This window comes from Amblyomma americanum, chromosome 1 (assembly GCF_052857255.1).
Source record: "Amblyomma americanum isolate KBUSLIRL-KWMA chromosome 1, ASM5285725v1, whole genome shotgun sequence".
NCBI lineage: Eukaryota > Metazoa > Arthropoda > Arachnida > Ixodida > Ixodidae > Amblyomma > Amblyomma americanum.
In genome coordinates, this window is record NC_135497.1 from 25,975,286 (window position 1) to 26,047,374 (window position 72,089).

Sequence of the window (72,089 nt, forward strand, 5' to 3'; positions counted from 1 at the left end):
TGTTTTGTCTCCCTGGAACTACATTCCTTATGCAATGCCTCCCCTCAGCACCTTTGTGAGAACATGAAGGGAATGTTCAGCAGCTGTACCTTTCAAATTAGACACATATCGTGTAAACACACAGTGCACGAAGTCAGGAACCCACAGTATCAAAAGCATAAGATTAAGCAGCAATTTTTTTACTACTGCAGGCAATCTGCCCACTTCCATAGATATTTATGACAGAAAAAGACTCAGTTCTCGCAAAGCCATTTTTAAGATTGGTTCATAAAAAAAAAATTATGCACTGTTTCTTGATGCCTGCAACATGACTGCACACATCTATAGTCGGGTACAACTTAAGAAGGCAGCGGCATTTGCCCCTCAAAGGCGGATGCACACGAGCCTCCGCCAATAGGCGTGCACTTCAGGTGACGTCATGAGCCGGACGGCCGGTGACCCCGCCGGCGGAGAACATGACTAACATGGCCGCCCTCGCTTCGAACTGGGCCGAGTCGCGTCAGCTGTGTGCATCTCCCTTCGTCAGAGTGAATTCGAATTGTTTGTGGGCGTCTGTCATGTCGGAAATATTATTTCAAGCTTACGATGCACAACTTGTGCCGCGTGCGTTTGTTCTGAGCCGTGAGGCGACGAAAAAAGGTTACAGCGAACATCGGTGACTGCGCTGCGCTGCGCTTCGTCTGGAAACAGGATCCCGCAGTGGCACACCGCTGCAAACAAACATCGTGCGTGTTTGTTCTATGGTGCTTTGTTTTGCTGGAGAATTTGCCAAAGTCTGGTACCTACTGTGAGCGGTGGGTGTGTTAGTGTACTGTGCCCCTGCGTTTCACGTCGGACGTGGCGAAGTGATGGAGCAAAACCATTCTCAGGATAAATGAGAAAAGCGTGCGCGGATGAAACCAACCTACGAGTTCCTCAACCGAAAAGATTTGCGGAAGCAACCTCCAACGCAAAGATTTGTTGCTGCCAGCGCAGCGCGCAAACGATCGATCGTTGGCAGCAGTATGATAAGATGGCCGAGCGTCTAGCAGGGCGTCGTTGTGTAGCACCGTTGATTGATCACTTTCCACCAGTGCTAACAATCAGTGACTAACACGCGCTGTTTGAGCGAATGTCATTGGATTATTAACGGCCAGGCGTGTGGGAGCAGTGTTTGTTTCCTTAATGTCAGCCTTAGTACTAATGTAAAATTATGACCGATACACTGGTGCCTTTAAAAGGGAGCTTGGCATGAATTCGCGTCTCTGCATGGCTTAGAATTCTTCACTCACTGCACGCGCCAGCTGTAGAATGCCTGCTGTGACACAATCGCACATCAGTTGTGCTGCCAGGGCTCGACTTGCTTTCCCACAACACAGCTTTGCGCTGCTTTTCGATTGTTATCATATGTTGCTACTAAAACAATTCCAAGACAGTGAAGGCAACAGAGCCATTATGTACATCAAATAAAAGTGCGACAAAGTAGGCACAGCTGCTTGTGAACTGACTCCTAATACCTCTTCTCGCGTCTGCATTAAATGTGTGTGCATGTTTTCTTGCGTGCTTGTTTATATTTGTTATTTTCCTCTTTTTTGCATTTTAGATCTTAGTTTTCGCGCACGCGTTTGTGTGCATGTGTGTGAATATGTGAGTGCTTCTGTGCGTGTATGTGTTTATTATTCCTATTTGTGTCCTTTTATTTTTGTGTTTGTTCTTGTAAGTATGCTGCATCCACCTCTTCCTTTACAATTTCATTAACTCGTCTCATTCAAAGCACCAAGTCCAGTGAATAGCAGGGCTGGCCTCTTCGATGTCATTAAATCCTTACATTCTTGTCTATCTTGCCTCCTCAGTCTGCCATCTTGCTGTGTTTTCTCCTACTATTCTGACCTTGCTTCTTGTGCTGTTGTCGCAACGTGATTAACCAACTTGCACTAAAGAAACTTCTATCAAATGGGACGACAGAAACATTGACCGATACAAAATGTTAATAGCATCACGTGGCTTGCGCAATAACTTCGTCTCTTACCCCTGTTAATGTGTTTATGCATCAGTGCATACGGCAGCTCGCCAGGAGTGCACATGAAAGGGTGCCATATTTTGCAATAGCATCTTGCGATATTGTTACATTCAGCCTTAATAAATACATGGTTTCGCTGCCCGTTACATGTGGGGGCACACATAACATTGTGCAGTGGATTATCATTTCCTGTGTTGACGCTTTCATCATTACAAATGCAGTTTTCTAGTGAATGGAGTCCAGCAAAGCAGTGCTGTGAGAGCTTTTTCAGCTTTCACCATTTATCACCTCACCAATATCACTGTCTGAATCTGGCCGTTATTTTGCCTACAGCTTGTAATGAACAAAGTGACTCACTAAAACACGTTCAACCTTGCTGAGCATTTTTCCGGTACGTAAATATGACAAAAAAAAATGCTAGCAAAGTTATTCACATTAATAATTGTGCTTGCATTCGCGTTAATGCCAGAGTCTGATAAATAAATTAAAAATTGGCTATGACAAGGCTGCGTTTTTCTTTTCAGTGCATACTGCTAACAGAGCCATAAAGCGTGCTCTGACTACTGTTATTTCAACATGGGGCCCGTCAAACTCGACGATGGCTGCCTGAATGAGCATTTTGGGCCTCAATAAGCTAATGATGCTTTATATTTATTCTCTTTTTCTCATTACTTGTGTGAGCCAGATAACCAAAATAAACAATGCAACCACATGAATGTGCTTTCGCGTGCAAGCTGCTAACAGTAGCTGTCAGTTTCGTGTTGACTACTGGTATCGCAGCAGCACTGGCTATGACATGACTGCGATTTCCAGTGCAGACTGCTAACAGAGCTATAAAGCGTGCATTGAATACTGTTATTTCAACATGGGGCCCGTCAAACTAGATGGTGGCTGCCTGAATGAGCATTTTGAGCCCGCCAAAGATAATCAGAGTTAACAGTTGTGTTTCATTTCAGATATACCAGCATTTAAACATGTTTCTATGCCACTTCTTAAATCGAGCACGTGTGCTGGACGTTGCTTATCAGAACTGAGCTTCCATTATAAGGAATACGCCATAAATGGAACTGCTTATTTATTTCAGAGGTCCCGGAATGGATGGTTGTCTGTGGCAAACCAACGGGAAAAATTTTGGTAGCCCTAATAAAGGCTGTTTTTTCGTTAAAAGAAGCCATTATGCTTCGTCGAGTGGCTCAATGCCAGACAGCTCGCAGTCGGAGTCGCTTTCTTCAGTGTCATCTTCACCCAGCTGGATGATGATGGGTTGAATGTGCTCACTCCCAGACGTGTCAAGTCTGAACTTTGCCTCCAAGTCCATCACGTACTGAATTCTCTTCGCCCAGTCTTCCGCCGCTACGTGCTTGATTTTCTCCCTCAAGATGGCGTCGACCGTGGACAGCTTGAAGTCTCTGTTGTCCGCAGCGATGCCATTTTTGACCTTGGCCCAAACAAGATCAATGGGATTAAATTCGCAGTGGTACGGCGGGAGCCTGAGTACAATGCAACCGGCGCTTACAGCTGCACTGTCTACGATGTAGCTCAGAAAGCGTGACTTTACAGATGCCACCAGCTCAAGCAGCTGCTTCTTTATCATCCTTTCAGCGTAGGTGATCTTCTTGCTTGTGAGCCACTCCTGTATCTTCTTCTTTCAGACCGTCGTTGGCAACTTATCTTCTCGCCGGCGGTGCATTGTCTAAAACAAGGACGCCACCAGCTGGCACCTTCTGCAGAACGCCATTAAACCAGCCCTCAAAGCGATTGCCGTCCACTTCCTCGTGGTAGTCGCCTGACTTTTGGCCTCGGAATAAATCCAAGCAGCCGTCAACGAAGCCATCCTCGCTGCCGATGTGCGTGACGATCAGGCGCTGACCTTTCCCAGAAGGTTGTTTTATACCCGTTGTTAGGCCATTTGCTCGAGCGAACAGAAGTCCGCGCTTCTGCACCACGGTGTCTATCCGCACGATCGACCGAGTGTGTCCCGCCGTCACCCATGTCTCGTCCAGGTAGAAGATCTTTCGGCCTTCCGCTCGGTAGCGCTCCACGTCACGGAGGTAGCGATTCCGCCAATCGGTGATGTCATCCCGGTCGATAAGCAGCGAGTTGCGGCTTCTCTTTTCGTGCTTGAAACCGATCTCGGCAAGCAGGCGACGCACAGTCCACCTCTTTAGTGATGGGAGTTCCATACGTTCCGAGAACTCGTTAGTGATCTTCTCGACCGTCGGTATCTCGTTGCGGCGAAAGAAATCGTGACACATGACCTCAGCGCGCACAACGTGAAGCTGTCAAACTTCGCGCTGCGTCTTCTCTTCTTCGCATTGCGTGAGCGCTTTCGCGACGGCGTCGTCAGTTTGCCACCCGAAAAATGCGAAGCTTTAACTTCCTTCCTCACCCTGAACACAGTCCTTTCGCTGACACCGAGCATGTCAGCGACAAACTTGTTCGTCTCCTCTACGCTGCGTTCAGGCTCCCTGTTACGCCAAAACGTGTAGCAGTGGAGGATCATGTTGCGTGAATCGCTGTTCAGGATGCGGCCGCTCTTGCTCTTGCCGAGGCTCCTTGGTGGTGTGATCATCGATGCGACACAAGGCTCGTTCGGCAACAAAGGCTCGCGTTCCGATGTCACCTCGCTGGGCTCCATGGCGGAAAAGAGGTACGGAATGCCGTGCGCGACCGTGCGTGAACTCACTAGATTGTAGGTTCGCAACCGCAAAAAAAAGAAACAAGTAGCAATTGAAAAATAAGCCTCACACATTAAAAAATAAGCATGTGAAAGCACACAAAAAGTACATATGAATTCTATGCTATTGAGCCAGACTGTTTTGTAATTACACGCCCGGTGCCGCCGATCTCGCTCCGTAGCAGACGACGCACAGCGTTGTAGAAGGCACGGAGTTATTTTTCTCTCGCGATCCAGCATGTGCTGAAGCATTTGCATCATGATAGTTTTACTAAACCACTCATCAAGATACACAAATCTTATTTATACAGAGAAATACGCGTTTTAGAAGCAGTCACAATTTTTTGAGCGGGACTATTTCTTTAGTCGCGGAGGAAATTGGCTGCTGCGCTTCGGTCATCTGGGCGGGGCCTCTCCTGTCTTCTAAAGTTGTACCCGACTATAGAAAATATTCAATTGACATCATCCAAAACAAATGAGATTACATACCTTGCTCTACTCAGCCTATAATTGAAAATTCTCTTCTCATCCTGAAGCTGCTCAGCAGGAAATGGCCGCATGAAGTCCTTCCGCAGCTGGAAAGCTTCGTCTCCAACAAAGTATGGAGCAATCATTACTGTTTCGGGTAGCTGGGAGCCCAGTGGAAGACCAAGCTTGCCAGCAACCAGAGCTTTTCCAAATTATGAATTCTTGAGGACGCCATCATTGCTCTGGCGGCCTTCGGCACCAACATCGATGAGGACGTACTTATAGCAACTATCTATGATGGTCATTAGGACAATAGAGAAAGTGTGCTGAAATGCAAAGAAGTAGATTTACCACAACCATGTAAGCCAGATGCAATGAATGCAGTTTTTAGCTGCTAAAATAATGAATGCTGCCTACTCGCCTTAGTGCAGCATTAATTTTAAAATTAGCTACACTGGATTTATGTAGAAAGTGAACCTGTATTAAAGCCATCCCCGATCATGCAAGCAAAAAGCAGGTGTACGGCAACCTTTTTGAGATATTTATTACAATAACCTCACAAGCCCTCTAATCATGTTTAAAAGCAGCAAGAATTTTCAGGCACTTCAGGTATATTATAGTTCAGTATAACTATAGAATGAAGCAGCAAGCACTTTTAAAAGGGTCGTCAGGTGTCATGGGGTCTATGTTCATCCCATTCATCTATGTTCATCTATGTTCATCCCACCTGCTAGCCACCCGTGATGCCATGCTAGGGGAATAAACGCGACATGTCAAACGGTCGACACAACTGGCTGGAGGGCCTGTTCTGAGGGGCGTTTGCCACTTTGTTCTGAAGTTGTACCTGTCCACAGTACAAAAAAGACAAATTGAAAGGAGGTGGGCAGGAGTTATGCCCCCCCCCCCTCCCATTACTACAACCAGAATGTCCACGCACCAAAAGTGCAGATAAATTTTGAGACAAAATAAAATATGTGAACGATAGAGTAAATGTCATGGTCATCCTCAGGTTCTAAAATATTGTTTTTTGTAACACCGAGTACTGCAACAATTGCAAATACATATCGTAAATCTCCTATTATCAGGTTTACTAAAAAAAGGTACCGGATAGAGTGTGCTTCCTTCCTTCCAATGATGTATATCACATTAGTGAACAAATTGATACAAAGAATTTACCTAAACCAGGCAAAATACCTTATAACTGAATTTCCTCTGTCATCCTGTTCCATTCTCAGTAACAAGAGCTGACCCAGCGCAGCGGCTTAGCAGTCAGGGCAGTCAGATACTGAGCCAGGGGACTGCAGGTTGAATGTCGCTGTCAGCGCACGTTAAAGAAGCTCAGGTGGTCTATATTAATCTACAGCCCTTCACCACTGCATCCCTCAAAGCTCAAGTGTCGCTTCAGGACATTAAACGCCACAATTCATTTAGTTTCAACAGTGGCTTTAATGTCATACTGGGCCACAAGGCCTTAAATAAACTGCAATATTATAGTCGCTTGTTTATTTGATGTCATTCATGCTTTTGTTTTCAAGCTGGAAAACCAGTGAAAACAATCAAGTTCCATTATATTGCAGGTTTTTTGTAACACCTCAGGTGACATGGAATACAATCTGCCATAGCCACCGCTCGGGTGTTAAAGCTGAAACTGCATAAGAATAGAAATTGAATTATAAACTATTTACTAGGCATGTAATTCCACACGGTGCTCCATCAACGCTTTTGTCTTATATGCCTTGCCAAAGAAAACATGCCACTAAAAATTGTATATCGTTTTAAGTGGTTCATATCATAGCGAAAGTGTTATTTAGTGGTTGACTAAATAAATCACTGCATTCATGGCAATGCCACCACATCCAGATAGCCCCTCACCAATGTACACGCGCCACAAAGGTAGTCTTGTGACCAGCAGTTCTATTGCATTACCTATAGCACAGACACGTCAAACTATTTGGTCTGCTGCATTAGAGAACCACACTGCATGCCTCAGATACTAATGACCAATTTAAGCTATCACAGCTTTGCTCAGAGGTGCAACACTAAAACATGACAATTCACACTCTTGAAACAAGAATGTAAAACCTACAACTTGTCAACACACTGCACTGCTCCCCAATATTCCTCTCAGAAAATAAACCTAATTTCGCACCACTAAACAGCTAGCTGCTTGAAAACATTGTCATTGGCGCATTACTTGAATGCATATCACGGGTCTGTTTTATTAACTTTCACTGGTTAGGGAATGAGCTATACATATAATTATATGCAGCTTGCCAACAGTCCTTATGCTGATTGTAAAAAGCAAAAATAACTGATAAGTTGAATAAATGCACAAAGCACTTAAATTTGCTTAAAGCAATATGTTTACCTTGTAGTTGAAGTAAGCACTTCCAGAGTTAGCAAGCGCCGTGATGGCAACATGTTTACCATCAACGGCCCCCAAACAGCTCGGAAACTGCCATCGCTTCTTGAAGCCTTTGGCAATCTCCACCCAATCACCTTCTGATGGCACCTGTGAACATCACAAACAAAACAGTCTCATTACTGTTGTAAGTGGCCCAACCGTTCTTATGCCAACTGTAGGCAATTGAAAAAATAATGAATCAGGAAGTACCTCCATGTTTTTTTATGCCAAGTAAATTGCGACATGTATCAGAAATATGCTACAGTACTAGGAATGCAATGCAAAGAAGCGGTTCCAAGCTCAACCACACGCTCCTTCAGCGCATGAGCCCTTCATAATGAGCACAGGATTGCTTGCACTACTAATGCATAACGGAAAGTGTGGAAACTGTGCACAGGTTGTTACGAAAATAAGGGCTTCTACACATAAAGCTGACAACGAATAGGGTGTGTATATGCCGGACGGCTGCGCTTGGGTGGACGCCAATGAGTGGTGAGTAATTACTCCCTTATTACAAATCTAATCTACCTGGGGGATACCCAAAACATCTGACACACACTGTTCCCCCTTCGAGTTACTGATCAATTCTCTCTCGCCATACCATAAGCTTCGCCTCCCGGTTAGCTTAGTTGGCAGAGCAACTGCTCTGGCGAAGCATGGTGTCGGATTTGAACACCAAACCAGAACGAATTTTTTCCTTAACTACAAAGTTTCTGAGAAAGCTGTATAGCTTACGTATCTAGTCGTATGGGTGCATTTGGTTGGATGCCAATGAGTACTTGCTCCCTTATTAGGCACCAAACAACAATGACAATATACTATTCAAGATAATGAAATCAGAATCTCTTCAGATAGTGAACAAGATAACACCAGTATGCCTATTGCCTGTAATTAATTAGTCACCACAACAACAGCTTCATTAATAAACAGGTTTAATGCTACTAGATGATTCTCACCTTCATGAACTGGTCCTCGAGTCTGGCCCAGATTATCCGACAACAGAAGTGGATGGTGACACGAGCTGTTTCAATGCCAACTCTGTAGGCCAGGGCAATATCCTTGATGTCTTGTCCTTTCGCTAAGTAGCTAAGGAACAAGAATAATTTTCACAATAGGAATCCTCTTCATCCATTTTTAAGTTTACTTTTAAAAGTGATTTTTTTAAAAACAGCAATGTGCCAATCTCATGTGCAATTTGCGATGTGACAACAGTGGTCAGGTTTTTTTTTCAAAGCCATTTATTGTACACTGTATGCCACAATGCAGCACTAAATTTGGCTTCCAATTTTTACATTTCTGTGCATGTGGCCTGTAGCTGTTTCACGAAGGCTGCGCAAAGCTCTTTTTGCAGTACTAAAGCAGTGGAGGGAATTATGCTACTGCATCCAGATGACCTTGCACGATTTAGCGGACAAAAAATAAACTAGTCTTTAATTCATCTATACACAAGGACTTCTATGAGTATCCCTAGAAGGAGAATTAATCTACTGTGAGCATAAACACTTAATAACATTAGTATGATGTGCACTTTATATTTGCAACTAGCAGTGCTACCAAGATGCCCCACCCTCCTCCTCAGTATATGGCCGTAATCATAACTTCATTAGAATAACCGGTACTTCAATTTTAAGATATTTTCACTGAAAGATTTTGGATCTTTATGCATTGTATGTCCTGAATTGTCCTGAACTTAAAGTAAGACGAAGGTGAGGTGGAGATGATCATGAATGCCAACCACTGCTATACAAGAGGTGTGGGGTGGACGCCTCAGGAAAATAGCAAACATTTCAGAGCACTACCAGGGTAGGCACTGCAGTTAGGGGGCGCTTTGTAAATGTTTCGTGCAAGTAATATAACACTTTAAAGTGCTGGAAGCATAACAAAGGTGGCTCGGCATACTCACGAATTGCCTATAAACTAATTTGTAATGTGCATATTGAAAAATACAAACACAAGTCATGTGTGTAGCAGGAAGTGTCAAGCTGTGTTCTAGGAGAAACCCCCTGTTTTAGACTTAAACATACCAAGCGAGCTAACAGAAACCTATTTGCGCCACGTAAAAGCACATTGTCCTCAATATATTCGCCTACTATCACCATTTTTACCTGTCATGCCAGTTGTGAAAATGCGAAGACAGTGTGTTTTGGCCGTTTACTAACCTCAAGGTTATTGCGAGCCGTTCACCCGGCTCAAGCGGCTCCCTCACGACGTACTGCCGCGTTAAGTCGTCGGTCACGAATGACAACAGGGTGTCAAACATCTCCGGTGACATTCTGTAGTATTTAAAAAAAATCATGGTCCCCTTTCCTCATTCTTTGGATCTGCAATAAAAAGACAGCAGCTTATGAAATGCATACAACTTCAATGCAAATTGACACCTCTATATATACAGACTGAAAACTTGGAAATGAAAAGTTGGTTATAATGGAAGAACAGGCACAGGAACTCTAATTCAAGGGGAACACTTCAACTTTGTCGTGAAGGAAGAATTGAAAAAGTGAAAGATGGAAGAGGCGCCTTAGCGGCTCTTTCTTATAAAAAAAAAGTAATACTGGAAGGAAAACATGTTGGTAACAGCGGCAAGCCATCGAGACCTGAAGCACATGAGCTGCGGCTAGCATAATGGAAAGGACAGGTAGAGAGAAAAAAGGGAAGAGCGATAGAAAGAAAGGATAGGGGTACGGTGGCAATATACGTCACGTACAAACACAAAATATACAAAACCTCTAATTTCGAATCATGCGAAATTCGAGGCTTATCCGATTATTAAATTCGCCGCAGCCTGGATTTAATACCGCGTCCTCGATGTCAGCAGCTGAACGCTACAGAGGGGATTTCATTCACAGAGCGCGAAGACGAACACGGACAAGAGGGGAGACACCACGCGCTGTGCGAATGAAAGCAAGAAATACCAACTCGCCCAGCAAGTGATATTGAGCAACAGATGTGAGCAAGCTTGTCTAGAGCACGTTTGCGGTGTTCTGCGGGAGAAATAACATGAAATCTTATGCCGGTTGATTGCCTTGGTGCGGGCACTGTGCTTGCGATTTTATAATTCGTGCACCTACGTGAAAAGCGCTAACTGCGTTAAAATTTCGCATCTTTGCTCCGCCAGCCGAAGCTCCGGCGCTCTAGGTAAGCCCCCTCATGTCTGTACATGTTATCTCCGCCGGCCACAGCTCGAGCGGTCTATAAAGTGTGGTCACATATGTACTTAATAGAGAATAGCATCGCATCTATTGGCCGTTTTGCGCACGAGAAAACGCGACTGCAAGCGAAATAGACGAAATCAGTCACTTACCGCCGTAAAATACAGGCCTTCCTGCTTGCGACGATGAAAGACTTGTCGCACCCACCAGTGTCTACGCTGCCGCTGCTTTTTCTGCAGCATAATAAGAAGCAGTAGCTTCTTTTTCAAAAGCAACGACTGTAGTTTTCTGTCCATCGTGCGTCTCGAAAAAGAAGGAAGAAGCTCCAAGGCGGCTCGTCGAAGACAGCTGTCTGGTGACTGTGCCGATGCTGCTGCCGATGTCATTCAGCCGGTGTAAATAAAAAATAATGCTTTTTGAAGCAAACCTCAAACTTCTGTATTAAGTCGCCAAGTTTAAAATTAGACATTTTACGCTTTGTAAAAAGTTGTTTCAACTGTTTATTGTGACGTATTGCAGTATGCGGCATTTGGACGGTTTAGCCAAAAATCGTCAGGGGACACTGCGCTCGAACGGATCTGCGCGACCAACGCAAATCCGTACGCTCTCATGTGTTTGGCTGCCCTCTCCAGCAGGCCCTGAGCGTCGACGCCGGTAGGCGCGACGCCGATGAAGTGCTGCCTTGTGGTTGCGGCTTACGCGCCGTACCGCGCCGTACTAAGGATACGCCAGGCTGCCTCGACGCCCGCGTCACGCTAATCAAGGCACCCTATAGGATTGATGGATGGATGGATACGGCTGAACCCTTTTAAATCGGGCGGTGGCTCAAGCCACCTAGCCGTCACTTATGAAATTTTACTCTCGTCTTGATTTTAAACACCTATCAATAACCTTCGCTTGGTTATTTTGACCCGCTTAAAATCGACTTTTCCTTCGCTGTCCTTAAACCCCTTAAACCCATAGGATGCGCCACTAATTAGCGCCATCTGTCGGGCCAGCATCAAAATGTGGGAGTAAAATAAAAATGACGTTGAGCTGGGTCCTGTTTGCAATTAAAAAGGAACTGCGCTGAGACGCAACTAAGTATTTCTGTTCTGTTCTCTGTGTCCCTGTCGATTTCTTCTTCGCTTCCTTTTTTAATGGTAGATATAAAATATAAACCCTGTGGCCTGGACACTCACCGCAGCCGTGGCCTCGTGGTAGAGCGCCCGCCTCGGCTTCGGGAGGTGGTGGGTTCGACTCCCACTGCCGCCGGTTACCCACCGGTTACTTAATGGGTACATGCCATTCCCGGCCTGGTGCTCGGCTTTCTAGGGAGTATGGCATGGGGAAGGAGCCTGCGCCTAAATCCCAACACTATGTGAGCTCTTTGACCCGCCACTTCGCATAGAGCCCAGGGGCATGAGGATTGGAATGCTCACAGCCAATCCCACCCCACCATCTTGGCGATGTGTTTGTTGGGTGACACATCACGAGGCTCCTTTTTTGCTTCTTGTCACGGCTTTAGGCCCGTTTATGGCGTTTTGACGTCTCAAGTCGACTGAGGCAGTGAGTGACGCCGTAGCGAAGTTTGGCGGGAGACTCGCAATCCCTCAGGCAGTGCCGCACTTCGTATTTGAATAACTATGCCAATATTTGCCTTCTTTTTAGTATCGCCTGTACCGCCGCGGCCGAAATTCCACCCCGCGTCCTTGGGTTCAGCCTTAGAACGCGCGAGCGACCAGGTAGAGAAGAAAACGCTAATGGTGCGCTCAACGCCACGTGTCGCGCCTGCGTAAAAATAACCCTGCTTTATTCCGATCCCCGTAACGACCCGCCCTGCTGACAGTTCTTGTAGCGGGAGATGCACTATGCTAATAATAATAATAATTGGTTTTGGAGGAAAGGAAATGGCGCAGTATCTGTCTCATACATCGTTGGACACCAGAACCGCGTCGTAAGGGAAGGGATAAGAAATAAGATGTGCCGCAGTGGAGGGCTCCGGAATAATTTCGAGCACCTGAGGATCTTTAACGTGCACTGACATCGCACAGCAGGCGTGTTCCTTTTGCGTTTCGCCTCCATCGAAACGCGGCCGTCGAGATCGGGATCGAACCCGGGAACTCCGGGTCAGTAGCCGAGCGCCCTAACCACTGAGTCACCGCAGCGTGGCCTTGGTATGCTATTTGGGCCGAAAAATATTTGCTTTTGAATCGAAATACTAAACGGCGTCTTAAGAGAATGCAGGAGTGGACGCGTTCATGCACATACGACCATATATGGTGTGGGGCAGCTATTGGTGCCGCTTGTTTGCTTCTGGTTAGGAGAAAAATCCTCTGTGTTTTCCGTGCCTTCACTTCAGCTTTTTCGTGCTTTTATTGGCTCTGATAAAAGACATTTGCGCGCGGCAAAAGAAAAAAAGGTAAAATGGTTTTAATTGAGGCTCTTACCATCTTACCAGCTGTTCTGTGGTGTATAGGAGACTGTAGAGGCTGCTGAGATAGCCATGCTGCAAGATTCCCTCGGTTGCCCTGCCAGAAGCTGAGTTGCAATTTTTTAAGAGTTAAGGCCCGTATATCTCACATATTTGGGTTTTCTTTTTTGTATTCAGTATATAAGTAACTGTTCCTGTCAATAAACGTCAGTTGGAAGTAAGCCCTCGTGTGTCTGCTCTCGTCTTTGTCCATGTCTGTTTTAAGTTGCGCTCTATATATTTTTGATTAAAGAAGGGGTTCTTGAGTTGCAAGCTTACAAGTCTGCCGCCGTGCCCGCTGATCGATTGCTATTGTGCAGTTGAATTTATACAGCCGGTGAGTGGTAACGTAGCGGATGAAGGCGTTTGGTGTTGGTCAAGTTATGCGTCGTCCAAACACGCATGCCTGAGGTATTTTCTGCAAGACGTTCTGTCGAAGCATTCAACTGCTGCTCGCTCAAAGTTGTCAGCGTCACCGCAACAACGCCGCATTCGGCAGCTGAAGCCGCATCACTCGAGCTGACGAAAAACACGGCCTGGATTGAGAACAAGAAGGGGTTCTTCAGTTGTATGCTTCCAATGCTCCCACTGTGTCCACTCTTTTCGCTAGCCTCCACGTTTCTGCCCTATAGACGTGTGCAGGTAAGAAACAGCTGCTGTATACTTTCTTCTTGAGAGATATCGGTAAAGTTCTGCAATACTATAAGCAACCCGCTCAAGTTAAGTAATGAGTGACGCTCTCTCGGGGCCGCAAAGAAAAGCTTGCGTGATCATCCTTTAAGCTGCGGTCTCCTTCTCCCACAATTAAGGTCCCCCACCCACGTCGACATCAAAGTGACGTAGCGGCAAAGCGAATCGGTTTCAAATCGAAGTGTTTCGTGGATTAGGCACCAGGCAACCGAAATTATTGCGAGCCCTCCACGACGGCGTTCCTCATAGCCTGAGTCATTTTGGGACGTTGAACCCCATAAACCAAACCAAACCAACTTCCGTGACCATGTCTGGAGTACAGTGAACTAGAATAGGGGTAATGTGCTCACTGGCCGGGCTGGAGTGAAGCCGTCGCTGTCGCAAAATGGCCGCGGCGGCGCTGCTGTCGTTTTCACTGTAGGAAGGCAGGGAATTCGGTCCAGACGTATACGGGATAAATCCGTGTTACTGCCAAAAGATCGTGCCTTCGCGGACGAAACTAGTTTGCATCATGTGTGTTGTTCAACATTATCGGATGAAGGTTTAATAATATCCTCATTCGCGCGAAGGCAGGGCAGAGTCAAGCGCGTGGAGCGCAGGTGCACAGCGGCCGCTACTTTGCGATTCCAATAACCCATCAGCTGAAATTGTTGCGGACCCGATCGACTCCGCATCGTCCGACCAACACGTCTTAAAAGCATACGCTTTGAGCACACCAGTTCTGCTACGGCGTGTCGCTTTATTCCACACTTTAGAATAGACAAATATCGCTTCAGATCAATGCTAATGACGGCTGTGAAACTTCCCACATGCTCGCCAATTTATCTCTGGCGTTTCACTACCATGCGGTTCATTTCACGACTCGTTCGCTCTTTTCGAATTGCCTGTACCCACCCATTCCTTTGAACTTGCATGCTGTAACTCAACTGCAATAGCATAAGACTAAAGTTGTTCAGCGCTGATTTGAAATTGTGGTTTATGGTTTATCGGGGTTTAACGTCCCAAAGCGACTCAGGCAATGGGGACGCCTTAGTGAAGGGCTTTGGAAATTTCGACCACCTGGGGTTCTTTAACGTGCACTGACATCGCATAGTACACGGGCCTCTAGAATATCGCCTCCATCAAAATTCGACCGCCGCGCCCGGAATCTAACCCGCGTTTTTTGAACCCGTACTCTAACCTTCGAAGGGCAGATTTTGAATCCGTAATTATGCTCGCGAGCCCGCATCCATCATGCGAGAGTCTCCTTCGGCCGGGTATTGTAGCCGTGAGCACCGGCGCGCCCCGTCCAGATTCACGTGACGCTCGCTCCGGCTCTCATTGGCCCTCTGTCGCTGCCCTCTCCCGGCGTCGGCGTTTTTTTCTGTTCCGCCAGAACCCGACGATTTGGCAAATACGTCCTCTCCGGCGGCAAAAAAAAGCGCTCCGCTGTCGTCGACGTCTACGAATCGCCCGGAAAAACGCTCCATGCGGCCCACGCTTAAGATTCGATTCTGCATTCGCCGCCGCTCACACCCCCGCCTTCGCCCCGCAAATTCAGTTTCTCGATGCAGCTGCTGTGCCTCTCCGAGATGCAAACTCCTATCGTGTCTCGAAAACCACATTGCTTCCCGCGCTGCGCATTTCTGCTTCAGCACTAGGGGTCCGAGCGAGTTCGTTCCAAATTGGCTGAACCGCAGCGGCCGCATTTTGTGCGCATGGAGCACAGCCAAAGGCAGCATGGCATGCGTAAATTGGCTTACGACGCCCGTCAGCACCCGTGTATCTCGGAGGGTGAACGCGTCCAATAAAAAGCTTGGAAATTTTTTATGCGCTTAACACGACTTTGTCACCTAAAAGGCCGGGCGCTTTTTAAGAACATGCTGCCCCATGGTGCGATGAAGCATAAACGGTAAAAAAACACAAAGTAATAGAACTTAATGACCACGTCACTGAAAGCCACTGCTTTCATGGCCATGACTATGCTCCGCACGAGTCACTGGAGAGATTTAGCATAGCGGAGACAGCGTCGCGATAAAAAGGAATGCGAATAGCGCTGCGCCCACTGTCCGCCTTTCTTTTCATTGCGCTTGTACCGTGCTGGCAAGACAAGACACTCGACTCGTACCTTTAAAAATACCGCTGTCTTAAAAACAAGACCATGGCAGGTGCCCACACAAAAGAATCAAACATACAACAGGCAAGGCATCACCAACATAATTGCTACTCTATGTCACATCACTATTAAAACGTGAGTGAACGACGCCGCAGTGGTGTCTTCGCGCATAAAATAATTGTTTGAGCATTGGGCGAAACGATTCGAATCGCTAAGTGAGGTCAGCAAATGGAAAAACACTAACTATTGTAGCTGTGACAATGAATTCAATGTTACATGATCAGCAGGATTTTTCCAATCTGTAATGCTTCCAGGCAGACGGGAATATTTAAAGCAGTTATTGGTAACAAAGCTTTTACTGAAAGAGGATGTCGCATGCATGCACCATAGCCACTATAGAGTAACACATTATTTGTCGACAAAACACCCTGCCGGATATCGGCAGGATATATTTCGTCGGCAGGATATCTAAAATAAGAGAATTTTTTAGGACGCTCCGTGTCATCTATCTTGTTCAATTGCTTTTAGAAAGAACCGATTCGTGATCAGATATGCCTGGGAAGACTTCGACAGCAAACCCTAAATCACTTGCGTCTTCCGAAATAAAAAGAAGGTCGCGAATTGATTTGGAGATCGTAGTAACACGTATTGATATTCCAACTATCTGTTTAAGGTTGAAAGAAATAGCAATATCAAACAGAAGTTCAGAGGGCAGACATAAAGGAATTATGCAAAGTTCGTCCCAGTTCATCATGGGTAGATTAAAGTCGCGGGATATATGATAACATAAGGGCAGCGTTTTCTGTGCTCATGAATAAATTTGTACAACGATCCTAAAATCGAGATATCAGCATTCGGTGGCCTGTATGTTCCACTCATAAGAAAGATACTCTGCTGTAGTTGAACGTGAATCCAAACCATCTCGATAGATGTGTTGTGAGGAATTAATGTGTAGTTAATGCTCTTCCTAATTATGGCCGAGACGCCACCACCCCTTGAGCCACAGTCTCATCGAATTATATCGTGCGAGATCGGTATAACGTCAGTATCAGGATGGAGCCATGTTTCTGAGAGAAGCCTATCGCCAGGGCCGCAAGCATAGATGAAGGCTTTCGAGTTCATCGATTTCGTTTACGCCGCTCCTAGCATTCACGTTTAGTACTGATAGCGGACCTCTGTCAGGGTTCGGTTTTGTTGACTGGAAGGCACTGTTTCGATTCTTTTTGGATTATATAAGGCGTGTCACTCCGGTTCCAGCGGAACTGCCTTGTTCAGTCCTTCGTACCATCTGTAAACCTTCCCGTTTATTTTAACCATGTCGGGGTTGCTTGCAGAAGCCTTTTGCTCGTAGGAGGCTCCTTCCGCTTTCTGGACCTCCGGCTCGTGTTCTCAAGCCTCAGCAGTGGACATTCCAGGGCCGGGTAACCGTGTCAACGCTGACACAGTGTTGGGATTTGAAGGCGCGGGCTCCTTTACCATGCCATGCACCCTAGAAAGCCGAGCACCAGACCGCGAATGGCATGTACCCATTAAGCATGACCGGTGGGTGCTCAGCGGCAGTGGGAGTCGAACCCACCACATCCTGAAGCCGAGGCGGGTGCTCTACCACAAGGCCACAGCTGCGTTGGGAGCTAGGGCCACAGGGTTCGTATTTTGTATCTACCGTTAAAGAAATTATTTGAAGAGATCGACAGGGACACAGAGTACAAAACAGCAATACTAAGTTGCGTCTCAGCGTAGTTCCTTTTTAACTGCAAACAGAACAGCCCAGCTCTATGTCATTTTGATTTCACACCCACATTTTGATGCTGGCACAACAGGTGGCGCTCACTAGTGGCGCATACTATAGGTTGCCTTGATTAGGGCGGCGCTGTCATCGAGGCACCCTGGCGTATTATTAGTGACTCTAGCGAATTCTATGTTCTCTTCTTCGATGATTGGTTGATTGATTGCTCTATTGCTCCAAAGGGCGATCATTTTCGAGCTCTTCATGGTTGACACCAGTGGTTGGCACCTCTAGCCCAGTGCGCCAGCGGCTTCTGAGAAAATTGGTTTCGGGAAAACGAATGCAGCTTCCTCGGTAGACCCCTCCGTAGCGCCATAAGGGAACGAGTGAAAGGAGACTGCAAAGAAAGAAAGAGGCACCGCAGTGCAGTAAAAAAAATAATGTGGATTAGCTCAGCTAATCCAGATTATACTAAGTGAAAGATGTCGGCGTTCACTGTGTTCATTGGCGTTGGAGTTGACAATGTTCTAGACGGTGATGGCTTTGAGGAAAGAAAGGGCGCATAACTGATTCCCTGGATATGCGGACGCCTTCTTCATGCTTTAATACATGTGGCGGTGGCGAGACAGAGCTGTGGCCTGAATCCATTAGCGCTAACAGCGTTGTGGCTCACATGTGGCACTGCAGCAATAGCTAGGCCGCAGCGTTCATTTGGTGATCGATCACTCGCGATGAACCATTACCAGCATGCCACCTTCCAAGATAGAAGGGAGGGCGCGCTGCCTATCCAGTGTGCGGAACGCAATCAAAGCAGGCTTTTGCAGTTGGACACCAACGCCACGTACATGAAAGCGATTGAGGTCTCCACTGACCGACGGAGCCGGCTGTGCGCCTTTCCTTTCATGAAAATGAACGGCCATTGCAAAGTTGTCAACGCCAATGAACTCTATGAACGTCGTCAGCTGACTTCTTTTGTTTGGCTTTTGATTAAAGGAAATGGCACAATAACCGTCTCACATATCTCGGTGGACACCCGAACCGGGCCTTAAGAGAGGAAGATTGAAATGAATAAAAATTCGTTTTGGGGAAAGGAAATGGCGAAAGATTGGTTTTATGCAAAGGAAATGATGCCTACCTCACAATTCTCGCTTTAAGCGGTAACCACAAGGCAGCGTTTTTTCGGCGCCGCGTCGTCGCCTCGCCCACCGGCGTCCCTGAAGACGAAATTCTGGTGCTCGGAACGAGGTGACGCAGGCGGGCGCAGATATCTGCCCGATCAAAACGGACGACAGAATTTTTTGTCGCGCATCTGTCGCGCGACACAATTTTGTGTCGCAAGACAAGCTGTCTTGTCGTGCCATGTGTCGTGCGACAAGCTTCGTGTCGTGGGTTCTTTCGCGCGACAAAGTTGTTTGTAGTGGGTTCTGCCGCACGACAGACATCTTTCCTGCATTTTGTCGTGCGAAGAAGGTCCCTGTCGCAGCATTTGTCGCGCGACAGGTTTCTGTCGCAGGTACTGTCGCGCGACAGAGGGACTAGTGCCGCGCGACAGAGATTGCGTGCCTCAGCAAAGTTGCCTGTCGTGGGTTCAGTCGCGCGACAGACTTCTATCGCGCCTCTTTTCACGCGACAAAAGTACCTGTCTTGCGGCCTGTCGCGCGACACAAGAGCTTGTCGTGGGATATGCCGCGCGACAGATACCTGTCGTGGGATGAGTCGCGCGACAGATACCTGTCGTGGATTGTGCCGCGCGATAGATACCTATCGTGGGATGTGTCATACGACAGATTCCTGGTGAGGGTAATTATTTTTCTGCAGAATTCTAGAAATACTGTAATGCGGTCGTGTGACAGCGATAGGATCAAATTGACAAAAGATGCTTCAAAGCGCGTTCACTGTGGCGAGTCGCGAAGAGGATGCGAGGTGCTCTGGTCTGTTGGTGACGGGCACCGAGCGAAATGAAGTGCTCATTCACATTGACGAATCGACTATTCAACTCGCTTCCCGCGACCTGGCTCTCTCACCGAACGAGAATTGGCTTAGAGGAGAGGCACTGCTCGAGCACTCACCTAATTCCCTTCTGTTCCCACAAGACAATGTGATGAAAGTAGTGCATGCTCAAGAGTATAATGCGGCTTTGAAAGCCCAAAAAGCTGTATACACAAGCGACGAAGCCAGCGGTGCCTGCGTATCCGCACGCGCTTGCGGTGGCGGCATGTAGCTGCAGCCACGACAGCGCCTGCACACCAATCGGTGTGCGCAAGTCGAATGGCGCTACTGAAAGTCAGTGTCCTCTTGGCTTCTGTGACATGTTCAAGCCATGTAACATAATGTACCGCTACTACTACATGCGCAGAAAAAACCAAGGACACTTCTATGCGTCGCGGAAAAGAATGTCGTTAGTCGTCAATCAGGGAAAATTACTCGCCATAACCATCCGGCTACACAAAGGCAGCATGTGTGTACATGCACGCAGTTCTCTGTATAAATGTTCAAGGCAACCCCGATATCATTTTTCCGCGCGTTTCAGTTTTAAGAGCGTCAGCTCTTACTACTTACGTTTGTCAAGGACACGTCTGTCTGCAGGGAAGGTCAAATTAGCCAAGACAGTTACCACACTATATCACATAGCAACAGCGGGCGCGTAGAGCCTCAGTTGTCACAGATACCTTCGATCCGTTTTACATATGCCAGTATAGCGGCTATCGAAGTGGAACCCCGGGGACCCCCATTTGCATCAAATTTGGGGGCCGCCCGTTTGACGCATAACGATCGAAGTGGTGTGATTTGACTTGTCATGTTCCTGAGGATAAAATAAATATTTAGATGAAGCCCAAAATATGTGTGGGATTCGCACCGACGACCTTTTCGCCCCCAAACTGTGCATTCCGGGGACTTCCAGACAGCCATAAAGCCTAATCGTTTGTCGCAGAGGGTTCCGGATGCGGTCAAACAATTCATCTTGTTGTAATGCACACGTTTATAAAATTCGTTAAGTGATATATAAGGAGGAAACATACCGGATTTAGCGAAGGTGGCTGTAAATCGCAATAGTAGTGCAAAATCTTTTATGTAGATGACGCTGCTTGTATCTTAGAACGAATGTTTCCGAAACGAAATGCCCTCAGATGTTTGTATTTTGTCTTCTCCACGTTTGCTGAGCACCCCGATCTAGGACCCCGATCTAAACACTTGAAGCTCTCGTAGCTAACGCTCTTAAGTCCAACGCTGATGCAGTGTTGGCGGAGAATTTTTTTAGCGGCAGTGACGTGGTGCTTATCATAAAATAGCAAAGCAAAACAAAAATACTTTACGATGTCGTTCATTGCCTTCACTGAACATTTCATGACGGTGACACGAAAATGTCGCTAAATATAGACAGCAGCGTATGCAGCCGAAGGTGAAATGCGGCGGCCGGCGAGTTTGAACCGATTTGATTCTCGGTCGAAATGAGAATAAAGTCTTGAGACTGACATCAACCGCGCGCTTTAAAGAGTTTCACCTGCTTTGACACAGTCTAGCTCCTGTGCACCCGCGCTCGGTCCTCTAAACTACTCTGGTCCCAGTGTGACTGTGTGCTATGACAATCTGAGCGAAAAGGAGGATGTCTGGAGGTTTTGATGTGCACCACGGCCATACAGTTGAGCGACATGATAACGTACGGGCGCGGCATGCCAGCCTGAATACCGGCCGCCAGCGTCAGAAAAATGCGACAGTAATGTTTGTTCAAGCCCATACTAAGCCGTCGGATGGAGTATCGTTGGCCAATATCGAGTCGTTGGTAGAAGCGATAACAGGAATACAAACAAATGTCTCCCCACGGCGCCTTTAATTGCTGCTGCTCAATCGCGGCTTTCCTGGCCTCAGCTGGCTCCGCTCCTGAAGGTGTCGCGGAAACCGAGCATATCTTTGTTTTACTATGAGACGAGGTTCACAGTAAAACGATGACGAGAGCAGCACCTCAGCGCTAGCCAGTTTCGAAGTGCACTCAGCTGCTGCATCGATGCGAAACCGGCTAGGCTTAGCGACGACTAGGGCAGCCAGGGGGTAGCGCGTAGTTCATTGCCCGGCGCGCCCGCGGGCGGCGTCGTTCCCGAAAGCTCGCCTCGCTCACTCCCGCTGGCTCACTGATTGGCTCAACAGCTTGCGACCTTCACTCGGAAGGCTGGAAAATCGAGAAGCGAGCGACTGGCGCTGCGACTGAGCGATACTTGATGCCCACGTTTGCACTACTGGTGAACAACCTTTAACGCACATATGCTTGGGTTATCGGCTGCGTTGCGGCAAGTCTTAGTTAAGATCGTCCGCGACGCCATCGTCACCGTCCGTGACGCACAGGCTGAGAACTTCAATTCCAGTACGTGCCGAAACAACTCGTATTTATCGTAACGATACGAACTCGAAAACACGCCTGCTTCGATGCGCTAGTGGGCTCTTGCTTGTTAAACTACACGCGATCAGGATGCGGCGAGTGCTAGCCGCTGTTGCATATTAGCTAAAGTGAGACGCAAGTATCGACGTAGTTTCGTAACGCAGTTGATATCAAAGCACTCCGCTTGTACTGGTCACCGATAAGCTGTTATGTTTCATGATCTCCGGTGGGCGTGCCAGTGTCGCTCGCGCAAATTAATGCATAGCAGCTACTCTCTATCGTGCCAATTGCGTTCAACTAATCCACGATATTCGCCAGCTTGAGATACGGCGCTTTTATTCGCTGTTTTTGTCGCAACTTAGTGATTTTATCTGGCATAAAACGAAATTGCATTCTGTCAACACCGTCGTCTGCTCCGTCGTCTGCTAGGCATCCGGGTCACTTCAGGGGATCGCAGGATCGCAGCTTCTACAAACCACATACCAGAAAAAGTAACTGAAAGCGCTTTAGTATTCTTAAATAATATAAAAATATTTTAAAATAAATGCAATGTCTTTGTTGTGAAGATAATATAAGTATTCATGGTTTAAAAAACTAATTTTTTTGTCGGTTGCAAATTTTCACCGACACGAAAGCGCAGCCGACGGCGCCATTGCAGCGCAACCGATACGTTGTGTTTTGTATTACTTGCCTCTTTGAGGCATTGCTCGAATACTTGTACGGTGGACACGTGTGAAGAACTCATTCAATAGGAAGGTGAGCAGGAGTGTGTTTTGGAAGCCAACGACCAGGATTTCGGCCTGTCAACATTGGCGAGTTTCAACGGGTAAGCCATGAAGAGAGTGCTGCGACGTCTTTTCATCTGTTAGGGGAACGAAGACACCTGCGCCGTTTTACTAAGCCTGGATGAATCGCATGGCCGGTGAGTCCCGCTCTGCGTTTCTTTGCTAATGATCTGTATTCACACGCGCTATTTGTATGCGGCTATATAGGGATGTGAGTGGAGGCAGTCCGCCTGCGGTTGCCGCAGCTACAATGCGGCGCCAAAAAAGCAGGGCCTATATTCTGCATGACAAGTGTTGTTCTCATTGTCTGTATGTGCATTTATTACTCGCGTGCCGTGGTAAATAAAAATGGCACCAGATATCACAACAGAGTTACGCTTTCGCTTGCTAGCGCTTCGACACTCGGTGCAAAAGCATGGATTTGCACTGCGTAGAAGACGATGAGCGAGAAGTGCCGCGCGGCGGAGCGCTCGCGCTTGGCCAGCTGCGATCAGACACCGCACTATTTTGCTCAGGGTTAGTACTCATCGGATTAGTGCTTGTGCCTTAATATGCGTCATACTAAATTTTGAGACAGTGATCGCATGCGAAAGGCTAGTTCATATTCATCGCCTTGTCATTTGTAAACTTGTCTGTGCTTCCCCAGTGGAACGGGATTTGAGGCCGTGTTATGTCAAAGTTAGATCAATCTTGCTTCTCCTGAGCTGTAAACTTTGATGCTTCCTCTCCTTCTGAGCACTGCGAGCTGTCGGAGATGCAACTGCACAATTATTTAGGATTTCTACCTTTTTGCTATATCCCTCGCTTTTGCGGCCCGCATTCAAGTCGTTCGCCATTGTCGATGGTTTTTTTGTTACTTATTTTCGCTTTGTTATTTATTCTTGGTTGCGTGCCATCAGCTGTGGTGCCGGCGATTCTCCGAGCTCGGAACTCTTCCCAGGCACGGGATCCTACCCACAGACCTCCCTTCGCCGCACTCACGAGTGTTCTTTGGTATTTTTTGTTTCTCTTGCCTTTACTTGCATTGCCAGTCGACAAATTTGTGCAGCCTTTAATTGTATGCAGATTTGTTAAATGCGCTAGCAATTTTTCTATGATGCCAAGCTGTGCTGTGAGGTATCAAGCTTCCTGCTAGTGAAGGCATGCTTTTTTCAATTCTCTCTTCTCATTTAACCAAGGCAGACTGGTTGCAACTTTCAATTTAATACCTAGACATTGGTGCAAGGCACCATGTTAGGAATTAATGAAAACCTGCACATCCTATATTCAAATTGGTGTGCGGTATTTCAGCCTGCTCATCTTTCAGTGTGGTTATAACAGTCATTGTGACTTCTCAAAGAATGTATATGGGTGCATTACATAAAATCTGTTCATTTGTTTTGTCATGGGCTAGCTCATTGGTTTTTATTTACTTACATTACGTCTAAGTTTAGTTTTTAAAGCAGTAGATGATTTCCTCTCTTGTCATTCATGACATGGCTACAGCCACTGACAGCTGTTGCTCTTGATGTATTTATTTCCAGTTGCCAGCGGCCAGCATCTATTGGGCCATGCGTGCTTCCTGCCTTCGGCTGTGTCATCCCTCCTGATCCGTTCATGGTAGTTATTCTTTTTCAGTGATGCATATCTTAGCTGCCTATTTAGAAAAATATTTTCAATATAGGCTTGCAGCTAGGTTTAGAAATGCATGAAACTCTACATGCACTTCACAGCAGTGCCTCAGCTTATAATTACCAGAACTGTAGACTTGTACAAAATATAGTCGCTGATTTAGCTCTTGACGCAGCTGCTGTTAACATAAACGTGCTTTGACATTGCACACCTGTTGCCTGGTATGCATATGTGTCCTCGAAAAGGACCTATATGTTCATTTATCCCTTTAAAAACATTGTGCTCTACAATGATGGTTTACCAGTATTTCTGATACAGAGACCAAATTGTCAGTCAGTAATGTAACATTGCACGATGACACCAATCCTTGTATGATATAGCATCCTTGCAATGCACTGGGCAAGCTGCTGTCAGCACAGATTTATTGCTGGTTTATTGCCATAGCATATGGTTATACTGCACAGTTTGTACCTCTACCTTCTTAAAGCTTTATACTTTAAAAATTTAAAATTAGTTGAAGGAAAATTCAAGGAAATGTAACAGTAACTGTCTCACATTTTGGTGGACACTTGAACCGTGATATAAGGGAGGGATATAGAAGGAAAGTAATGAAGAGCTGATGCCCATGTTAGATGCCCCTCTTTAGTTAAACATACCTCGCAATTAACACATTTGGTGCAAAACAAACATGGGACTTGCACGTTCACAAGCACCCTCATGTCAGTAAAACAAAGTGCCAATGTTGCCGTACTTTAGAGCTTTGCTCTTAAAAGCGCAGCTGACTGCTGCTCAAAGTTGAGAGCAAAAATATGTCTAATTTTCCTCATGTGCAGTCTGCGGTGCTGGTGCCATTTGCAATGGTGATTGACATTGAGTTGCATGATGCTCAGTCTGTTCCTGGAGTTAGTGATTTTGTCTGTCATGTGAATGTGCTGTTAAAATTAGTGCAAAACAATGGTTCTCTAGTTCATTTTAGGTAACTGTGTCCTGTGCCACATGCTACCACCCATTTTCCTCAAATTTCCTAATCTCATTTAGCCATCTGATTGCCACCCATTCATGCATTCACCTACTCTTGGAATCCTCCCAGTGTTTTAGTGTGGTATTGCTTATATCTTCTCTGCATTACACATGCATTGCACTTCCTCTTTTTTTGATTTAGTCAAGAGATCTCTGTTCCTGTTTCTTGCATAAGCATAAGAGGTGACTCAGGTGCACCATCTAGGCTTGTGATGCAATGTGTAGGGCGCTTCGTTTTTGGGTAAAACCTGGTTTCTCCCTACTGTTGCATCAAAAAAGATTCTTAAAGATCAGGTTCAACCCAATTTCTGTGCAAATGTGCCTGTAAGAAAGTGTGGTTTGAAGGTGCACAAAGGCAAAGAACTGCTGGAGTGTAGTTTAAGGGAGGAAACAGCGCAATGAAACACGGACACACGAAGAACGGACACACACGAGCGCTGACTCACAACTGAAATTTATTTTGAAGAAAAGATGCTTAAATAGGAGACATGCGAGGGTGCTTAACAGGGCTGCTGCAGCGATAACCGCCAATCAGTGTGGTCGCGTCACAAAATTTCAAAAACAGCAACAAAAGAAGTGATAAAAAACGGTGTAAAGGGCCACAAAAAGGTGGTCAGGTGACAGTAACAATAACAAGACCAATGGGGGGGGGGAGCATTAAAACCATGAGGGACAGAGATGTGAAAATACAGGTGAAACATAAAAATGAAAGGCATACAAGCTTTAAAAGCGTGCCCAAAAAGGGGGGGGGGGAGATAAAAGCGTTAAAATCATGAGACGCAGCGAAGGATAAAACAAGATAAAGGCACTACCAACAAGGGATCACAGAATCATTAGGCTATAGGTTGCACAAGAAAACTTAAGTGTTCATCAGGCCACCCAGAAAATTTAGCTCTTTTTCCGACAAGGAGAGGGATGCAGTGCTCACGCATTGTTCACCAGCTTGATGAATTTGGAGGGCTTCTAGGATTTCCCTCGTCAACCTATCTCGTCCTCGGCCGATAGTGGTGCAGCGATTAAAGTCAGGGGTGCAGATTCTTTCAGTGTCGTCTTCTGTGATTTTGCACTCCTTACAGTGCTTAGCCAGGTGCCCAGAAATTGCTATACTATTTACGTTGTTTTGATGTTCTTGTAGGCGGATATTGATGCACCTTCCCGTTTGACCGATGTACCTCTTCCCGCATGACACTGGGATGGAGTAAATTATTTCTAAATCACAGGGGACATGTTGATCAGAGTGTGCCACCCTACACCCTCGGGTTTCCTGCGGGTTATCACTTTGGAACAGAGGGCGGAAAGCTTGTTGGGAGCCGTGAAGACGACATCCACGCCGGCGCGCTGTGCGACTTTCTTTAGACGATGGCCGATAGTGTGGAGGTAGGGCATTGCCACAAAATTTCTGCGTTTATCGTTTGAAGCAACAGGTCCGAGGTGTTAACGGGGCTTCTTGATCATGGAGCCGGCTACTGATACAAGCAGATGCAAAGGGTAGCCTGCTGTCTACTGATACAAGCAGATGCAAAGGGTAGCCTGCTGTCAGCAGGCTACCCTTTGCATCTGCTTGTATCAGTAGCCGGCTCCATGATCAAGAAGCCCCGGCCACACCTCGGACCTGCTGCTTCAAACGATAAACGCAGAAATTTTGTGGCAATGCCCTACCTCCACACCATCGGCCATCGTCTAAAGAAAGTCGCACAGCGCGCTGGCGTGGATGTCATCTTCACGGCTCCCAACAAGCTTTCCGCCCTCTGTTCCAAAGTGAATAACCCGCCGGAAACCCGAGGGTGTAGGGTGGCACACTCTGATCAACATGTCCCCTGTGATTTAGAAATAATTTACTCCATCCCAGTGTCATGCGGGAAGAGGTACATCGGTCAAACGGGAAGGTGCATCAATATCCACCTACAAGAACATCAAAACAACGTAAATAGTATAGCAATTTCTGGGCACCTGGCTAAGCACTGTAAGGAGTGCAAAATCACAGAAGACGACACTGAAAGAATTTGCACCCCTGACTTTAATCGCTGCACCACTATCGGCCGAGGACGAGATAGGTTGACGAGGGAAATCCTAGAAGCCCTCCAAATTCATCAAGCTGGTGAACAATGCGTGAGCACTGCATCCCTCTCCTTCTCGGAAAAAGAGCTAAATTTTCTGGGTGGCCTGATGAACACTTAAGTTTTCTTGTGCAACCTATAGCCTAATGATTCTGTGATCCCTTGTTGGTAGTGCCTTTATCTTGTTTTATCCTTCCCTGCGTCTCATGATTTTAACGCTTTTATCTCCCCCGCCCCTTTTTGGGCACGCTTTTAAAGCTTGTACGTCTTTCATTTTTATGTTTCACCTGTATTTTCACATCTGTGTCCCTCATGGTTTAATGCTCCCCCCCCCCCCATTGGTCTTGTTATTGTTACCGTCACCTGACCACCTTTTTGTGGCCCTTTACACCGTTTTTTATCACTTACTTCTTTCGTTGCTGTTTTTGAAATTTTGTGACGCGACCACACTGATTGGCGGTTATCGCTGCAGCAGCCCTGTTAAGCACCCTCGCATGTCTCCTATTTAAGCATCTTTTCTTCAAAATAAATTTCAGTTGTGAGTCAGCGCTCGTGTGTGTCCGTTCTTTGTGTGTCCGTGTTTCATTGCGCTGTTTCCTCCCTTAAATGTATTACCAATTAGCCCGGAACCTTGCTCTTCTGGAGTGTAGTGGATGTCACATAATTCTTCTGACAGATTTTTAAACAATTCTGGTTATTTTATTTCTCTTTTAATGTTTATTGTTTGTCGGTTGCTTATAATTTTTGGATAAACTGAAAACTACATGTACTGACTGGTATTTCATTCCAATAATTATACCCATTATTATGAAGCTGTGTTGGAAGGTAGGTGTGCATTTAGTATGCGTGCTTTGAATTTCAGTGATTGTTTCTGCAATGCAAAATGGAGGACAGGTCTCTGCTGTGCGAGTTTTTTGCAATGAAGTGAAAGTAGCTGGAGCAGCATTTGCTACTGTGTCACCAAGCCAAAAGTTCTCCCACAGACCACTGAGCTTCTGAATACCTATGGCTTAAAGCTCGAAGCTCTGGTTGGCCTTCCCGAGGTTTTCTGCATTAACGAGTGCAAGCCCAAGGGCTCAGAGCTAACAAAGCATTTGAAACCATAGAGCTATACAAAGTAGTGCTGGAACCGTGCAGCAAGTCAGTGTGAATTAGGTCGCGATAAACGTGGTTTACTGTAGAAAGCTTGTGTGAAAAAATAGTTGCGCTCACAGAAACCGCTGTTTCTTTCTTAGTTGGTCATTGAAACAAAGCAATGCATGTAAAATTTTATATCTCACTGATCCCTCAATTTTTTTCCAGCTAAAGACCAAGAGTCACATGGAAGTTGCGTGTGATTTTTGCCAGGGACCTGGAGCAGGCTGGGAAATTAGTGGATGGTCAGTGGTATTCACTCAGTAAGGCAAGCTTTTTCTGTAAGTACAGTTTTTGGCATGGCATTGCTTAGGAACGCATGCACTAATCTGACTACTCTATGCCCGCCCATGCTTCAAGAATAATGAAGTTCATGAAAAAAATTGATTTCCGAAAAAAAATTTCCGCTTCTGTTATGTTTTTTCAGACAAGTATTTGCCATTTAAAGGGCTGTGAGAACCTTAAAAATTATTATGTGCTTGTTTTGGCTTTTTTTTTTCAAATTTCTGCTACATCTATGTTGGCCTGACCTTGTAGCTTGTCTGCATGAAATTGGCTGCTACCTACAGTTTGCTTTTTGTTGCTCCTTTATTGCCTGTCACTATCTTTACTTTGCGTGGCAGTGTCATGCAGTTTGGGAAGTAATCTGACCTTATTTCTGCATTGGCCTGTAGTGCAAGCTTTTGCATGTGGGACATGTTTATGGTGTCCTTTCGTTTGCTGTAACTGCAGTTTGGCAATGAGGGTTAGAGGCTTAGTCCTTTTTTTATTTTGATGCAGTGTCATATACTTCATGCATAAATTAATGAAGTAAGCACTATTTTTTGTAATAAATGAACATTCATTATGTCTGTGGCCATTATAAGTGCACTTGACTCTAAAATGGCTTTCTTTCGGCCTTCAGTATTACATCTTAAAACCAGCCGGAAGACACAAAACAGGAGAAGAGATGAGCACAAGATGAGGCTGGTCTAACAACTGAAATTTTATTGAAGGAAAGTGGCAAAAGAAGACCTGCAAAGAGATTCAAGCATGCAAGACCCCAAAGCAGTGAGAGGGCAAAAAATAACCGAAAGGCACTGATGTACTAGTAAACCATCTAAAGAACTAATTCCTTACAGTGAAGGTTCACCGACGGTTTAGCCAGGCACTTGTTTTTAGCCTTACTGATGTAGTAAGCCTCAACTATGTCAGGACAGATTTATCACTTCCCAAAACCACGGATGTGCCGCAGAAATCAAGCGTGCAAAGAGAAAGGTCGCCCTCCGATTGCGTTCACGAGTTTGAACGTGCAGTGCCAGGTGAAAATTCGCCTTCCTCTCTATACAGTGAAAGTGTTCTCAGCCAGGCGCACATTCAGATATCTGCTTGTCTGCCCATAGTAGTTTCAGCTACGAGGCAGTGGAATGCAAAAAAACCTTTACTTTTGCAAGTGGTGAACATTTTTTATCTGCCACTGTGCATAGCGGACGATTACCCGTAGTTGTTTCAGGCCTAGTTTGAACGAAGAAGCAAAGGGCTCCTACCTTACTTTTAGCGGTCAAGACAACAACAACATCATACTTTGGTGCAACTTTCTTGAAATGGTGCTAAATAGCGTGGATGTAAGGTATAGAGCCCGTCTTTTTGTGCTGCTCAACTACGTCAGCATCATGTGAACGGTGTTCCGTTCCCTCGAGAGAGTAAAAGCACACTCTGACAGGTGCGCAAGATGGGCAAGTGGGAACCCAGGTGCCATTGGCTTGGAAACCTGCTCCGAGAATGCATTCTAAGCACTGTGATGGCATGACTTTCATAAAGCGGTCGTGATGCATGTGATTGCCAACCTGTCCTTCATCAGCCTCGAGTGGTTCAACTCGTAGCTAAGAGGCTTCCTGATCTTGGGCTTTGGCGCCAACATATGTGGTCGTCCGCAAAGCGCAGGTCTAAGTCAAGAAGCTACAAACGGTTATGCTTAGTGAAATTCAGACGTAAAAGATAGGCTTTGACCACATGCCTAAAGATTTCTAAAACGTCTTGTGCCAACTTATCTGAGCCCTCCTTGTGTAAAAAAATTAGGTAGCTATCAACATAATGAAATGCTACTATGCCGATGCCTTCCACACAGGGTTTTGATGCGGTATCGACTCTGGACAGAAGAATGTCGCGGAGGAACAGTGCAACCTGGGACCCTCTGCATATGCCTGATTTCTGATGTAAATACCGCCTTGCCAACTCACAAAAGTGGAGTTCTGTGGAGTTCTAGATTCTTGTGGACAGCAACCTGGGCAGGTGCTCTGCAGTGAGCATCGACATGGAGGGCCTGCACTATTCATTGTCACATGATAGACCTCTGAGGCATGTGCAAACTGCATCAGGGTGAACAATGAACATGCTTTTACAGATGATTGTGTGATTTCGGTTGCTGGCTTCTTGGGGCTGTTGTCCTTTTACTGCAAATCCGTATTTGTCAGTTGGCAGGGCGGTATTTACACGCAGGTCGTACCTTTGCTCAGCAACATTTTTTTGTCTAAAGTCGATAAGGCATTGGAGGCCTGTTTGGAAGACCTTGGCATAGTAGCATTTCGTTATGTTCATGACTGTAATTTTTCTGGACATAGAAGGCTCAGATAAGTTGGCACAAGATGTTTTAGGAGTCCTTAAGGCATGCGGTCAAGGCCTGTCTTTTACATCAGAATTGTCTAAGCAGAACCGTTAGCAGTTTCTTGATGCGGACTTGCGCTTTGTGGACGAATATGTTTGTTGGGGCTACAGCTAAAGATCGGGGAAGGCTCTTTTTAGCTACGAGTCGGACCACTCGTTGGGGAAGGATGGTGAAGAGGTGTATTTGTCGCTGGTTAAGGTCAGTAAAGATGGAAATACTTGATGGGTGTGCAATCGTGTGCATGACATCAGCTTTAGATAAGTCATGCCATCACTGCTGAGGACGCATTCTTGTAGCAGGTTTCCAAGCAGCTGGGTTCCCACTTGCCCATCTCAACAACCTGTCATAGTATGTTTTCACTCGCTCGAGGGTAAGGAGCAGATACTCCGATGATGCTGATACACCTTACCTCCACAGTATTTCACAGTCTCAAGAAAGTCGCGGGAAAGCGTTAATGCTGCTGTTGTCTTAACAGCGAAGTGCAAGACAGGAGGCCTTTGCGCCGCCATTAAAAAGGCTTGATAAAACTGGGTACTTGTCCACAATGGACAGTGTCACAAAAAAAGGTTCACCACTTGCAAAGTAATGGAGTATATTGCATTCCACTGCCTTATGGCTGCAACTAATATGGGCAGACGGGCAGATATCTGAATTTGCACCTGACTGAGCACTTTCACTCTATAGGGGGAAGGCAAATTCTAATGTGGCACTGCACGCTAAATCTTGTGAATGCAAATCTGAGGATGACCTGTCTCTTTGCATGCCTAATTTCCACGACACATCAGTGGTTTATGGAAGGAATAAATCTGTCGGTAGATAGTTGAGGCTTACTACATCGGTAAGGCTAAGGACACGTGTGGCTAAGCCATCAGAAAACCTTCACTGTAAGGAATTTGCTTTTTTAGATGATTCATTAGTATGCCAGTGACCTTTGATTGCACTTCGCCCTTTCACTGCTTTGGGTTATTGGTGCTTGTATCTCTTCGCGGGTCTTCTTTTGCGGCTTTCCTTCAGTGATGCCGCCGCAGTGGCTCAGTGGTTATGGCGCTCGGCTGCTGTCCCCAAAAGACGCAGGTTCGATCCTGGCCGCACCAGTCAAATTTTAACGGAGGCGAAATTTTAGAGGCCCGTGTACTGTGCGTTGTCAGTGCACGCTAAAGAACCCCAGGTGGTCGAAATTTCTGGAGCCATCCACTACGGCGTCCCTCATAGCCCGAGTCGCTTTGGGACGTTAAACCCTCACAAATCAAATAATCAAAATCTTCAATTAAATTTTTGTTAGTCCCGCCTCTTGAGCTCATGTCTTCTTGTGTGTTCTGGCTGGTTTTAAGGTGAGTCAGTACCAACTCGGCCAGTCATAAGCCTTGTTCAGTATTACAACATTTTGAATAAAGTGAGTTTACTAGGCTATGTTGCCGGGGATCGTGTCCGCAGCAGTTGTGGGCAACTCAGAAGAGATAGCGTCATATGATTGGTTGTGTAATTGGCAAAGGATGATGTGAGGATGCTGCTCGAAAAGAAAATTTCATAATTGGATAATTATTTGCAGCCAAAAATGTCCAAAAAGTGGCTGGGCCAGAGAAAAAGTGCCGCAAAATTTGAAAACGCTGAAAGTAGGACCTACAGCGTAGTGCCAAGTTTGAAAAACTGGAAGTATGGACAAAGCCAAAGCTTGGCGCCAAGTTTGAAAACTCGAAATGAGCAATCACGTGACCAGTGATAAGTTTCCTATACCTAACTAGGAGATAGGAAAAAGAATGATAAATTAGAGGCAATTAGGTAATTATTGAGAAGCGAAAGGCAATGAATGCGTGATTAGACTGGGCAAGTATTCAGTGAGTAGGCAGGAACGGTCCATGGAGGAAAATTTGAAAACTAGAAATCGTTGCTGGGATGAAGTGAGGGTAAAATAAGAGTTAATTGATAACCAATCAAGTCAACGAGAAAACAACCATGGCGCCAAATTTGAAAGGCGACCAGTGTCGAGGAGGCGTCAACGCTTTCACATTTTTTTTTGCGCAGGTAGCAGCGGTGATCTCTATTTTTTTGTTTTTTTCAGCCAAGACAAAAACCATTTTTCTTGGCTCATGGGCGATGTATCTAGGAACCTGCGGCCAGGACAACACTGGACAGCATGTATCAGCAAGCTCAAAAAAAAGCACGAAACAGTAAATAAATATTGATCATTTTCATTTCAATTCTAGTGGTTTTGTGCACGAATTACTCTGGAATGCACAAAGCTTGTGTTGACAGGCGACCATTAACAAGCTGTGCATTTTTGTGCATAGCACACTCCAGAACACAAATCCTGTGTTAATTGACAGGTGACAGTAACGACTGTTACACAGTGTACGAGCACTACACAAGACACACTACAGAAGACAAGGCAAACTACAGAAGACAAGACAGACACCAGAAGACAAGACAGACTACAGAAGTCAAGACAGACTACAAAAGAGAGGACAAACTACAAAAGACAGACTATAAAAGACAAGACAGACTACAGAAGACAGGACTACAGAAGACAAGACAGACTACACAAGACATGCCCAAAATACGACAAGACTACAGACTACAGAAATTCTTTTGTCTTAGAATCCTGTAGTGCGTTTTGACTTGGTGGCGAGGCTAGATCTCGGCGTCGACGCCGGAAGTGCCTCGCAAGTGGGAACAAATGAGGAACGGCGAATCAGAAGTCACTTCCTGAATCGGGCTTACCCGTCAGCGCATTTTGGTTTGTGGTTGTCGTCTGCATCGTGCTAGCATGGCGCTGTCGCTCATCGACAACGAAACCCTGATAAGGAATGTTGAATGCAGACCAGTGCTTTGGCAAGTGAAGCACAAAGACCACAAAAACAGACTGAAAATGAATATTCTGTGTGCCGAAGTTCCCGCCGCCGTGCTACCGAATATACCTAACGCAGGTAAGCGTATTTGCATTGCTCTCCGCTTGGCCGAGTGTTCGGCTTTCATGAAACTTCTGAATGACTATTTCAGAGGATTTTATGCAAAAGCGTTGGAAATCTTTGAGAGACAAGTTTCGCCGGATTCTCGTTGCGAACAAGAAGTGTCTGGAAAGTGGTGCGGGAGCCGAATATGCCGAGGAATCGGTCAACGGCGATGTGTCATGGGCATATTATGACCAAATGATGTTTTTGCGAGACAGCGTGGAAGGAAGGCCGTAAGTCTGATGCATGTTCTAATCAGTGCACGCAAACAAAACCTCATCGGTTTGATGCCTTCCTGTTGTTGGGCCTGATGCTGCTTGGTGTTGAGTTGTTGCCTGAAATACGGTGGCACATACCCACGGTGGGGGATTGGCCAGGGTTTGGTGCAGATTCAAACAGGGAAAGTGTGATGAGATCTCCGCGACAGAGAGCGACTTCGAATAATGTAACTAATATGCTGGAAGCAAAGCTTGCCTTCATGTAATGAAAAAGGGTGTCTGTCAAACCTTCGCTACACAAGGTTAATTCTTGTCACTGGTGCGGCCTGGTTGACTGAAGTTGTCATTAGCAGAGGCCCAAGCGGGAGCACACGTTCAATTGCAGCGCTTTGTTCCATGCGTCGTTGCAAATGCGGCGCCTATAACTCGCTGAATTTTTTTCCTCTGCAATTGGTCTCCTTTTTCTTTGTGCCACTGTCACTGCCTAACTTACAAAGAGCCCAGTCCAGCCTCCCTATGATAGTCTATCATGATTAACAGTTGCTTTTAGATGTACAGTAGCACTGTAGAATTTCAGCATGGAAATAAAAGGAAATTTTAACCTGTTTGCTGCATGCTGCAAGTGCATGCCCAAATTCTTTTTGAAAAATTTCGTAAGCCAGTATGGGGATTGGCTACTGTAGCTGATTTACATTTCTTTCACATTACACTTACCATGGCACGGGGAATGCCTGGAGTATTCTTGCCAACAATAGTTCTTCCTTGCTTATAAAAAGCAGGTTAAGTAGTTGGGCTTCTTTTACTTTGCTGAACAACACAAATGTAGCACATCTCATCAGAATTCTGAATGCACATGTCTTGCACTGTGCTATTTTACTATGCATAATTACAGAACATCTGGCAACATGACAGCTCAGGTTCTGCTTCAGAACATGGTCACAGGCTACTGTGACATAGAGCCTGTGTCGAATCCACGAAGTGAGAACAGCCAGGGCCAGGCAGGAGCCTTCACCACTGAACAGCAGATAGCCACGAATATGGCTGTCGCGCCAGATAACCAGAGCTTGCTGGACGAGCTGCTGTCGCTAACACCATCACCTCCTCCATCAGAAACCAGGCCACTACAGAAGAAAAGAAAACATGAGCCATTCCACAGGTTTCAGCAAAAATTAGAAATAATACACCACAGGATGTGGATGAACATTTCACTATGTCATTGATGCATCACATGAGGAGAGTTAAACCAGAAAGGAGGATTGAGATGCAGCTGAGAGTTCTGCAGGTAATGCAAGAATTTTCCAAATAAACCCAAGCTTGTCTCCTACATGAAATCATCTCCATAATTTCATGTTCCATATTTTTCATCTTACAAAGTATGCACATCTATTGTGCTAGATGGGTCACATGAGGATGACATTAGGTTAAATGAAAACTACAAAATCATTCTCTAAGCTGGGTGAAAAAAACAAAACAAAAGCCCACCCTCTGGACAACTTCCTTTGCCATCAGTAAATAAAAAGCTGCATCAGTGATGCAAACAGTCGATTTTGGACCATTTACGATAATTTTTTTCAGGTCTGCATGCATGGAGTGTACCTAATTTAACTTCCGTAACTTGTATGATGGTGCAAAAAAAACTTACGGCCAAGCCAGTTGCACTGCATAGTCATCCTTTCTACATACCTAAACCAGCTGATGTAATGTGTCAAAAGTTGGGAATATAAACAATAAAACAATGAGGACAGGTCTGTTCAGTTTGTGTTTTTGTGCCAATTTGTGGTAATGTTCATAATTTTTTGGCAAATGAAATATTACTTAAAAAGGAATTTTGTTTTCTAAGAACTTAATTCGAAGATGTGATGTCAGGATTGAAAGAAATTAATGATCACCTAACCTTGGCCTTGCCATCAAAAAGTTCGCTAGCAAAATGGCGTATATTCATGACGCATGCATACTATCAATGTGAAGTGAAGTGCAAACAAGTGTAATCCAAACACAGCAACTAAACAAAATTAGATGGTGCAGAAGAAACAGAGGTAGGCTCCATAAACACTTCGAAGTTGTGATTGTTACACCACAGAAGTAAAAATCGAGTGGTTTAGCATTAAAGCTTGATCTGAAATCTCGTTTTGTTGTCTTTAGTTCGATTGCCTTGTTGTTTTTCATTTGAATCTGACAGTACAGTTGCCCCTCATTTATGCGGACACCTTGATTTCTGCCAAAACTGCCCATAATGCGAATCGTCCTTAATAAATAACCAGGAAGAAAAAGTATTCCGACAAGGTAGTTTGACTTAGGTCTGGTTCTGTACATATTTGTGGGCGCTGAAGATGAAGTTGAACAAAATATCAGGAGCTAGAAATGCATTATCGTGGTCGGCATCATATTCAAACTAATGTGCAGTTTATTTGCCTAGTGTCAATGACATCGATGACGGCACACCATGGCTTAATGGCGTGTCTTCTGCTTCGACTATTCACATCCCATAAACTGTTAGTACATGGCTGTCCTCAGTCAGCTGACAATGCCGTATACAGCTTGCAATGTAGTACAAGCTGCAGAGTTTGTCATCCATTAATGCAATACAGCTAACCTTAAGCACATCTACTGTGCCCCTTGTCATAGTGATGCATGAAACCAGAAAAAAAAGGCATCACTAACGCATTTGCACTGTGTTTAGATGGTGGCCTGCACTTGAAATATAGGCAAGAAAATATCTGTTTGGGGCAGTTCAGACAGGCATGTAGCCAGGAATTTTTTTTGGGAGGGGCCCAAAGTAATTTTCGAGCTTGCAGGGGAGGGAGGAGGGATTTCCGGAGGGCACTACTGTCTATATTGATGTGGTAGAAGTACATAGGCCCCATATCCCATGCTTTTTCACCCTGTCCATTGTTTCCACATTAACAAGGCATAAAAAAGATAATGACAAAGTTTGTTCTGCAGAAAAATTGGCAATAGTTCTATTTGTCCATACTATCGGGCGGCGTATTGATGGGCCACAACTGCACTGCATTGTGTTTTTTAATTTTCTACCTTAGAAAAGCAGTTTTCAGTGACAGTGGTTGGCGATGACAATGAGGTCGATACGCACCAACCTCAATTTTTTCTTTGTGCCCCTTAGTGGCAATTGCAAACCCTAAAAACCAAAATCTTCATGGGTGTTGCCTAGGGTTACAATGGCAATCAATGTGTGTTCTCAAAACAGTACTTAAATATACTGCACATGTTATATTGCACAACATACCATCACTGTAGAGGAAGAAGCCGCTGGTCACTAAGGCGCTTGAGGCAGGTAGCCTTGGTAGCCTTGGAAACGGTACCTCACCAGAAGGGCTGCAGAAATATGCCAGGAACAGGTTCCTGGCATCGACAGCTTCGCACGCGAAGTTCCGGGTATGAGTACTTTCAAGACGAAAGTATTTGGGCCCTGGCCCGTCCAGTGGCACAGATTCCAGACTTTGGCGCCATCGTCCTTGCACTACATTGCCAAAGTTGTCCTCTTAATCTGCATACCCATTAACTTGGGAATTCAAGGTGAGAATAAAGATGTGGAGGGCACAGGTGGCCTTGATTATGTAGTCTATGTTCTTTGGGTGGAGGTTGATTGCTCTCAACAGAATTCCCCACCTAGCAGCAGGTATGCCAAATGCATTTTCTGCACATCTCCTGTAAAAATAACATTGCCTCAGATTGAAAGAGGAAGGAAACACATACAAAAGTGCATGTACCACTGACATTGATTCAAACTGCTGGCAAGATTGGAGTGTTTTAAACACAGCGGAGGTGTACTAATGTAAATGTATACCAGATTACAGCATGCCAGCTGTACATGCACAGTTGCTGCTGTACAAAAGGATGGGGCATACATCACACCTGTACTGTTCGTAGACAGCAGGCATTATATTATCAGGTATACGTATATATTTGCACGTTTCCACTATGTTTATTAACAGCAAATAATGAAACAATATGCAGTTATCTGATCCCACACAATACAAGTCGCGTTCTCCAAAAAAATAAAACTATGAAGCCTTTTTTTAGCCGTTCTTCTCCTGCAGCACAGATGCATGCCATATAATCTTTATATCTTGATACACTTGTGTTTGCATATATATTGCGTTGTCTTTTACATGTTTTGTCTCCCCGGAACTACATTCCTTATGTAACGCCTGCACTCGGCAGCTTTGTGAGAACATGAAGGGAATGTTCAGCAGTTGTACCGTTCAAATTAGACACATATCGTGTAAACGCACAGTGCACGAAGTCAGGAACCCACAGTATCAAAAGCATAAGATTAAGCAGGCAATCGCCCACTTCCATAGATATTTATGACAGAAAAAGACTCAGTTCTCGCAAGCCATTTTTAAGATTGGTTCGTAAAAAAATTATGCACTGTTTATTGATGCCTGTAACATGACTGCACACATCTAGAACATAATCAATTGACATTATCCAAAACAAATGAGATTACATACCTTGCTCTACTCAGCCTATAATTGAAAATTCTCTTTTCATCCTGAAGCTGCTTAGCAGGAAATGGCCGCATGAAATCGTTCCACAGCTGGAAAGCCTCGTCTCCAACAAAGGCGTATGGAGCAATCATTCCTGTTTCGGGTAGCTGGGAGCCCAGTGGAAGACCAAGCTTGCCAGCAACCAGAACTTTTCCAAAGTCTGAATTCTTGAGGATGCCATCATTGCTCTGGCGGCCTTCGGCGCCGACATCGATGAGGACGTACTTATAGCAACGATCTACGATGACCATTAAGAGAATAGAGAAAGTGTGCTGAAATGCAGAGAAGTAGAGTTACCACAACCATGTAACCCAGATGCAATGAATGCAGTTTTCTAGCTGCTAAAATAATGAATGCTGCCTACTCTCCTTAGTGCAGCATGAATTTTAAAATTAGCTACACTGGATTTATGTAGAAAGTGAGCCTGTATTAAAGCCATCCCCGATAATGCAAGCAAAAAGCAGGTGTATGGCAACCTTTTTGAGATATTTATTACAATAAAATCACAAGCCCTCAAATCGTGTTTACAGGCAGCAAGAATTTTCAGGCACTTCAGGTATATTATAGTTCAGTACAACTCTAGAATGAAGCAGCAAGCACTTCTAAAAGGGTCGTCAGGTGTCATGGGGTCTATGTTCATCCCATTCATCTATCCATGTTCATCTATGTTCATCCCACCTGCTAGCCACCCGTGATGCCATGCTAGGGGAATAAACGCGACATGTCAGTCAACACCCCTGGCTGGAGGGCCTGCTTTGAGGAGCGTTTGCCACTTTGTTCTAAAGTTGTACCTGTCTACAGTGCAAAAAAAGACAAATTTAAAGGAGGTGGGCAGGAGTTATGCCCCCTCCCCCCCGTTACTACATCCAGAATGTCGACGCACCAAAAGTGCAGATAAATTTTAAGACAAAATAAAATATGTGAACGATAGTGTAAATGTCATGGTCATCCTCGGGTTCTAAAATATCGTTTTTTTTAACACCAAGTACTGCAACAATTGCAAATACATATCGTGAATCTCCTATTGTCAGGTTTAGTAAAAAAAGGTACGGGTATAGAGTGTGTTTCTTTCCTTCCAATGATGTATATCACATTAGTAAACAAATTGATACAAAGAATTTACCTAAACCAGGCAAAATAATTTATAACTGAATTTCCTCTGTCATCCTGTTCCATTCTCAGTAACAAGAGCTGACCCAGCGCAGCGGCTTAGCAGTCAGGGCAGTCAGATACTGAGCCAGGGGACTGCAGGTTCAATGTCGCTGTCAGCGCACGTTAAAGAAGCTCAGGTGGTCTATATTAATCTACAGCCCTTCAGCACTGCATCCCTCAAAGCTCAAGTGTCGCTTCAGGACATTAAACGCCACAATTCATTTAGTTTCAACAGTGGCTTTAATGTCATACTGGGCCACAAGGCCTTAAATAAACTGCAATATTATAGTCGCTTCTTTATTTGATGTCATTCATGCTTTTGTTTTCAAGCTGGAAAACCAGTGAAAACAATGAAGTTCCATTACATTGAAGGTTTTTTGTAACAACTCAGCTGACCTGGAATACAATTTGCCATAGCCACCGCTCGGGTGTTAAAGCTGAAACTGCATAAGACTAGAAATTTAATTATAAACTATTTACTAGGCATGTAATTCCACATGGTGCTCCATCAACGCTTTTGTCTTACATGCCTAGCCAAAGAAAACATGCCACTAAAAATCGTATATCGTTTTAAGTGGTTCATATCATAGTGTAAGTGTTATTTAATGGTTGACTAAATAAATCACTGCATTCATGGCAATGGCACTACATCCAGGTAGCCCCTCACCAATGTACACGTACCACAAAGGTAGTCTTGTGACCAGCAGTTCTATTGCATTACCTATAGCACAGACACGTCAAACTATTTGGTCTGCTGCATTAGAGAACCACACTGCATGCCTCAGATACTAATGACCAATTTAAGCTATCACAGCTTTGCTCAGAGGTGCAACACTAAAACATGACAATTCACACTCTTGAAAGAAGAATGTAAAACCTATAACTTGTCAACACACTGCACTGCTCCCCAATATTCCTCTCAGAAAATAAACCTAATTTCGCACCACTAAACAGCTAGCTGCTTGAAAACATTGTCATTGGCGCATTACTTGAATGCATATCACGGGTCTGTTTTAATAACTTTCACTGGTTAGGGAATGAGCTATACATATAATTATATGCAGCATGCCAACAGTCATTATGCTGATTGTAAAAAGCAAAAAAATAACTGGTAAGTTGATTAAATGCACAAAGCACTTAAATTTGCTTAAAGCAATATGTTTACCTTGTAGTTGAAGTAAGCACTTCCAGAGTTAGCAGGCGCCGTGATGGCAACATGTTTACCATCAACGGCCTCCACACAGTTCGAAAACTGCCATCGCTTCTTGAAGCCTTTGGCAATCTCCACCCAATCACCTTCTGATGGCACCTGTGAACAGCACAAACAAAACAGTCTCATTATTGTTGTAAGTGGCCCAACCGTTCTTATGCCAACTGTAGGATATTGTAAAAATAATGAATCAGTTAGTACCTGCGTGTTTTTTTATGCCAAGTAAATTGCAACATGTATCAGAAATATGCTACAGTACTAGGACTGCAATGCAAAGAAGCTGTTCCCAGCTCAACCACACGCTCCTTCAGCACACGAGCCCTTCATAATGAGCACAGGATCGCTTGCACTACTAATGCATAACGGAAAGTGTGGAAACTGTGCACAGGTTGTTACGGCAATAAGGGCTTCTACACATAAAGCTGACAACGAATAGGGTGTGTATATGCCGGACGGCTGCGCTTGGGTGGACGCCAATGAGTGGTGAGTAATTATTCCCTTATTACAAATCTAATCTACCTGTGGGATACCCAAAACATCTGACCAACACTGTTCTCCATTCGAGTTACTGATCAATTCTCTCTCGCCTTACCATAAGCTTCGCGTCCCGGTTAGCTTAGTTGGCAAAGCAACTGCTCTGGTGAAGCATGGTCTGGGATTCGAACCCCAAACCAGAAGGAATTTTTTCTTTAACTACAAGGTTTCTGAGAAAGCTGTATAGCTTACGTATCTAGTCGTATGGGTGCATTTGGGTGGATGCCAATGAGTACTTGCTCCCTTATTATGCACCAAACAACAATGACAATATACTATTCAAGATAATTAAATCAGAATCTATTCAGATAGTGAAAAGATAACACCAGTATGCCTATTGCCTGTAATTAATTAGTCACCACAACAACAGCTTCGTTACTAAACAGGTTTAATGCTACTAGATGATTCTCACCTTCATGAACTGTCCTTGAGTCTGGTCCAGATTATCCGACAACAGAAGTGGATGGTGACACGAGCTGTTTCAATGCCAACTCTGTAGGCCAGGGCAATATCCTTGATGTCTTGTCCTGTCGCTAAGTAGCTAAGAAACAAGGATAATTTTCACAATATGAATCCTCTTCATCCATTTTTAAGTTTACCTTTTAAAGTGTTTCTTTTAAAAACAGCAATGTGCCAATCTCCTGTGCAATTTGCGATGTGACAACAGTGGTCAGGTTTTTTTTTTAAAGGCATTTATTGTACACTGTATGCTACAATGCAGCACTAAATTTGGCTTCCAATTTTTACATTTCTGTGCATGTGGCCTGTAGGTTTTTCACGAAGGCTGCGTAAAGCTCTTTTTGCAGTACAAAAGCCGTGGAGGGAATTGTGCTACTGCATCCAGATGACCTTGCACCATTTAGCGGACAAAAAATAAACTAGTCTTTAATTCATCTATACACAAGGACTTCTATGAGTATCCCTAGAAGGAGAATTAATCTACTGTGAGCATAAACACTTAATAACATCAGTATGATGTGCACTTTATATTTGCAACTAGCAGTGCTACCAAGCTGCCCCAGCCTCTTCCTCAGTATATAGGCGTAATCATAACTTCATTAGAATAACCGGTACTTCTATTTTAAGATATTTTCACTGAAAGATTTTGGATCTTTATGCATTGTATGTCCTGAATTTTTAAAAGTAAGACGAAGGTGAGGTGGAGAGGATCATGAATGCCAACCGCTGCTATACAAGAGGTGTGGGGTGGACGTCTGAGGAAAACAGCAAACATTTCAGAGCACTACCAAGGTAGGCACTGCAGTAAGGCGGCGCTTTGTAAATGTTTCGTGCAGGTAATATAACACTTTAAAGTGCTGGAAGCATAACAAAGTTGGCTTGGCATACTCATGAATTGCCTATAAACTAATTTGTAATGTGCATATTGCAAAATACAAACACAAGTCATGTGTGTAGCAGGAAGTGTCAAGCTGTGTTCTAGGAGAAAAAGCCCTGTTTTAGACTTAAACATACCAAGCGCGCTAACAGAAACCTATTTACGCCACGTAAAGCACATTGTCCAAATATATTCCCCTACTATCACCATTTTTACCTGTCATGCCAGTTGTGAAAATGTGAAGACAGTGTGTTTTGGCCGTTTACTAACCTCAAGGTTATTGCGAGCCGTTCACCCGGCTCAAGCGGCTCCCTCACGACGTACTGCCGCGTTAAGTCACCGGTCACGAATGACAACAGGGTGTCAAACATCTCCGGTGACATTCTGTAGTATTTAAAAAAATCATGGTCCCCTTTCCTCATTCTTTGCATCTGCAATAAAAAGACAGCAGCTTATGAAATGCATACAACTTCAATGCAAATTGACACCTCTATATATACAGACTGAAAACTTGGAAATGAAAAGTTGGTTATAATGGAAGAACAGGCACAGGAACTCTAATTCAAGGGGAACACTTCAACTTTGTCGTGAAGGAAGAATTGAAAAAGTGAAAGATGGAAGAGGCGCCTTAGCGGCTCTTTCTTATAAAAAAAAGTAATACTGGAAGGAAAACATGTTGGTAACAGCGGCAAGCCATCGAGACCTGAAGCACATGAGCTGCGGCTAGCATAATAGAGAGGACAGGTAGAGAGAAAAAAGGGAAGAGCGATAGAAAGAAAGGATAGGGGTACTGTGGCAATATACGTCACGTACAAACACAAAATATACAAAACCTCTAATTTCGAATCATGCGAAATTCGAGGCTTATCCGATTATTAAATTCGCCGCAGCCTGGATTTAATACCGCGTCCTCGATTTCAGCAGCTGAACGCTACAGAGGGGATTTCATTCACAGAGCGTGAAGACGAACCCGGACAAGAGGGGAGACACCACGCGCTGTGCGAATGAAAGCATGAAATACCATCTCGCCCAGCAACTGATATTGAGCAACAGTTGTGAGCAAGCTTGTCTAGAGCACGTTTGCGGTGTTCTGCGGGAGAAATAACATGAAATCTTATGCCGGTTGATTTCCTTGGTGCGGGCACTGTGCTTGCGATTTTATAATTCGTGCACCTACGTGAAAAGCGCTAACTGCGTTAAAATTTCGCATCTTTGCTCCGCCAGCCGAAGCTCCGGCGCTCTAGGTAAGCCCCCTCATGTCTGTACATGTTATCTCCGCCGGCCACAGCTCGAGCGATCTATAAAGTGTGGTCACATATGTACTTATTAGAGAATAGCACCGCATCTATTGGCCGTTTTGCGCACGAGAAAACGCGACTGCAAGCGAAATAGACGAAATCAGTCACTTACCGCCGTAAAATACAGGCCTTCCTGCTTGCGACGCTGAAAGACTTGTCGCACCCACCAGTGTCTACGCTGCCGCTGCTTTTTCTGCAGCATAATAAGAAACAGTAGCTTCTTTTTCAAAAGCAACGACTGTAGTTTTCTGTCCATCGTGCGTCTCGAAAAAGAAGGAAGAAGCTCCAAGGCGACTGCTCGAAGACAGCTGTCTGGTTACTGTGTCGATGCTGCTGCCGATGTCATTCAGCCGGTGTACATAAAAAATAATGCTTTTTGAAGCAAACCTCAAACTTCTGTATTAAGTCGCCAAGTTTAAAATTAGACATTTTACGCTTTGTAAAAAGTTGTTTCAACTGTTTATTGTGACGTATTGCAGTATGCGGCATTTGGACGGTTTAGCCAAAAATCGTCAGGGGACACTGCGCTCGAACGGATCGGCGCCACCAACGCAAATCCGTTCGCTCTCATGTGTTTAGCTGCCCTCTCCAGCCGGCCCTGAGCGTCGACGCCGGTAGGCGCGACGCCGAAGAAGCGCTGCCTTGTGGTTGCGGCTTACGCGCCGTACCGCGCCGTACTAAGGATACGCCAGGCTGCCTCGACGCCCGCGCCGCGCTAATCAAGGCACCCTATAGGATTGATGGATGGATGGATGGATGGATGGATACGGCTGAACCCTTTTAAATCGGGCGGTGGCTCAAGCCACCTAGCCGTCACTTATGAAATTTTACTCTCGTCTTGATTTTAGCCACCAATCAGATAACCTTCGCTTGGTTATTTCGACCCGCTTAAAATCGACTTTCCCTTCGCTGTCCTTAAACCCCTTAAACCCATAGGATGTGCCACTAATTAGCGCCATCTGTCGGGCCAGCATCAAAATGTGGGATTAAAATCAAAATGACGTAGAGCTGGTCCTGTTTGCAATTAAAAAGGAACTGCGCTGAGACGCAACTATGTATTTCTGTTCTGTTCTCTGTGTCCCTGTCGATTTCTTCTTCGCTTCTTTGTTTAATGGTAGATATAAAATATAAACCCTGTGGCCTTGACACTCACCGCAGCCGTGGTTTCGTGGTAGAGCGCCCGCCTCGGCTTCGGGAGGTTGTGGGTTCGACTCCCACTGCCGCCGGTTACCCACCGGTTACTTAATGGGTACATGCCATTCCCGGCCTGGTGCTCGGCTTTCTAGGGAGTATGGCATGGGGAAGGAGCCTGCGCCTAAATCCCAACGTCATGTGAGCTCGCCGACTCCGCCACGCCACTTCATATGGGGCATGAGGATTGGTATGCTCACAGCCAATCCCTCCCCACCATCTTGGCGATGTGTTTGTTGGGTGACACATCACGAGGCTCCTTTTTTACTTCTTGTCACGGCTTTAGGCCCGTTTATGGCGGTTTAACGCGCTTCGTATTTGAATTACTATGCCAATATTTGCCTTTTTTAGTATAGCCTGTACCGCCGCGGCCGGAATTGAACCCCGCGTCCTTGAGTTCAGCCCTCGAACGCGAGAGCCACCAGGTAGAGAAGAAAACGCTAACGGTGCGCTCAACGCCACCTGTCACGTCTGCGTAAAAATAACCCTGCTTTATTCCGTTCCCCGTAACGACCCGCCCTGCTGACAGTTCTTGTAGCGGGAGATACACTAGGCTAACAATAATAATAATTGGTTTTGGGGGAAAGGAAATGGCGCAGTATCTGTCTCATACATCGTTGGACACCAGAACCGCGCCGTAAGGGAAGGGATAAGGGAGGCAGTGAAAGGAAAGAAATAAGGTGTGCCGCAATGGAGAGCTCCGGAATAATTTCGACCACCTGAGGATCTTTAACGTGCACTGACATCGCACAGCACGCGACGCACAACATCGCACAGAAGCAATGGACTTACCCTTTCATCGACTACTCCTCCTCTGTGCTGAGACCGCTTATCGGCACTAATTATCGTTTCTCCGGATGTGTGCACAGTAAAGCACTGCACTAGCGTTAATTATTTTGCGGGCCCGGAGTCAGCAGCCTCTTCCACTGCACGCTGGAGGAAACAGCCACAAATACACCACCCGCAAACGACGCGAAAACCAAGTGCGCTCCTCGCTATTCTTTCATGCGCGTGAAGGACCTTCGCGACGCATGTGTTTTTTAGCCTTGTATACATGAATAATAATAATAATTGGTTTTTGGTGGAAAGGAAATGGCGCAGTATCTGTCTCATATATCGTTAGACACCTGAACCGCGCCGTAAGGGAAGGGTATACATGGGTAATATCTCTTTTCAATCTGCTCCAAAAATGTGTTTCGTGCCAGTGGTGTGGAAACATGCAGCGATGGGGAAATCAATTTGGACACGTGTAGGGACGTCCCAGTGGAGGTCTGCGCTGACATGAACACGGGCGTTTTTGTATTTCGCTTCCATTAAAATGCGGCCACCGCGGCCGCAACCGAACACGCGTCATTGGATCACCAGCCGGAAGAATAGACGATATGCGAAACTGCTTGGCAGTCTGGCAACACCGCGCCCATAGCTTCCGGTTTCCACCTTGGTTCGGTCGAGCTCGTCGATGTGGTGCGTCGTTTGCTATGCGTACTTTCTTGATACCGGTGTAGCTGCCATGAATCTCGCGACTGGAATTTCAGAAGACACGCCGCGGTAGTTCAGTGGTTAGGGCGCTTGGCTACTGAGCCGGAGCACCCGAGTTCGATCCCGGCTGCGGTGGCAACGTTCGGTGGAGACGAAACGCAAAGGCGTTTGTGCACTGTGCGATGTCAGTGCGCGTTAAAGGTCCCCAGGCTGTCGTAATTATTCCGGAGCCCACCCATGGGCACCACTTTCTCTTTATCTTCTTTCACTCCCACCTTCCTCCCTTCCCTTACGGCGCGGTTCGGGTGTCCACCCAGATATGCGCGACAACTACTGAGCCATTTAATTTCCTCAAAAACCTTTTTTTTCAGGATCAAAGCTGCAGCTGCTGCGCTGCTTGCACTGCTTGTCTTTTACCAGTCCTTTCTGGCAGCGCCATTATATGCTCCTACCGCGTCCACAGCTTCGCGTTAAGTTTTGTGGTGATGACCTTTTTTTAATTGGTCTTTGAGGAAAGGAAATGACGCAGTATCTGTCTCATATATCGTTGGACACCTGAACCGCGCCGTAAGGGAAGGGATAAAGGAGGGGGTGAAAGAAGAAAGGAAGAAAAAGGTGCCGTAGTGGTGTGCTCCGGAATAATTTCGACCACCTCGGGATCTTCAAGAATCGGCACTGGAAAGTGGGTTGAAAAGTCGAGATCTGTGCCGTTGTGGGTTTAATGCGCCGGTTCAAGCGTCGCTCATTATCTTCGATATTTCATTCTGAAGTGGACGCAAATTCATCTGGTAGGGCGTAGCTAGCAGTTATTTTGCGCTGAGTGAGCAAATGTGTTGGCCAACTTCTGTGACAGTGCGAGCTTTCGAGCGTGCCAGCGGTAGCAACTGCTTGCATAGGAATATAATCGCACAAGGCCTTCGGCCAGCTGCGTAATGCCATTCCTTTAACTGCAACCTGAGATGTCCATTCGGGGCTTTCAACGTGACCGTTTCAGAGACCGGCGCCGTTGCTAGAGCTGATTCAACGGCGCCGGCGTACCTCTAGTTGAAACTGCGTCTTACGTTAGACGCAGTTGCAGTGAATATTGCGCTGTTTACACGACGTTAACAAGAAGAAAGAAGGCATATATAATTCAAAATTATTGCAAGCAAGGCCGCAGAGTTTTCATATTTCCTTCGTGCGATATAAATTGGATTGCATTTTATTTTGCAAGACGACATTGCGAGGAAAGCCAGGAAATGTGTTGTATTAACAGCTTGAGAGAACCTGAAGTCCTATTTACACAGCAGCACTGACCGCAGCGTGGATCTTACCCTCCTGCCTTGAAGAGCGCGCTTGATTAGAGAAAGAGCCTACAGCACTAAGTGCATGCATGGACTCGATAAGCTGGTCAAGCTGTGCTTGCAGGTGTGAAATTTGCATGTTTGGTTGCCTCTGACCAGAGGTGGGCAACCTCATGAGGTCGACCCCAACCTCAAAATGACCTCAACCTCACGTCGTGAGGTCAGGTTGAGGTGAGGTCGGCGACTCCTCGAAATTTTGTGAGTGAAGTCAACAAATCAGACCTTAACCTCACGCGTGAGTTTGAGGTTGAGTGAGGTCGTCATTCAGTGAGGTCGAAGTTTTGAGGTCGAGACTTTTTGCAGTTGCCACGTCTTACTCCGACCAGTGCCGCTTCCGAAGCGGAGTTGCAGCGCATCACCGCAGTGTTCATGCAATGAAGCTTGGTGTTCGGTTTCCACTGTTTGGACAACCGGATGCCACAGTTCCCTCTTAGCCTCCGGTGCTGCACTGTAATGTCCGTTAAGCCCGAGCCTACAGGAAGACGCAACCCTCTGGTCTTCCCGGAAGGAGTGTTACTGTCACAGCACGCCGCTCTCCCTCCCCCTTGCCCGACTGGCGTAGCTTTCGGCTGCCTGCCGGTGGGCTCAAACTCCCGGAAGGGTGCAAAGCACGTAACTCGCGTTGACCCGCGGTAGGTTTCTTTGATGCCACAAACAAATAAGTTCAGTCCAACAAGCACGCAATAAATTCGTCGCAAAGCGGATGGCCCAAATCAAGACTGCTTCATGTTCATGCTCGTTGCCGGTGCCGACGTCACGGCTCTTTCCTTGCAGTCGAATGAAGGGTGTCCTTCTGTACATTACAAGCCCACTTAACAGAAACTGGAACTGTCGGCACAGGCGAGAGAAAGTGATTCAGGCGGTTCCTAACAAGGACACCTGCTATGATTAAAAACCACTAAACCAGAAAAACCTGTATAACACTGTCCATGCTTTTGATCGGTGACTTCCCCCTTTGAATCTCACACCAATTCTGAATCTTCCTGTTCCATAACGCAAACAGATGCAAATATAATTTCACTTTTATATCCTTCCGAATAACCTCTCTTTGGTCTCCGGTTTCTTGTTACTTCTCGGAAATTTCCTTATGCCAACGATATATGAGACAGATACTGCGCCATTTCCTTTCCCCCAAAAACCAATTATTATTATTAAACACCGCAACACGAGGCGAACGTGCTAACATAGCGGTGTCACAGCGGCGAAGAAATGCAAAACTATAATGAATGTATGGCGGTGTGGTAGCTGATTCCTTTTCCTTTTTTTAAATAATACGAGTGAATAGAACTGATTACATGCTCGCGCTGTGCTGCTGAATCGCTGTTTCAAACCTTTTAATAGGACGTTTAATGGGACACAGTGTTGTATGGATTATGGTATCACCAATGTCAGTTAATGCCGATGCGCAACGGCCGCGCTTATCGCTATGAGCCGTCCTAGAATTCGCTACGCGTTTCCTGCAATAAAAATGTGGTTTTTGGGGAAAGGAAATGCAGCAGTGTCTGTCTCACATATCGGCTGACACCCGAACCGTGTCGTAACGGGTGGGCTAAAGCAGGGAGTGAAAGAAGAAAGGAAGAAAGAGGTACCGTAGTGGAGGGCTCCGGAATAATTCCGACAATCCGGGGATCTTTAACGCGCAGTGACATCGCACATTACACGGGCGCCTTAGCGGTTCGCCTCCTTAGAAACGCATTCTCCGAAAAAAAAATTGGAGGGCGTTTAAGCTTCGCCTTTAAGAGAGGAACGCGACAGCGTGTTGCACCACTGCCAGGAAGTCCACGGAACGCCATCGCCCGTTCGCCGCGACGCCTTGCCCGTTAGAAAAATCGCTCTGCTAGGTATACGGTGAAACGGACGCGCGGAGCGGCAAACCACGTAGAAGCGCTGCCAGGCGCCTTGCCGAAACGCGCGGGACTCAAGTTACAGTCGTAGTTCATCCGCACATCGTTCTTGACAAACGCGATGCCACGAACGCCAGCATAGCTTCCGCGCCGAACGAACGGGCAGCAAGCCGCAAGATTCGTGGTGAATGCGCTTTAGATGTGCGCTGAGTTGTTCGCCGCTCACCGCGTGATTTCTGCGTGCCCGCACGGCCCCACTGCGCCCGAACGATACGAGCGGGAGGCGCTGCCGTCGCGCGCCATCTGTTGGGGTAGTGGTGTACATTGCGAGGACGAGGAGGCTTTTCTGCGACATGAGCTTCTTAACGCTGCCTCGTTAAAAGGAAAAAGGGCCGAACGAACGAAAATTGAATATTGGCTTTTGGGGAAAGGCAATGACGCAGCAGCTCTCACATATCGGCCGACACCTGAGCCGTGCCGTAAGGGGAGGGGTAAAGGAGGGACAGAGAGAAGAAAGAAAGAGAGTTGCCGTAGGGGAGGGCTCAGGAATAATTTCGACCACCTGGGGATCTTTAACGGAGATGGGAACGCGGGGAGCTACCGGAGGATTGGCGAACCGCGGTCGTTTGTCCCATCCGAAAGGCAGGGCGCCCACCTACGGAGCTGAGCGGATACCGGCCAGTGGCATTAACATCGGCGGCAGGTAAGCTCATGGAGCATATGGCGTTGTAGCGTCTGAACGAGCGGGCTGCGGAGGCTGATTTGTTTGACGAGCGGCAGACGGGTTTCCGTGGGATGCGGTGCACGGCTGATTCTATATCGGACGTTGCTACATCGCTGGAGCATGCCAGGGCGGCAGGCCATGTTGCGCTGCTGCTGCTACTGGACGTCTCGGGCGCTTTTGACAACGTTCACCGCGCACCAATTCTCGCGTTGCTTGAGGGGGCTGCTGTGAGCGCGCGCCTTTTGCGACACGTTCGTGGCTTCCAGAGCGGGCGTACCATGCCCGTACGAGTAGGGGGTAAGCTCTCCAAGCCTCGCCCGGTGGACATGGGCCTGCCGCAGGGCTCTGTCTTATCGCCATTTCTGTTTAATGTGGCCACGTCGGTGGTGCCGGCCCCCCTTCCCACGAGCGGCCGACACCATGTATACATGTCCATATATGCAGACGACATAGCTCTGTGGTGCCGGGGACCACCGGGCGAGGCGTTCCGCGTCCGGGGGTGCCTTCAGGGAGCACTGACCGCAATCGATGCCAGCTTGAGCGGCCTTGGTCTGTCGCTGAGCGCGGACTAATCGGTGGCCATGGCATGCGTTTCGCGCTCGCGCGCGCACCTTGCGCCACTGTCACTGGACGGGACTCCGATTCCTTGGCGTAAATCGGTGCGGTACCTTGGCCTGGACATCGACTGGCGCCTTTCCTTCCGCCCCGCGGCGACCAAGGCCTGTCTGCAGATGAAGAGGATCATCGCCGCCGTGCACAAGCTCACCGCTCGAGGCCAGGGCATCTCCCATCAAGCCGCGCTGCGTCTATACAATGCCGCAGCTTTAGGGGCGGTGCTCTATGCGCTGCCGCTCGTCACAGTGCGCAAAGCGTGCTGGAAGAAACTCGAGCTCCAGCACCGCAAGTCCCTGCGCGTGTGCCTAGGCGTGCCCAAAAACTCGCAGTGCGCCGCAATGTTGGCCAAGGCAGGAGCGTGGCCACTTGAGCTCCAAACAGCGTGCAGGGCACTGAATCACATCGACCGGCTTCACCGCGCACCGGACGGCGGCTCGCTGCTGCTCAGTGGCCCGCGACAGCTGCTCCCTTGCTGCGGCGGCCACCATCCCCGCCCTGCGACTGCGCAGCCAGCAACACGCAACCTTCCTGGGCTCCTCCACGACGGCGGAGTTGATGGGGCTCGGATGGACCTGCTGCTCACCCTCGGCCCTCCGCCGCCCAGGAGTGCTCTGCTGTGCGACTTCCGCGCCGCCTTCAGCCGCCTGCAATCTAACGGCCGCGGTACCCCACTAGTGTGGGAAATTCGCTCGCGCATCGAGCGCCTCGCGCAGAGAGGATGTGCCGTGCGTGCACAGTGGGTGCCCGGTCACTGCGGCATGGCCGGAAACGAAGAAGCTGACGGCCTCGCGACTGCTTCACACCAACTACCTGCCAGCGATCTGCCCCTTGCGCTGGAGGACGTGCGTGCGGCCATCCACGACCATCTCCGAAAGCAGCACCCCGACCCACGCATCGCGGGAGGTGAGCGCATCGACAGTGTCACCGGCTGTCGCGCACTTACACGGTCACAACGTGCAATGATCCTCCGCGCGCGCATTGGCTGCGTGTGGCCCGAGGAACGACGGGTGCGTCACGGAATCGCGACGAGTGATGTGTGTGACGGATGCGGTGCAGTGGAAACGCTAGAACACCTGCTCCTTCACTGTGCCGCGTTCGCCGATGCTCGTCGCGATATGCTCGCGGCCAATAGGGCGCAGGGCATACTACCAGACTCCATCAAGACGCTATTGTGGCCGCAGGGCAGTGCGCGCACTCGTGAGCGAACTTTGGTGAGCCTCTGTGCATTCCTCGAACACACGGGCTTGACGTCCCGTCTGTTCTCCGTCAGGTAGTTACACGCAGTGACCGAACGCTCCGCGAGTTCTTCCTTGAACGATTTATAACTGAACGCCCCACTCCAGCTGTAACCATCACAGTGCTGTGCGCGTGTGTGATTTAATTCCTCTAAAATGAACAAATCACGCGCACAGCCTGGACACATTTCTTATTGTGTAAATAGTTTGTACATATTACTTCTCCCCCTATCCTCTCTTCCTGTCCCCTCACCTCTTTCATTTCATTTCTCCATTCTGCCTGCTATCCCTTATTTCCGCTGTCCCTGCTCAGGTGCTTCAGTATCGATGGCAGATGCCGGGGCTAGCAAGAATCTTTTCCTTCCTTTTTACTATTATTTTTAATAAAACCACTACCACCACCACCACCTTTGACGTGCGCTGACACGGCACAGCACACGGGTTTACACAATATTCGCAGTCAACTCTATGCTGTCGCAGAGAAGGGCTTCGCCAGGCCTTGCAGATTTCTGGCATGCATACCCAATGCTGAGGAGTCCCCGGTCAAGTGGGGGACCCTCCAGGGCGAGGCGCGGATGCTGCACTGCGTCTGCGTTGATCCCTGCCACCGCATTATATCCGACTCTGGTGGAGCATGTAATTTTTGGCGGGGGCTGCATGCGTGTGTGCGTGCGCGCGGCCTCCTTAACCGTGATCAAATGCAAAAACCAGAAATAACACTGGAGCAATGAGCAGTAAATTACACAAGGGCGGCAATGGAGCTTACCTAAGTCCCTTGCGCTGCCAAGGGGTCCACAGAGTCCCATCGCCCGTTCGGCGCGACGCCTTGCCCGTTTTGCAATTTAAGGAAAGGAAATTACACCTGCCTCACAAACCCCTGTGGCCACCCGAATCGCGCCGTATGGGAAGGAAAGTGAAATAAAGTTAGTTTTAAGGATAGGAAATTACGCCTGTCACATATCTCGCTTGAGACCCGAATCGCGCTCACCAAATTCATATTCAATTTAGCTTTCTGAACCTATCTGCTGGGTTTGCGCTTCGTTCTGAACCGGATTTGGTTCCATATCCCCGCATACAACGAATAACACAGTTGTAAATATCAACGAAGGTATATTAAATATATTGTCTTGTGTGAGCGCCATAAGGGAAGGAAAGTGAAACAAAGTTGGTTTTAAGGAAAGGAAATGACGCCTGTCTCACATATCCCGGTGGACACCCACCCAAACTGTGCGTAAGTGAAGGAAAGTGAAATGAAAGATGGTTTTAAGCAAAGCAAATCACACCTGCTTCACATTGCGCCATTTAGAGGGGTGGGGGGGCTAGGACAAAGATTTCGCTGCGGAGAGATTTGAGCGGCGAGTCATGGTGGTCTTTACAGAGAGAGCGGTTCACGCTGCCCACTCTAGGTCAGTTGTTTTATAATAATAATAATGACCCGTGTGATTTTAATAGTTGACACTGTGTTCGAATGAATAAATGAATGAATGAATGAATGAATGCACTTTATTCCCGTCATCGTGGGGCCTCACGGTCGGGGCGCAGCAATTAGGAGGGGGTGCCTCCCGGCCGGCTTTCAGCACCGGAGACCGCGGAGAGAGTCTTGTAGTAAGCTGTCTCAGCCTGACGGATAAGGACTCCTTGCTGAACCGGGTCGTGGCTCAGGTTCAACTCATTCCTCTGGTCTCCAAGATTCGTATCCTGGGCCTCGCCCTTCACTCCCACGGCGCGCATTCAACGCCATCGAAACTCTCCAGACCCAAGCCCAGCAAGTCACCCGTCTCATTCGGCGCGTGGCGAACCGCCGCGCGGGTCTGCGAGAGCGGAACACTCCCCGCCTCACCCAAGCTTACATCACGAGCCGCACGGCGTACTCATTCCCCTACCTCCCCCTAAAGCAGAAGGTGCGGGACCGCATCAACGCGCTCCTCAGGAACTGCACGAAGGTTGCTCTCCGCCTACCCCCCAGCACCTCTACTACCCGGCTCCTCAACCTCGGTATCAACACGTTTGAGGAGCTGGGAGGAGCCACCCTAACAGCACAGTTGACTCGCCTGGCGAGTACCGCGGCACGCCGCACTCTACTCTGTCAACTAGGCATCACCCCGATCACCCATCCTACCAAGGGGGTTCCCCTACCTCCAGCCCTACGCTCCCATCTCATCATCCTTCTAATCCCTAAGAAAATGCACGCCGAGTACGACGGAGAACGCAGGACAGCTAGCTCCAAAGCCCTGCACAGGCTCTACGGCAACAGTCCCGAGGTAGCTGACGTGGACGCGGCAGCGTACTCGTCGGGCTCCCGCATGGTTCTCGCCGTCGCTAATTCTCAGGCCCGACTAATCGCATTAGGATCCGTCACCACAGATTCATCGGAAATTGCAGAGGAAGCGGCCATTGCACTCGCTCTTCCCTCCACCTCTACACAAAAATTATCTTCGACTCAAAATCCGCCCTATCCAATTTCGCCAAAGGCCTGATATCCCGCACCGCGGCTCGGCTTCTGCGCTTCTGGCACCCCATCCACCCCATAACCCTTATCTGGACCCCCGCACACGCAGGCCTCCCGGGTAACGAGGAGGTCCACTCCCTCGCCCGAGGTCTCACTTTACGGGCCGGAGTTGGACCTCCTCCGCCATCCCGGGAACGTCTGCTTACGTTCAAAGATATTCTTGCCTACTACCGAGATACCCGGCGCGTTTACGCACCGTGGGCTCCCTCCCTAACCTTAACCCAGGCCTCCCACTGGCGCTGACTCCAGACCCGAACTGCTCCCTACCTATTCTCCTTCATGCCCGCTACCCCGATCAATTCCTTTCTTCTTGTAAGCTCTGCGGGAAACCGGGAGACTTCCTTCATATCCTCCTCACATGTCCTGCCTTCCCACATCCCCCATTCCCCACCACGGCGGAGTCATACTGGGAGACTCTCCTGGCCAGCTCCGCTGCTGCTGACCAGCGCCGGATAATTACCGACGCCCTGAAGCGGATAGCCATCAAAGGGCTGTCCTTTGCCCTGTAAGGACAGCCCCCTAAGGGTTGCCTGTGCCATGTTAGGGGGTTTGCCCCCCTCTGTATTTGGCAATAAATGTTTCTACCACCACCACCACCGAATCAGCTCTTCCCAGGTGGCAAGGTCATTCTGTGGCAGCTACTGCACAGCTCAGGCTCCACAGTGTCTTCATCGGGTAGTGTAGAGTACGGAAAGAATCTGTTGACCTGAAGCCTCCTCCAGGCCCTGCACTCCTTTGGAGTGAGGGACCTATCCGGAGGATAGTGTCCTCTTATCCAATCTAAGTGTTTCGGTCATTTCTTTATTCGTTATGAGAGGGTCTTTATTCCCACTCAGGGGAACTTCCAGAGCAGCTCGGATGTATAATTCTCGAGCAAAGCTGTGAGCAGCCTCATTCCCCAGAATGCCCTCATGCGCAGAAACACATATGAGGGAGACCTCTCTGCTTGAGGGGTATCTGCTTAGTAATTTGGCGGCTTGACTGGAGACCACCCCCTTGCAACCGTTGTGAACAGCTGCCTTATTGCCAGACAAGATGACCTTGGCTTTGGTACTGACGCACGCTAGGGCAATAACAGCCTCCTCTGCCACTGACGTATTCTCAGTGTTAATCGATGCTATACAGTCACTTTCTCCCCATTCCCATCAACGGCGGCAATGAGGAAGGCGCAATCGCGCACAGTGTTCGAAGACGTAATCTAGCCCTTACTTTCAAAATGCCGCGGGTTCACCGAGTCATCGGAGAATTCTCAGGATTTCGAAACCATTACCATCGCCACCTGGAGAGAAGTGGCGGAAACGGGGGAGGGTCTTGATCTCCCAGGAACATCAACATCATCATCCTTAATTATGAGCTGCAGGTATTCCTATTTTACCGCGCATTAATTGTCTTCGGTTGTTGGGTAATATAGAATATTTAATCAATATGCTGGCAACTTTTAATTTGGTAGCGGTATATCAGACTTCCCCAGGCTCATAAGGATACATTATTAGCATCATCATAGTTGCGATCCTTTTACCCCTTTCTCTTCTTTGATGTCAGCCCGAAGGGGAAGGTAGAAGAAGTTGTTGGATGCCGACGTCTTGAGGTTCTAAACTTGCTCAGTCACATTACTCCAGGAACTTCAGGAAGTAAACTGTTTAATCACATATAAAATAGTTAAGACAGAACGGAAGGTACAACATGGAGAACAACTATGTACATAGTGATTGATACGCAGAGTGACTAGACGAAATTAGCCTCCGGTCCCACCAAAACGTCTTCTTTTAATCCCTAAGTCCCCGCCCTCAGTGGGGACACCAACCAATTAGGTCAAAACACAAGCACGCATCCAATCAAGGACCGGGGAAAGGAAAACACATCCAATAAAACACATGGGAAAGGAAAACACATTGAAAAGGAGACAGAGGAGAGTAAAACACACCCAATAAAAGATTGGGGAGAGGGGACAGGTCATTGTTACGAATACTAACAATTCCCCTCTCGGATCACTCCATCCTCCCCCGCGGGGCGGCATGTTTACTCGCTTAAAGAGCATGCGAGGACCGCACAGATTGTCGAAAGCCGTCCCCGAGGGGCCACTTAAGGCACCACCGCTCCCCAATTCTTCTTGATGCCCCCACGTGCACAAGAAGTGCCTGGCAGTCATATGGAGCTGATAAGCGCTCACAGTGAGCATGAGGAACGCGTCTCCAAAATTGCCTCCTAGCCACACACTGAACGACCGCCGCCCGGGTCATGACCTTGGGCAGCGTCGCCGCGGTAGGGATGAAAGGCGTCGTGCGTCTTCGTTGCTGCTTCTCGGAGCGGGGCTGCGAACAATGGAGCCCGGACAAGCTGGGTCGCCTGCGCACCCCGAACTCCCCTCCGGCGCCGTCCGCTTGACTAATTAGTTCCATGTGGAGTCAAAAAGGAAATGAATCACAGCGTACGCACTCTTGTCCACACACAGGCGGTGTTCCGTACGTGATTACTTGGGGCTCCGGATGTGCCCAAGCCAGCCGCGCACGACACCTCCCTACCAAGTGTGCTGCATAACATCTTGGAATGAAGCACACACAGAAAACCGAACAGACCAACGTGTCGCGGGCCCGGAGCCAAAGAAGCACCACCTGCCGCTGCCGAACCATATGCGTTGCCAAAGCCTCAGGGTACACCTTCATAAATGACACAACTCCAGGCCCCGGATTCCCCCACGCCTCCAGTTGGCAGCTACGAGTCGCGGCATTGCATCGGCATTGGCGTTTTGCTCCCCCTTTTTGTGCTCGACCCGGATATCGAATCTCTGCTGAGCGAGCGCCCAGCGTGTTAGCTTGGCGCTGTGCGGACTACTCAGAGTCAAGTATTTGAGCGGGTTATGGTCCGTTGTTACCCGAATTTGTGAGCCACACAACCAGACTTCAAGTCGCCCTAACGCCCAAATGATGGCATAAGCCTCCTTCTCGATAGTCGCCCAGCGGGTCTTAGCCGGGCTAAGCTTTTTGCTCAGAAAAGCGATAGGCTGCTCGCGGCCCTCGTCATCGCACTGGGCAAGGCAGGCTCCCACCGCGTAGTCCGAAGCATCGGTTGCGAGCACGAACTCCCGACTTGGGTCAGGCGCATGAAGTGAGGATGCGCTCTTCAAGCAAGCTTTCACCTCATCAAAAGCTTTCTGCGCCTCGCCATCCCATGGGAGCCGCTGCGGTGTCCGCCTGTTAGTTAAGCTCGTCAGTGGGAGCACGACGCGGGAATAGTCGGGGACATATTGTCGGTAATAGTTAGCTAAGCCCAGAAAGCCTCTGAGCTCCTTCTTTGGGGCCTCGGCATCTCGTCTATTGCCTTGACCTTTCCTGGATTAGCGCTGTGCTTCCTCGACCCAACCACATGGCCCAAAAATTCGACTTCTCGTCTCGCGAATCGACATTTGCCTGCGTTCACGGTGAACCCGGCGGCTGAGACCGAAGCGAGCACCACCCGAACGTGCCTCAAATGCTCCTCCCAGGTGTCTGAATAAATTGCGAGGTCATCTATGTAGGGGCATGCGTACTCGCGGTGCGGTGCTAGTACCTCGTTTATGACCCTCTGAAATGTCGAACTCGCATTTCGAAGGCCGAAGGGCATGACTTTCCATGCGTACTGCCCCACCGGAGTGACGAATGGCGTGAAGGCCTGTTCCTGCTCGTCAAGGGATATTTGCCAATAGCCTCTCAGCATGTCTATTAGGCTGATGAAGTTGGCCTTCGCTACTCGGAACAGCAACTCGGACGGTAGGCTCATCGGGAAGGCGTCCTGCTCGGTTATCGCATTCAACTTCCGATAATCGCAGCACAGGCGCAGCCCCTCATCATTTTTAGTGACGCCAACCACTGGGTGAGCATGAGGGCTCTCAACGGGATATATTAGTCCCCACTCCAGGAGCTCATCTACTTGCCTCTCTACTTCCTTCCGATACGCCATCCGGAACTTGTACGCATGGCCAACTCGTGGCTGAGCACCATCCTTTAGCACGATTTTGTGCGCTCCTAGCGTGCATTTTCCGGGCCTAGTGCTGAGAACCTGGCCATTCTCCTCGATCAGTGCCTCTAATTCTCGGCGCTGCGCTTCGTTCAAATGTTAGAGAGCAACCGGCGGCAGCGCGTCGCCTGGCACTGAGCGCATGGGGAACGTGGGCACGTCGCCATCGAATATCACCCCTACTACATTCACCGGTGCGTGGTATGCTCTGAGCTTGTTTGCGTGGACAGTCCGACATCCGCCATTGTCGAGTTTGATCAGATAACTGCACGGGCGCGTCTACCGCATTACCTCACAGGCCCCGTCCACTTGGACATCAACTTTCACTCGCCATCCCTTTGAAGCAACAACACCTGCTGCCCATCTGTGAAATGTTTATCGACAGCGCGCAAGTTTTATTGTCCAGTGTACCTGCGTTGCGCTACCGTGCCGTTGTTACTAGCCTTTGCGTTTGCCTCGACCAGCTTCTCGCGCAAAGCTGACAGGTACTCTCCCACCGGCGTTGCCAAAGAATCTGGTACCGCCCAGTCTCCCGTCCAAGTTTTTTTGTAGAATGGATAGCGGTCCGGTCGGTATTCTGCCATACATTAACTCAAACGGCGACTGCCCGGTCGTCTCATTAGGGACCTCTCTGTAAGCCCAGAGCAAGAATGGCACAAGCCTATCCCAGTCACGTCCGTGCTCCTGAATAATCTGGAATAGCATGGATTTGAATGTTCTATTTCAGCGCTCGACCAGTCCGTTGCTTGGAGGGTGGTCAGGCGTGGAGAACCTCGGAGAGGCGCCCAATTTCCTGCGAAGCACTTGCATAAGCTTTGCGGTAAAATTTGTGCCCTGGTCACAGCACACTGTTTCAGGGACTCCCAGGCGCGCGAATATTTGCAAAAGAGCGTCGCACGTGGCCTTAGCGGTCAGCGCTTTTAAGCACACGACTTCGGGCCAACGCGTGTTCATGTCCACTACACAAAGTGCATAGCGGTGCCCTCGAGCTGACGGTGGTTCTATCGGTCCTATGCAGTCTATGTTCACCACTTGGAATGCGGCCTCTGGTCTATCGATCGGCGCGATCGGCACTCGGTCTGCTGTGCGTGCAGGCGACTTCACTCGACACGAGTGGCATGAGCGGCAGTACTGCTTCCCATCGCGCGTGACCCGGGCCAGAAGAACGAAGCCTTTATCCGCTGAAGCGTTTTCCGCTCGCCGAGATGTCCTGCCCACACTGAGTCGTGCGCCATTTTTAACACCTCTGCGCGTCGTTCCGTTGGGAGCACAAGCTGAGTACACTGATGCCCAGCAACAGGCTCCTGGTGGAACAGAAGCTCGTCCCGGACCGTCATGCCGTGTGTTCCCTCTCTAGCCTGAGCCCACGCTTCCTGGAGTGATTCGTCTCCAATCTGCGCCTCGCGAAACCGTTGCCGCGTCGTCTGTGCCACAGCGGTTTCCCCTTCGCTGCAATCTGCTGCTACCGCGCCCGCTAGAACCTCTACCCTGCTCTCACTCTCTTCGATTTCTTCGTCACAGGCCTCAGCTTCTCCCTGTTCTTGCGTCTGGACGCGATCGTTGAGAAGCTACTCATAGTCTTCGGGAGTTATTAACGCGCTTATCCCAGTTATCAGCTCGTCTGGGACTGCACACTGTATGCCCCGCTCCAACGGGTCAAATGACACTCGCGGTGCTCCCTGAGTTGCTACTAGGGGAACGTACGCTAGCTCCGCGACAACCTGCTTTCCGAAAGCCCCGGTGAGTTTTTTTAATGTTGACCCCGCGCATTCATATCGCGGCACGAGCGACCTGCGGATGACCGTGATGTTGGCCCCTGAGTCAATGCGCGCACTTCTTGCGTTCCCACTACTCAACAATGTCACCTCTCCGGCGCTGACCTTCTCCTCCGCGGGCTGCCGTTCTACTGATCCGTGCACTGACTCCCTGTCATTCAAGGGGACCGATATTCGGGCGATTACCGGTTTTTGGTCTGTGCGTCCGCCCCCCATATCTGGCTTTCCCGCGGTTTGCCTTTTCGGGCAAAACATCGCGATGTGCCCATGCCCATGGCAATGGAAACACTGTCCTCGTCCCCGGGGCTGCACGTTGCTTGGTCGGAAATGGGTTTCGTCGCGCTGTCTTACCTCGAGTGCCTCCTTCGCCGCGCTCGCTGCTTTCCCGACCTTATACCTTCGGCTTTCGTCGTAGTTTTCTGCCAGTGTGACAATCTCGCTAGGTTTTAGGAACCCTGGCTTATCATTTAGAGCGACGTGCGCTCTCGCCTCTGCACTGAGGGCTTCCCTCAGTCGGTCCGCGACAGCTAGCAGTTTGAACTCCTCTAGCGAAGTTACCTGACAGCTGTTTAAATAGTATTCCAGGTAGTTCTGCAGGCGTACCGCAAACTGCTCCCACGTCTCCTTTGGGCCTTTGCTCGCGGATGAGTAAAGACGCTTGTATTCGGCGGCAGTGAGCCTCAAGCCGTCTAACACATTAGCTTTCAGGAGTGCGTACTCGCTCCTTTCTTCGGCGGACAACCGCGTGAGTAGCATGCGTGCCCTCTCGCTTAGGTGTGGCAAAACTAGCCCGGCCCACCACTGGCTTGGAGCTTCGTATGACCCCAACGTGGCCTTTACGTCCACGAACCATCCCGGCACCAGGGCTTCTTCAAGCGGCATCGGTGTGAGGACACCTTTCATAAGGTTAGCGAATTTCATCCTTCTGTCCTCGTCAATTCTGCCGCTCGCTCCCGCGCTCTCACTAAGCCCACTCGCTGTTGCGCTCTGCATAAGATTCAGCCTTGTATTCTCCAAAGCCAACCGCTCCTTTTCCACCGCTAGTTCAGCAATTCGTAATTGCACTTGAAACTCTGTGATTTGTTGCACCGGCGCGCTAACCGTCAGAGAGTGCGTCGGACCCTCATCTGCCTGACTCGCGGCTGCCAACTCTCCGTTTCCTGCCCCGTTCTCCATCTCTTTCTCTTTAACACTGTCACTCCTCAAAACCCAAGGTTTTGGCATAAGCACAAGCCCGACAGAAACAGAAAGGTACTCGCCTGGCTACCGATGCTCCGCTTTACAAGGCTGCCGGTTCCCCAGCATGGAAGACTGGCCCGGAAGTTGGTCGCTGTGCCGCACGGTCCCGGTTGGAATTCGTCCCCTAGATCGGCGTCGTCGTCGGCTCCTCCTGATCAGCAGCGCCCTCCTTGACTCTTGGCACGTGGTTCCTTCAGCTGCCCGCTGAGTTGAGCCTTCAGCGTCACGTCGGCATTGACCAGTCGTCACTCTTGAAGTCTTCTCCTCTGGACGTGCCACGCTATAGCTCGCCCGCCGCCTTGTACTTCCGCCCTCCTTCAGTTGCCTCGAGTAGGAAGACGTCGCAATCCTGCCGATTGCGCCAGTTGCGTTCCTTTTACCCCTTTCTCTTCTTTGATGTCAGCCAGAAGGAGAAAGGTAGAAGTTGTTGGATGCCGACGTCTTGAGGTTCTAAACTTGCTCAGTCACATTACTCAAGGAACTTCAGGAAGTAAACTGTTCAATCACATATAAAATAGTTAAGACAGAACGGAAGGTACAACAAGGAGAACAACTATGCACATAGTGATTGATCCGCAGAGTGACCAGACGAAATCAACCTCCGGTCCCACCAAAACGTCTTCTTTTAATCCCTAAGTCCCCGCCCTCAGCGGGGACACCAACCAATTAGGTCAAAACACAAGCACGCATCCAATCAAGGACCGGGGAAAGGAAAACAATCCAATAAAACACATGGGAAAGGAAAACACATTGAAAAGGAGACAGAGGAGAGTAAAACACGCCCAATCAAAGATTAAGGAGAGGGGACAGGTCATTGTTACGAATATACTAACAATTCCCCTCTCGGAGCACATTACATCGCCGTCACGTGACCTGGTATAACGTCACACTCATATGATGGCATCACTAATAATACGAATTAGTCTGAGCGTTACCCAGTTATTTTAATTAACATTGATTAATTATGTGACGTCATCATCATCGTCGCGTGACTCGTCGGCTCGTGACGTCGCATGGCGCCGTTTCTTGCGGATACTTTTTTTGCGGATATGACCTTGAAAGTGAGCCATCTAATGCTATTGCTTTAATAAAAGAAGCCGCTCGCTTCTACACAGACATAAATACAACGCAGATTGTGAAGTGTTTTCGAAGCCAACATACAGAGGACTGAAAATAGCATTCTCGTATGCCGGATGAAACTAGAAAATCGAGATATCCTGATATGCGTCTGCATAACCGTCGCATTGGAAAGTAGATCGACGACCAGTTTCCTTATATTCGGTAACTATTTTCAATCCTGAAAAGAGTATCGTGAATACCTCCCCCTCCTGCAAATTTCTGGTAGATGGTGTGGAAGGGCTGAGTTTGTCAATTGCCTGTTCGTGCGTGAATGAGCGAGAGGCTTCCAATACGAACAAGTATACACGAAGGAGGTTTCCAAATATTGACAAATAAAGTACTCACCGAAGTACTGGTGGTAACCGCGTATGGGACACCCCCGCCCGCAGGCCATAAACTGTCCGAGTGTTCCTCCGAGATAATAAGTGTCTCTCCTATTGCACGCACATCAATAGTGTCTGTGCAGACCTCATGAAATATTACCATCATCATTTCGGCTTTCCTGTCTCACAGGATTCTCAGAATTCTTTTTAACTCAATAACTTCTTAATCGCTTTTTTTGTTTTTCGTTTGTTTTCTGAGGTCGAGCTGCCGACCTCAACCTCACAATTTCAGGCTGAAGTGAGGTTCAGTGAGGTCAGCAGTTGCCTCAGGAAAAGTGAGGTGAGGGCGTCTAAGGAGACCTCCACTTCGACTGATGAGGTTGAGTGAGGTCGGAAAATTCTTTCTGAGGTTGAGGTGAGGTCAAGATTTTTGAGGCCAAATGCCCACCTCTGCCTCCGACACTTAATTGACTTGCCCCCAAAGCTGGACAAATGGCTTTGTCGTGGCGCAAGCTGTTGAAGCTTGCCATAAGGATGATAAAATGACACGGTCTGAAGCTTTTTCAGCGCACCGCCGTATACGTACTTTCTAACTAGAACTGGATCCTTCCTTCACAATAAGATAGATGCATTATCCACTTTTTGAACAAACTTTAGCCACCGGGGATATCGAATGCACAGATCCTGAAAAAAAAACATTCACACCTCAGTTTTTATACCTGGTATATATTACATCTCAAGGACGCATTAACGCGCATAACATGCAAGCGCGATCGCACGTTAGAGGAAAACAGCGTGTGAGACGTCGCAATAGCTCCATGGTCGAGAGAGCTTTCGAGCCCTCCTAAAAGTAATTGAGCACAGAAAATCTCAACTGAACACGTAGAAAACTTAGCAGTAAGGGGCGTATATGGCTTTTTGAGTGCACTTATAGTTCGTCATGGCACGAGCGATCCTGGTTTGTAGAAGGAGTGCACTGAGTACCCTTGGCCAGGATCTGCCGGCAAATTAATGAACACGCTTCTTCGCGACTGGACTACATGCTTGAGCAACACAGGCCTAGGCTGGCTGAAAAAATATGCCTCCTCTTTTACGTTGTTCAAGTGCACGTAGATATGTTCACGTCCGGCCCACTATGCGGTATACAGTAGAGTTAGTAAATGCGTGAAATCGGCTCCTAATTTTGAGCAGAACGAAAAAGACTTTGATTCGTATCTTAATTTAAGCGCAAATCAGCTCTAAAATTTTGTGGAAAATCAGCGCAGAAAGCGAAAGCTGCGCACTGGTCGGCGTGCTGACACATATACCTCGCATTGTATTTAGTGTTGTTAGAACGTTAGCACTGAGTAAAAAAAAAAACTGAAGCGGAACTGGTTCCCGCACGCATCGTAGTGTCCTCGCAGAGTGCACAACGTAGCGGAACGGCGCATCGGCATTTCGGATATCAAACGAAGTGCAGCAGTTTCAACCCAACGCTGGGCAGCGGCTTCGTTTTCTCCACCGAACCAACATGGCGGTAGGCCTAGTCCTTGGAGTGCCACGAGCGCGGCGCACCTGCGCTGCCTAAAGCCCCGTGATAACATTAAAGCCCCTCTATTGTCGGCAGAAAACGTCATGGAGGGGCTTTAGATAATATAAAGTGTCGACACGCTCCTCCGCGCGGCGCTTTCCTCCTCGTTTCTCCTCGCGCGCCGGCTCCCAACGATGCACACGGCACGCTTTTTCGTTTAGGCGCCCGGAGGCCATCCGCCGCATTAAATGCTGGCGCGGGCTTGGGGTCTGGCTGGGAGCCTCACTGAGTTAGTAAATATTCGTAGGTGATGGCAAAACAATTGTTAATGCTGAAAGTTACCTTGTGGGTAGTTTTCGTTTCTGTTTATGCCGTCTGAATCGTTCTTATGCGGAACATTCTTTTTTTTTGTGGATTTGAAGCTTCATAAACTTTCTGTGCCAGGAAATACGATGTTGAAGTGCGTGTATGGAACTTACTTTGCTGTTGTCAACAGCTAACTGTATTAGGGTTTGCTCAGTCCGTGCGCGCATATAAAGCGCTTGTATTACGTTTGGCAAGCCTTATGATACAATAGTCGCGAGTGCAGAGCAAGAGCAAGTGTTTGGTTTCCTAATGTGAACGTGGCTCTAGTGAATTGCATCTGAACCACATAACAGAGTGCCGTAGGGGACCGTGCCAGCGGCACTAGCAACTACTCATCGACTGCAATAATAGGAGATGGCACACATGGCCGCTGAATTTTAATGCAAATCGTTTTATGGGCCGTCCAGTGGAAAAATTGGCGCTATGCGTTTGACGGCGTTGGTTGAGTGCGGTGGTACCATGGCGAGTGTGATGTAATGCATAGGAGAGAAGCATAAAGAGCAGTACTGATTAACAGTGCAAATGTAATGAGTGAATGAGTAATGACTACTAATTAGTGGCTGTGAATTTCTTAATTGTAACTGGTAAATAAAAACGGCCAGAACGTTAATGCACCGAATTTAAAGGAAATTGTTAGTACTTGAGTTGGGTAAGTCAAAGTTGTGACCCCTAATTAGTAATTAGAAAGGCTAAAAATCCTCCGTAATAAAGAACCAATGGTAGTACCTAATTACCGGCCCTAATTAGTGTGACGAATTTAGAGAAATAAATGTCAAAAATGCTTTGAATGTAATCAGATTAACAGTACCTGAACTGGAGGTAGTAATGGACTAAATAGTGATACTTCATTATTGACCTCTCATTAGTGACGAGTAATTAGTGAATAAAATAGCTAGAATGCCCCGAATGTAATCAAATGAACGGTAGCGGTCGAAACTCGAGGTAGTAAAGGACTAAATAGTGACACCTAATTACCGGCCCCTAATTGGAGAGAAGTGATTAGTGAATAAAATTACCAGAAATGCTCCAAAAGTAGTCAGATTAGCAATGCGTGACCTGGAAGTAATAAATGACCAGATAATAGTACGTAATTATTGGCCGCTAAATAGTGAATAGTAATTAGTGACTTAAACAACCAAATTTTTCCTAATGTAATCAAGTTAACAGTACTTGCACTAAAGGTAGTAAAGGACTAATTAGTAACACCTAACTACCGATCCTTTATTAGTGAAAAATAACTAATTAATGAGCGGACTTGAACTGCAGACCATTGAGCACTGATGACTGAATTTTGGGAGTGGCCTGGCCCAAATTTGGGTGCGACCATCGAACCGCATGGGCGTGGTTAATTACACTTCGACATCAGTTTTGGTCCAGTTTTGCCTAAGGCAATTTTCGGGTGAACGGTGCCAAATTCTGGGGACGTCCCGGTTCTAATATCGGTGCAACCATCCAAATCGACGTGTTTTATTGTACATGTATATAAATTTTGGTACAGTTTGACCAAGGTCAATTATTGGTGGACCGTACTGAATTTTGGGGGTGGCCCGGGCCACCAAGGTCAAAATTCAAGTCATGGTCGGGTCATGACTGACTCTGATTGTGTCTGTCATGAATAGGCAAAGTGTCATCACTATGCTTGGCTAAATGTTATAGTGTTCCTATTCAACTGTTGCTATGCTGCTTTGTAAACAAGTAAGCAAGACAACATTTTGCCCGGGGAGCAGCCTCCGAATTAGTGCTCTCGCACTAAAAAATAACGGACAGAAATGCTTTCGCAACCTGAGCGGAAGACTCCCGGTTACTGCATAGTAGTAGTAGTAGTAGATATCAATTTACAGCGTCCGCAATTTACAGCGTCCGTGAGCTACAGGCTCTGTCAACAGAGCCTGTAGCTCAGCCAAAAGCAAACTGCAGTCGCCACCAACTAATGCACGGCCGCGGAATTCAAAGCAAACGCAGCGATAGAAGTACAACGTGGAATAGCTAGCGCTGATCATCACTTCACGTAAGGAATGCAGATATCAGACAACATGTTTGAAATAACTCATCTGTAAGGCACTGTTAAGGTTTCAGTAAAAAGGGGGGGGGGCGACTTTTAACATTTTCAGGAAAGGGGTGCTCAAGCTCATGTATTCAAATGCATGCTGTTCACAGTACAAATGAGTATTTAGGGTGCTGCTACGCTGTTCGTTGTCGGAATGAAGTCCTTTCTGCGGGTGTTGTGAAGGCACTGCTTCTTCCGCAAGCTATCGCGCTTTCCTTGCGGGATCATAAAAACGGCAAAGCCATCCTCACGCCTTTTACTGCAGTTAAATGCACAGCAGCGCAGCATAACGCGAGCGCACAGCACAGAAACCAATGCGTGCTACGTCCGCTGCGCCCAGGCTGCACGTGTTTCGATGGGCAACGGTGGGGAGACCAATCAACGTGACGCAAAACCAGGCGTGCAGCCAATGCCTGCTCCGCGGCAGTGCGAAGACGAGGAGGAAACAAGGAGGTCGTTCGGCGGCGGCCAAGTTCTAAAGGCGCCGTTATACTCCGACGTAACGCGCGTGCGCGGCACGGCGACATCACGTCGGCAAAACGCCACCATCTACACTCCAGCGGCGCCTGACCGCCGGCGTGTTCGGCGGCTTCCAGCACGGTCCGACGGCTCCCGACGCCGAATGCAGCAGGCTGCATTTCGCGCGTGCCGCGCCAGCCGCCGACGGCCGACCGGACCGGTTCCTCCTTTCGTCGGGGTACAGTGCTCAAGAACTAAGTGCTCTAGAACCAAGGTTCTGGAGCACTGTAGTCGGGGCACGGCCGGTCTCGAGGATGGGCAGCGCTGTTTGGCAAATCTACGACAGAGGGCGTGTCGGACGTTCTGCGCATGCGCTTCTCCAGACGCAGCGGCGACGTCGCGTCGGAGCAGTCGGACTGTAGGCGGGCCAAATTTGCGCCTGACGCGGCATTGCCGACAGGACGTGGCCGACCGGCACCGGCGCTCGCCCGCGCGCCGAGGACGTTGGAAAATATTTGCGCCTTAAGAGTGGCGATACTTTCAAATTATCAAGGGATTTTAGCGTTGCCTAGGGTGCCTCTTGGACAGCGCCGCTTTCAAGGGAAGACACCGCTCTCGACGGCGGCATGTTGGGTCCCACTCTCCCGTTCGACTGTATTGAGCGCAATATGGCGGCGGCCTGTTTCGAAGAGAAAACTGCCGCTGCCGCATAGAATTGCACGAATTTCATGTTATGCCAAGACAGAGTGGTGCCAGTTTGTTTAAACAGTGAACCTGAGTTAGTCACGCTCAAGTATATCGTCTTTCGCAGCTAATCTGTCGAGCAACTCGCCGTCTTGTGAACAGTCGTTACCTTCAAACAGCGAGCGTGGCATACTCCAGTGCAGTCTGTTGACTCTGACACCAAGATTCTAGGATCCAACAATCACAATTACTTATTCCGAGCTACATCTTCATATTTGCCACAGACACTCAGGTTTTCGTTCGTCATGAAATCAACGGCGAGAAGTCGCCTTTGACGGCTGCTAAAATTCAGTAATTATGAGGATGCAAAGTTAAAATAGTGCATCACACCTCCGCTCCCAGCAAGAACTGTTTTGGAATAAAAGCCTTTCACATCCTAAGCTTCCGTACTTTGCACCTATGTATTGTGGTTACCAGCCGTCTTGCTTGACCTGCGATTCCCACTTTTTTCTGTGCGTGCTATCCCGAGCAAAGCGAAATAGGCGCTGTCCTTTTCTAATGTGGGCAAAACAGCCACGGGTACGCAACAGCCCATCATTGCTTGATCTCCGACAGCTGCGTCACACACACAACAGAATCTCACAGAAAGCAAGGAGCGTTGCCCAATGGGTGCACTTTCGCCACAGTTTTGCACGTTTCGACTGTTCCCCGCCACCTTTCTTCTCCCGATTAGAGACTCCTCGGTATACATCGTACGTTCCGCACCCCGCTGTCAAAAGTCGGATGTTTTATCCACCTGACCAAAAGCACATATAGGCCGGGAAAACTGTGATCGTCCCGCAGCTGATCGCCCCAAGGGAAGGGAGGCAAGGGTTAAAACCTTTCAGGCCACATATCAGACTTTTCCGAGTGCTTTCTTCAGAACCTGACGACAAAGGCGTTTCCCAGTAAGGCAGTCATATTATTTAGGCGCTCTCGCTGGCAGGCGAGTATACTTGAAGCTCTCGTTGTTGAATTTTCTTCAGTTTATTATTTTCTACGCGTATTCAGCACCGCTCAGATGGAAACTCGACCGTCTGCGGGATTTTGTTATAGAACAACCCAAGGGAAGCCATTCAGCAAATAGGACCATTTAGTTCCAGACAAATTTGCCATTATTACTGCGTGTAAATGCCTCCTTACTGTGCAGTAATAAGACACAGCGGTCCGAGAGAATGTTGGAAACTTGTGGGTGCTAAATACGCAAAAATATTTTGCAGGTAATCCTCACGCTGCTTGGTGTACCCGAGGAGCTCGGGGCCTTGTTTAGCACTCCTTACGTTCGAACAACAAATGCAGCTTAATTACGACTACGAAGGAAGACCAAATAACCGCTCTACTTTTTCAATGTAGCCAGCGACTGGGGAACACCGCAGTCCGTCAATGCTTTTCCATTGCCGTGTAGTGTGAGCGATTGCCCAGTGCATAATACACATTCAAAAGTGCCAGCGTAATATTGCCACGAGAGAAACAACTATGCACTGTCTATATCCAGTTCAGTCGCATTATTTCAGCCGCCACACAACAGCATGCAAACCACACCACATGCATAGCGCGCAGTACGCGGCCGGCGCGTGGGACTCAACTTGCCGCTGCGAGGGTGAAACCGCGGCGCGCGGTGGCACAAAGGGTGTCCCCACTCTGAAAGCGGAGGCGAGAGGGCATCTAGGCACCCTAGCTACCCTAACTGCTCTATAACCTAGCGCTGCCACCTGGGGTGGTTAAATCTTTGAGGGACCAAGACAGCAGCAAAACACAGGGCCGCACAATACACAATGTACATTAATCCATGCGGAAAACTGCTTATGCTCGCTGTTTTAGTGTACAAATATACAAACTTCATTACAATGAGCTTAATGCATTTTTAAAGCATTTTTTTCTAAAGCAAAAGGCCACGTGTGATTGGTACCATAGAGTTTCATACAGTTTCTAAATATTACATAAAGGGAAAGCTGGCGCCACCGTCTATGCGAGTTTCTGAAGGAGCCACGAAAGAGCACTTCATCTACCGTGGGAATGCGTGGAAGACAGCAAGGCGCGCTTGGCTTGGCCTTAAAACATGACTACGACTGAAGAAATACAAATTTTTGCAAACTATATGTTGCAAGGAAGCGTTGTTTGCAATCAGTATGTCCTGTAATAAAATATTCTCACTGTACATTGCAATAAGTGAGCAGAAAAGCAAACGATAACCAAATTTGATTATGGCTGAGAGGGCTTTCTCTTCATGCCGCCGTATGTAGCGAACCGTGGAAAATAATTTTTTGCAAACAAAAACATGAATTAGGAAGCGAAATCTCTCCTACAACAATTGACGGCCGTGTTCATCCTGACAAGTGCAACATGCGGGTACTTGCGTGAAATAATTCATGAAGTGGAAGTCCTTACTGCATCCAATGCGCGGAAACCCCCAGTCTTCGAAATGGATCAAACGCAATCCTCGGCGACTATAGGTTAACATAAGGTGCGCTTGTCGAAGGGCTTAATTTTGCGCTTTTAAATTGTCTCTGAGACTCCTACGGGAAATGTGCCGAGTGGTCACATCAGCGGACTGTTGCGTTGTAAGTTCACATAAAAAAAAACTTGTTCCCTTCTTTCACATTTCAATACACAGATAGCACAGGTTTCTGCTGAGCAAAACCCAGCTTGCTGCATAAATAGCTCCCAGTTAGGGGGCAAACGGAATTTAAGCCTGGCAGGCGCCAGACACTGTACTCAGCTCACATCAAGTCAAGCGCCTTCGGATGTTTTGGATCTCAAATGAACGGTGTGAGTAGCTGCAGTATACACAACCGGAAAGCTCACAAAACATCAGTGAAAACTACAGTAATGAAAACGAAACCGAACAACCAAAAAAATCCAATCCGTAGCAAAGTCTACAAGCATTGATGTCAATCCACTTTGCTGTCTTCCCAGCATGCCTCGGGCGTTAATAATGGATGAAGTGAAAGCGGCCAGCTTTCCCTCTAGGAACTCCTAAGGAACTCTGTGATAGAGTTTCTACTTAACTAGAGGGAATGTTGGCGTCCCGTCTATGGTAGTTTGCATGGAGCTTCCTCGAGACCACCCCAGCCATCATGGGCGCTCTAATCATCTTGGGACGAA

The 72,089-nt window shown here is 47.6% G+C and overlaps 2 protein-coding genes across 2 annotated transcripts; one reads left to right on the forward strand and one right to left on the reverse strand.

Annotated features, from left to right (window-relative positions):
- Window positions 1-5,356: 5,356 nt before the first annotated feature.
- Window positions 5,357-9,820, reverse strand: LOC144122288 (uncharacterized). The gene is made up of 4 exons (XM_077655801.1): window positions 9,708-9,820; window positions 8,505-8,634; window positions 7,513-7,656; window positions 5,357-5,470 (listed from the first exon to the last, which is right to left on the reverse strand). The coding sequence occupies exons 1-4, from the start codon at window positions 9,818-9,820 to the stop codon at window positions 5,357-5,359; spliced, it is 501 nt and encodes a 166-aa protein (XP_077511927.1).
- Window positions 9,821-22,660: 12,840 nt separating this feature from the next.
- LOC144122448 (uncharacterized) lies at window positions 22,661-33,466 on the forward strand. Its single transcript, XM_077655806.1, has 5 exons — window positions 22,661-22,954; window positions 23,717-23,810; window positions 24,341-24,416; window positions 28,808-28,902; window positions 33,343-33,466. The coding sequence occupies exons 1-5, from the start codon at window positions 22,939-22,941 to the stop codon at window positions 33,464-33,466; spliced, it is 405 nt and encodes a 134-aa protein (XP_077511932.1). The 5' UTR covers window positions 22,661-22,938.
- Window positions 33,467-72,089: the final 38,623 nt, after the last annotated feature.

Coding starts and splice junctions, on each gene's coding strand:
- LOC144122288 (XM_077655801.1), bottom strand. CDS start 9,820: ATGTCACCGGAGATGTTTGACACCCTGTTGTCATTCGTGACCGACGAC. Junction 7,657..8,504: donor TCGAGGACCAGTTCATGAAG/GTGAGAATCATC, acceptor TGATGTTCACAG/GTGCCATCAGAAGGTGATTG. Junction 5,471..7,512: donor GTGCTTACTTCAACTACAAG/GTAAACATATTG, acceptor TTTGCATTTCAG/CACACTTTCTCTATTGTCCT.
- LOC144122448 (XM_077655806.1), top strand. Junction 23,811..24,340: donor GCACTCACGAGTGTTCTTTG/GTATTTTTTGTT, acceptor ATTTATTTCCAG/TTGCCAGCGGCCAGCATCTA. Junction 28,903..33,342: donor TGGTCAGTGGTATTCACTCA/GTAAGGCAAGCT, acceptor TGTTTTTTTCAG/CCAAGACAAAAACCATTTTT.